The 72,089-nt window shown below is 36.2% G+C and overlaps 6 protein-coding genes across 10 annotated transcripts; 3 read left to right on the forward strand and 3 right to left on the reverse strand.

The window, feature by feature from the left end:
* Positions 1 to 4,702: 4,702 nt before the first annotated feature.
* Positions 4,703 to 9,477, reverse strand: LOC135617521 (pentatricopeptide repeat-containing protein At4g32450, mitochondrial-like). Of its 5 annotated transcripts, none has more exons than XM_065117846.1 (2): positions 6,765 to 9,476; positions 4,703 to 5,131 (listed from the first exon to the last, which is right to left on the reverse strand). In XM_065117846.1, exon 1 carries the CDS (start codon positions 9,375 to 9,377, stop codon positions 6,774 to 6,776), a length of 2,604 nt encoding a protein of 867 aa, XP_064973918.1. In that variant the 5' UTR covers positions 9,378 to 9,476; the 3' UTR covers positions 4,703 to 5,131; positions 6,765 to 6,773. The 5 variants fall into 5 exon arrangements, with proteins under 5 accessions (XP_064973918.1, XP_064973920.1, XP_064973919.1 ...); XM_065117848.1 differs by having other exon boundaries at positions 4,703 to 5,170; XM_065117847.1 differs by having other exon boundaries at positions 4,703 to 5,210.
* Positions 9,478 to 11,062: 1,585 nt separating this feature from the next.
* On the forward strand, positions 11,063 to 13,025 carry LOC103992122 (tubulin alpha chain). The gene is made up of 4 exons (XM_009411717.3): positions 11,063 to 11,223; positions 11,314 to 11,548; positions 11,635 to 12,005; positions 12,092 to 13,025. Exons 1-4 carry the CDS (start codon positions 11,131 to 11,133, stop codon positions 12,746 to 12,748), a joined length of 1,356 nt encoding a protein of 451 aa, XP_009409992.2. The 5' UTR covers positions 11,063 to 11,130; the 3' UTR covers positions 12,749 to 13,025.
* An 18,984-nt stretch (positions 13,026 to 32,009) lies between these two features.
* LOC135617522 (transcription factor ILI5-like) lies at positions 32,010 to 32,742 on the forward strand. The gene is made up of 2 exons (XM_065117852.1): positions 32,010 to 32,295; positions 32,377 to 32,742. The coding sequence occupies exons 1-2, from the start codon at positions 32,194 to 32,196 to the stop codon at positions 32,530 to 32,532; spliced, it is 258 nt and encodes an 85-aa protein (XP_064973924.1). The 5' UTR covers positions 32,010 to 32,193; the 3' UTR covers positions 32,533 to 32,742.
* Positions 32,743 to 34,640: 1,898 nt separating this feature from the next.
* LOC103992126 (HVA22-like protein a) lies at positions 34,641 to 38,505 on the reverse strand. The gene is made up of 5 exons (XM_009411719.3): positions 38,377 to 38,505; positions 36,983 to 37,009; positions 36,767 to 36,889; positions 35,764 to 36,007; positions 34,641 to 35,040 (listed from the first exon to the last, which is right to left on the reverse strand). Exons 1-5 carry the CDS (start codon positions 38,430 to 38,432, stop codon positions 34,903 to 34,905), a joined length of 588 nt encoding a protein of 195 aa, XP_009409994.1. The 5' UTR covers positions 38,433 to 38,505; the 3' UTR covers positions 34,641 to 34,902.
* A 528-nt stretch (positions 38,506 to 39,033) lies between these two features.
* Positions 39,034 to 40,788, reverse strand: LOC135616192 (transcription factor TCP15-like). Its single transcript, XM_065115381.1, has one exon. The coding sequence runs from the start codon at positions 40,558 to 40,560 to the stop codon at positions 39,550 to 39,552; it is 1,011 nt and encodes a 336-aa protein (XP_064971453.1). The 5' UTR covers positions 40,561 to 40,788; the 3' UTR covers positions 39,034 to 39,549.
* A 2,142-nt stretch (positions 40,789 to 42,930) lies between these two features.
* Positions 42,931 to 50,285, forward strand: LOC103992128 (cullin-3B). The gene is made up of 2 exons (XM_009411722.3): positions 42,931 to 43,361; positions 48,092 to 50,285. The coding sequence occupies exons 1-2, from the start codon at positions 43,201 to 43,203 to the stop codon at positions 50,130 to 50,132; spliced, it is 2,202 nt and encodes a 733-aa protein (XP_009409997.2). The 5' UTR covers positions 42,931 to 43,200; the 3' UTR covers positions 50,133 to 50,285.
* Positions 50,286 to 72,089: the final 21,804 nt, after the last annotated feature.

Genomic DNA, 72,089 nt, shown 5'->3' on the forward strand with positions numbered 1-72,089 from the left:
TTCACTTTCATGCCATCTTAAAAATTTTATCAATATTATTAAATTCAAAAGGTTAATTTATATTCTTAATAATATTTAGTCATGTGGCAATTGGTATGATAAGTGATGTGTATATTAAATATGTTGTAAGTACTCTTATATAAGATCATATAATCATAATTAAGAGTAGATTTTGATTATTCGACATGGAAGTCAATTCGGAGCCAATAGAATCTCTTTTTCAAACCGATCATAAACTCTAAAAAATATTCGAACCATGTAGAACCATATATCCCACTAATGCCTAAGTTAATTGATAAGTCAGATTACATATATTCAATATTCTATGAGTCTCCTATTATAGTGAATACTTGTGTTCAATATCTTGAGATATATCTATATGTGTTCAATATCTTGAGATGTATCTACATGTGTTCAACCACATGGAGCCCGGTGGTCGACCATGTGGATTCAGTTCATTGATCACATGGCCCTAATATGTTAGTCAATTGTGACTTCATCATGTAAGCCGCATGGAGCCAAGGTGGCCATGACCAACTAAATTTACTATACGATGAGTCTATGTAATGGTAAAGTGATAATGTATAATCGGTTATGTGGTATTGTCATGTCAATCGACGGGCTATAAGAAGTTTACTAATCGATCATATGAAACTAAGGTATCCTCCATGTGGACTTGATTTAATGATCATAGAGAGTTAACTCGTTAGTCAAGAATAACTCCATCATATCGATGGTGAAGTGGAGGTGCCATGTAGCATTAGCACATCGATGATATCATTTTTATTGTAACAAAGATTAATTCATAGTGAATGAGATTAGATACATTTAGAGGGTGCTGATTCTCAATTATCCATCAATGTTTATATAATTTATCGATCTGATTATTTTCATAATTGCTATTGGTTAAACCTTAATTAATATACAAGTGAGGATATAATCCATGTGTTTTCAAACTCAGATCTGACTAAAATGGTACCATAATAATAGTAATAATCGCTCGTAGTTTATCAACTATGTAGAGATATACTTATGCATCACATGAGAGCATCATGATGGTCTGTAACCTGATTTGATACGATATTAGGAATCTAAGTAGGAAATTATAAAATTGATGAGCAAATTATTTAAATCGTATAACAAAGATCAGCTAGCACTATAATAATAGTCAACCACAAGTTATTTGTCCCTTGTCAAAGTAGCCAACCACAAAAGGAGGATGTCTCACGGTCAAGAAAAGACTGTCTACCAACCAAAGAGAATTGACTCCGTATCACATCTCACACCAACAAGTTTTGACTTCCACTGATACATTTCGGAGTCGAGAAATCAAAGATAGGCATCTATCTGCCTTGCCACCGGCATACTCGTCAAACTCTTGAACATTACGTGTTTTTTTCTTTTTTTGTTGCATCAAAGAAAGAAGAAACCTACAAGAATTAGACACACACGTATGATCCAAACAGACAATCTCGTGCTCGTCATGCATGACGCAAAGCTCATGCGTGATTACCTATATATCAGCTACCAGTGGAATTAATAGAGGTAGATAATGTAGTGTTTGAATTTGTACTTATTTTCCAATATTAATTACAATAGAGGTAGAAAAAAATGACATAGATTATTCCTCCATAAAGAACTCACATAATAACAACTAATTTTGTATTTTATTATATGGTGTCGTCGTGAGATCCATAAATATACGTTCTAATTTAATTATTCTTGCAGATATGTAGAGGAAGCATCATTATGTATGCAACAGATACATGTCATGTTTCATATGTCGTCGCCATTTATCATGTGACCCATACATGCGTCATTCATTTCGCTCATCGAGGCATCCAATTCAATTCATGTTTAACATACAAGAAGGATTACATATTGCGTGTGACTATTTCTCAAGACTCACGTCTCTTTCGTCTTGGATCCTCACGATTTAGAAAACCGCGTGGAGCTTATATAATATTATATATATATATATGGATAATTTTTCTAAAAAATATTTTTTTCCGAAAAACCACTATTTTATTGTTTTTTTCAAAATTGTCTCCTAATTCAAGTAATGTTCAAAATATCTCTTACCAATCCTAATGATATTTTTTAATTTTTATTTTCATTAGTTTTGGATCATTATAATGTTTTTATTGAGCCCATTTATGATATTTTCTAATAGCGTTAGAATATTTTTATTGAGGTATTAAAAATATTATAAAACTATGAAAAATATTATATGTGATATCATATTATGTCTATTTGGTTATCATTGTTATATTTTTAGATTTGTAGTTGATTTAATTAAGATTATGAGTTCATATGAGTCATTTATAGTATTTTTAAGTTTTAAAATAGTCTCATTGTGGTGAATAAAACACACAAGTCAATTTTTTATTTTTATTTGGGTAATGTTACTCCTAAATTATTATAAATACATATTTGAATATATTAAATAATTTCTAATATGGTTTGATTTCATTTGGTTCACATGTAATGTTTTCCAAAAATATTATAATATATTTTTTATTAATATATTATAAAATATTATAAAATTATTAAAAAATGCTATAAGTGATATCTTCATCTTTAGTTGTCCCCATATACCATTACGGTATCAAAATTTTAAACTTAAAAATTAATTCAATTAAGATTATAAATTCATATTCATCATTTATAATATTTTCAAGTTAGATTTATAATGTTTTTATTGTGATGATCAAAATATTATAACTAATAAAAAATATCATTAGAATTGATGAAAAATATTTTAAATATTATTCAAATTAGAGGATACAATTTAGACCTTTTATAAAAAAAAAACTTTTTGAAGAAAATCTCTCTCTCTCTCTCTCTCTCATATATATATATATATATATATATATATATATATATATATATATATATATATATATATATATATATATATATATATATATATATATATATATATATAAGAATTATACATGTGGTTCATATGAGCGATCGTTATATTGATCATATAGATATCCTATCCAACAAGGATATCTTTTATATTTATAGTCAACTATAATTATTATTTTGATCCCTATACTATTAAAAGTAGTATTGAATTTCGAGATTCTTATATTTACGAAAGTAAAATATTTAATTATAATTCTCTCATTTACTATTTTTAAATTATTAATTTCATATAAACTTTTTGACGGAGGCTTCTAACATAGCAGACCAATAACAACGTCAGTAGCACGCAAGGCCGATGGCATTCTAGATGAGTTCTGGGCATTGCCTCCGACCATCACCGAGTTCCTCCTCCTCTTCTCTTTCCAACCTGCTCCCCTCTTCTTTCTTTCCTTGCATTGCGGTCTCATGGCATTTCTGGATTTGCCAGAATACCTGCAATCAAGATTGCTTGGATCGATTAAGATTGTTTGGATCAAAGAAAGGAAAAGCTTGTTATGTGGTCAAATCTTCCTCGTGTTGTGGAGAGATTGATCGAAAGACGTTCAATTGACATCTAAGAGTGTAATCATTTTCGTAGATTCTGTTCTGTGACTTGATTCCCTAATGAGCTTGTCTCGTTCTTCCTAAAGATTCAATGCATCTGAGATGCTGGAGAGGAGCAGGAACGGCAAAATCATATCATATTTGCAGGGGGTTCCATCGGCAGAGACCAGCGGGAGTCCTTCCTGTGCATGCTAGCTCTGTGCAGAACAAGTCCAGCATCTACGAGCACCACGGGAACCCCATCACCGAGCACAAAGGCTTGCCATCCATGGTCTTCCATTGCTTGTGGTCGTATCGGGATGCGTCTTCGCTTATCTTGTGAAAGCAGAGGATCATGGAATCCAATTAGCTAGTCTTCTTCCGGAACCATCTCTAACGAGCAAGCAGGATCAATAGAGGGACAAGCAGGTACGATGGGCGAGCACATGTGGTAGGCAATCGTCTCTAGTGGACGAGCACGATTGTCTCCAACGGAAGAGCAGGTGCGACAAATGAGGAGGGGTAGCAAGTAAACAGGTGTGGCAAGCGAACAAGATCAACGGAGGGACGACGGGCAAACAGGTTCGAAAGAGAGGAGGAAAAAAATCGATCACGGTCATGGGCAATGCTCAAATCTCCTCTAGAATGCTATTGGCCTCGTGCGCCACCAGTACCGTTGCTAGATTGCCGTCGCCGGAAGAAAGGAAAGCGATTTTTGTTAAAAGCCTTCACATTGCAAACGAGAAGTTTATATAAAATAAATAATTTAAAAAAATAAAATTATTTTTTTATTTTTTTTATTCATATATGTTTTGCACATGACATGTACGATTTTTCCCACCAAATTAACAACATGAAAAAAATTTAAATTAAATATTTCACTTTCGAGATCCCAATATTATTTTTTAAAGTATAAGAATCAAAATATTAATCATAATTAATTGTGAGAGATAATCTATAATTATCCCTTCGAATATACTTAATATAAAAATGTATAGTATGTCACCACATCAACTTGTATACAAGATTACATGTGGCCCACGTTTTGAGCTTGGATCGATATACTAAAATTCAATGACCACAACCATTTTCTAACATGGGGGAAACCATAATGGAATACAAAGAGCTACTCAGTTCCCTATATACTGCAATGTAGCGATGATTACTTCCAAATTTATGCTTGGCCACTTTGCATCATCGACATACACCATAAACACCTATAAAACCAGAGCAATCTACTCCATCATAGTAAAGGGAATGATCATGAATTCCAAGTTACGATTTTGTATAGCGGAAATCAGAATGATTAAAAATTGGGTGCCGGCTATTCCCACAGGAAGCATTGAAACCCAGAACTGCGCTCATGGCACTTCAAGCTCATTGAGTGTTTCAAGTTCCACATATGACCTTTCAGTTCACAGCTCATCCACAAACACTCGTCCTCACAAGCATCAATCTTAAACCCCAAGAAAACCTTCTCAAATCCTAGCAAGCACTTCTCTGGGGATTGTGCACTGCAGGCAGAGTTGAGAAGAAGAGGCAGAGGACAACGACCTAAGGCTTGTCAAATGTGAGGTCCGACAAACTTGCACTTTGAGAGTAGCAGGATTTCCCCTCTTCAAGGGAGATGATACTTGTTGAGACGCTTTGACAAGTGGTGCTTAGACTGTACACACTGTTGCCCGCATTAAATCAGTATGTTAGACCGAGGTAGCTTCTTGACAGGGGAGAAAACTCTGATCAATATATATGCTCTGGTTCCAAATAAATGATCAAAATAATTAAATAACAAATCAAACATATATATAAAAGATGATACTTGAGGTTTTCCCTTTGTTCATGTGTCCACAGAGAGCGAATCAAAATTTTCATTGTATGAGAAAAATCATGTTACAAGAAATATAAACTGCTCAAGCTAACCATGATCTGATTCCAAAGTCTTTTAATACATATTCTCTACCACAAATCCTAAAAAATATTCTCCCAGTCTCTCAAAATATATAGAAGAAAATATATTAGAAGTGATCCAAGCATTTTTTTATTCTCGCATGATATGTAAAAAGAAAAAATATATATATGTATGGACCCACAAAGCAACCAATTATTAATTTTATATAAAACTTTTTATTTTCAAAAAAAATATTTTAGATAGGAAATTATTTTTGAATTGGACAAACTTTTTAACCAAATTTATCAACGAAATACTTTATTATCAATTAAGAATTATATATATATATATATATCCCAACAATCTCCTTGTCCACTTTGTTCCGTGGCAAAGTCTATAATTCATTAATCTGATAGATTTTTGGTACCTACTATGGTCAACATCATATCCCAAAATACAGGAATAAAGCCTAAAAGGATTCAAGCTTAAAATAGGGTGTATAAGAATCTAATGTAGAGTCTAGAAAAGTTATATACACGATTATATATCTCTGAGTATTTTAGATCGTAATGCTATTGTATATTTTATACTATAAACTTCACTCCTAAAATTATTTTGAAGCTTATATCAATTTTATATTTCTAGTACTCATCTCTTCTATCCACTCCCCTCTCTTAGAAACCAAAAGAGTTGATCATAGGTTCCTATGATACTCTGGCTCTATGACCCTCTCTATGGCAATGATGTAGTAGCAGCAGTTGAGTCACTTCTCTCTCATTTTTCACCACCTTCTTCAAGACTATTGATGGAAGTCAGCTATTGCTAATATTTATCTTCTTCACTAGTTATGATACTTGGCCAAAAATTAATCAATTCTGATAAGCTTCTGGCATATGCCAACCAAATGAGACTCATTAAGCAAATTGGCAAGTCTAAGTTGAGATGGGTACAATTGGACAAACTTCCAAGTTCAAACATTCATTGGTGGCATGCTATTTTGTAACATCAATCTTCAAGTGCAATTTAAATAATATAAACAGCCAAAGTAGGATACTGAAAAACAGCTTGTGAAAATAATGTAAAGCAGGGTGAGAGAACTCATAATAAATGCTATGGTTGGTCCAAATAGTCATGTGAATATACCAAAAGAACATCTATGTTTATATGGCTAATCCACAGAGACATCACTAAAACAAATTAGACCAAACTAAGCAGAAATATCTCATAAAAGATAAGACAACTAATCATGTACATGTGGGATCTTTATCAAAAGAAGAATCTATAGTTGTGATGTATTGAGAACTTCTTGTAAATGACACAAGGAACCAAAAAAATCTTCCCACATTTACCACTTGCTAGATTTGTCACATATTTAAAAGTAAAATATTATAAAATAGCTCAGTTTCTGACAGAAACATACATGTCCTGATCACCAATAATCTTTGCAAGAGCAGACTCCTTTCTCAAAATGATGAAATCTCTTAGCATCTCGTGCAATGATTAGACGGCCAACGAGTTTTGATATGATCTTCAGAGCATTATGGCAATCTCCACAAACACGAAGATTTTTCATGATCCTAATATTTGTCCGAGCTGGGGTAGTCATAAGGCCATAAGAAAGAGCCAGTCTCTCACTGTGAGCGAGCAAAGCTTCCTCCTTGGATTCTGGATCAACATCATGCAGAACAAATCGTGTATCTGGTACATATCCAGCCTCTTTCATTTGACGTTGCAAACACCTTAGCTGTGCGTAAATCTTGTCATTTTCAGGATGAGATGTGTCTCCTGCCCTGTATTCATGAACCCTGCTCCTAATTTCAAGAGTCTTTTTCTTTTCTTTCTCTTTTGCCAAGTCTGAATCTTTAACAAGCAGAAGACCCTTACGAGACTGTTCATTTAGCCTAGATGGATCTAAGCGCTCAACAATCTGCACACATTGGTCCCCAAGCTCCAAATTTCCATTAAGTCTAGAAAGAGTCATTAATGTTTCCCAAACATCAACACTTGGCTCAACAGGCATCTGCTCAATGAATTCAAGAGCTTCATCCAAATATCCAGTTCTTCCAAGCATATCTACAATGCTAACATAATGTTCCATGCTAGGAACAATGCTGAAGTCCTTCTTCATTGATTCGAAGTGCAACAACCCCTCATCAACAGCTCCTAAAGAACCACAAGCAGAAAAAATGGAGACGAACAAACCTCCATCTGGCTTCAATCCCTTCTGTTTAAACTGAGTGAACAGATCGATTGCATCCTCTCCAAGCCCGTTATTTGCAAGACCCATTATCATAGTATCCCATGTTGTCAAATTCCTCTGGGGCATATTATCAAAAAGCTGGAAAGCATCGGTTGACGAACCACATCTGAAGTACATATCCAAAATCTTGTTATGAACTCCAACCTCAACATTGACAAATCTTCGTGAAATGCAATTATGTACTTGTCTTGCTTCTTCAAGAAACTTATCACTATCACATGCTTGCATCAACTTTAAGTACCTTGGGAGATCCACCATAACAACATTCTCCTCAAGCAAAGCCAGCACTTTCACAGCATCTGTTACTTTTTTCTCTCTGCAAAAATCATCCAGCTCTTCAATTGTACCCTTGTATGTACTAGAACTACCAGTTTCAGGAGATCCTTCAGAAGCTGATCCAATAGTAGATTGCAAACATTTTAATGATTGATCATATCCTGCAGCATTCAGAGAGAAAGAAGAACCTTGATGAAGCACTGGAGAATCCTCTCTTTGATTTCCAAATGGGTCATGCTGAATGTCGACTGGCCTTTCCTTATAAAAAACATTAGGTATCTGACGAATATCTGCTGCTCTACCTGAATAAATTCCTTCTTGGTTACTTGAAAAATCACCTTCTGGATTCTCTGTACTATAAGAATTGGGATGATGATGACTATTCCCTGGATTATATCCATAATGTGCATCAGGCTGCTGCTGAAATCCTCCGTCTGGTCTGTAATATAGCTCACCACCTCCAACTGTGTGATTAACAGCAGCAACATTTGGGTTTTGCCCAAAACCACCTTGATAATTCCCTCTGTACCGGTCATTAAAATTTTGATGAGGCTCTCTCTTTGTATTCCTATCATCCTCAATTGCATATGGTTTACCATTTCCCATCATATGGTGTCCTGTAGCAACATTTAAATTATTTCCAAAGGTCACTTGACAGTTCCCATCATACTGTCGATTAGGGTCCTGATAAAATTTCCAACTTCTACTCCAGTCATTCACATTTTGATATGATTCAGCATTTACTACAGGCTTGTAGTCACTAGCAATGTTTGGACTCTGGAAAAGATCCTCTTGATGGACCTTTCCATTATGACTATTAGGATTTTGGCAGAATTCCCCATTCCTAATCTGGCTATTCCAACTTCGACATGGTTTGCTGCTGCCGACTGTGTGGTGTCTACTGAAATCATTTGAATTATGATCAAAAGCTCCAGAATAGTTCCCCTGGGAGGGACTATTGGGGTTGTGAAACGATTCTCCATTGGATCTCCATTCACTGCCACAAGCAACTGATCTATCACTACCATTTCCAGTCATCTGGTTGTCCCTGTAAGAACCGTATGGTTTTCCGCCACAAGTATCCCCAAGATTCGACCTTTGATGCTCGACCACCCCGGAGAAACCATTTCCATTCTGCACCTTCAACCACTCTGGATTTTGCAGCCGAACTCCTCCCGGCTCTCCTCCGTGGCACCAGTTGGAACTCTGATAGCGACCAGAGGGGGAAGACCGACCAAGATTGGAGCAAGGCTCACCGGTAGCCTCACGACCGTCATGAGAGTCAGGCGGGAAGTCGTTTCGTTGCGCGGCTGTGCTTAGCCACCGCCACTGCCAGATCAAAGGCGGCGCCTTTGTGGCACGCGCGAGGTTCTCGTAAGAAGTCCCAAAAGGGAAGGAGGGGAAAAGAGGGGGAAAAGGGGGATGTGAGCGGGAACTGACCTTGGAGAGAACGGAGAGTGAACGGATGGTAAGAACGGACGCCTTCTTCTTGTACATCGATCTCGCTCGCGTTCTCTCAACCCACTCTCCCTCCGCCCTGCTCTCGAAAGCTTCCCGAGCCGAGACAACGTCCGCAAGAACCCTAGTAGTCGGCGGAAATCCGATCCCACGGCTTCCTAAAATATACGACTCCAGTGTCGGGTTGAACCGATTCGGTCTGACTCGCTCGGGTTCCCTGTCAAGACTCGAGTGGCGTGAATGAATAAAATGTTTAGCACTAATTTGGATCACTTTTCTGGCACACGACTCGATCTCTAAACTTATTAGTATTAGCTTTCAGCTGATGTTTAGTAATCAATAGTATATTTTTGAAAATATCTGTTAGTGTATTATTATAAAAATGATAGGTCTTGAGTTCAGTATATAAATATATAATTTTTTAAAAAATATATTATGTTATTTAAGATGAATTTTTAAAAAGATTTCTAGTCTTATGAAATTTTGTATAGTATTTTAACTTTTAAAATTCTCACACAAGTATTTTTTATATAAAATATTATTTTTACTCCTATCTCCACTAGACTTATTATTGCCTTGGCCTCCTTGTAGTGTCTCTGTCTTCTCAAATCCTCGTGGTCCTAGTGCTTTTATCATTCTCAAATCTCAGCCTAATTTTTTTTTCTTCTCTCTCGTCAAATTCACTCATGATTATCTTACCTTTACCATAGAACAAAAGCGACAAAAGCACAAAAAAAAAAAAAAAGGATCAAATTGTAGCCGACTTCTTCTCGTCGATTGAACTAATTTTACTACCTATAAGTTTAGTTCCATAAAAAGAATCAAACTAAATATGGATATTAAAAAAGCTTCTTTTTTTTTTTCAAGATGCACCTTTTCATATTTATCAAATGATGCTTATTTATAATAATTTTGAAAATATCCTCGATAACTAAAATAAGTACATTATAGATGGATGCACAAGGTGAAATTAGTTGCCATTATGTTATGAATATGTCCGATCCTTTGTATAAGATTTATAAAATCATGTATAGTATTTTTGAATAGATTTATAGTTTTTGACACATCTACCAAAAAATATAACAAATGTACTAAAAACCCAGCTTAAACTAATTCAAATAAAAATAAAATTTAAATAAAATATTTTTTTATTAATTTATGAATAAAAATAAATAAAAAGATCTTTAAGTTAATTATAGTATTTTTAAATAGGTTATTTTAAAAACACTGTAATTGAGGGGTTCGACCGTTCACTCTATGAACGGATGTATAAGATAATCAAGTATTGATTTAGTTATTTTATCAAAAAAATATTTCATGAATTATGATAAATAGGGACCATCCTTTAGAAAAATATAAAAAAAAATACCTCTTGAGGTAAATTCAAAAAAAGAGTTTTTTTTACCAATAATAATAATAATCAAAATTAAGAATACTATGCTGAAAAATAAATTTAATATAGTTATTATTATTTTATTAATATTATGCTAGGTAAGTGACTTGCGTGGCCCAAATCTGTTACACACTCCGAATCCGAATCATATTGATGGCGTACTGTTGCAGTATATGATGAGCTCGCTATAAAAACAAACAATGGACACTAAATCCCAAACACAAATTTCAAATTTCAAACACTAAAACGGTCAGAAAAACGGTCATGAAAGAATTCCACCGCCCGTTTCCAACAGCCCCCTCCCTCTCTTCTGCTATAGAAGCCCTGTTGCCCCTGTGAAAACCAGAAAGCCTTCCATTATAGTCTCTCGTTCCACATCTCACAAGGCAGCCATCAGACATGAGAGAGTGCATCTCCATCCACATCGGCCAGGCCGGTATCCAGGTCGGCAACGCCTGCTGGGAGCTCTACTGCCTGGAGCACGGCATTCAGGTCTCGCTGCTCTCCCTCTCCCCCATCGTCCCTTCTGCTTCTCCTTTTGTTGTTCCTCTGCAAATCATGATGTCGATTTCTCGGTTGCAGCCGGATGGCCAGATGCCGGGCGGCAAGACGGTTGGCGGAGGAGACGATGCCTTCAACACCTTCTTCAGCGAGACCGGGGCCGGGAAGCATGTCCCCCGCGCCGTGTTCGTCGACCTCGAACCCACCGTGATCGATGAGGTCCGCACTGGCTCCTACCGCCAGCTCTTCCACCCTGAGCAGCTCATCAGCGGAAAGGAGGACGCGGCCAACAACTTCGCCCGCGGCCACTACACCAGTAATTACCACCATCTTTCGTTGCCCACCGAATCATGAATCCATTCTTTCTTTGATGAGTTGGTGATGATGACTGCTGTGGTACAGTTGGGAAGGAGATCGTGGATCTGTGCTTGGACCGCATCCGGAAGCTGGCAGACAACTGTACCGGCCTCCAGGGCTTCTTGGTCTTCCATGCGGTTGGTGGCGGCACAGGGTCTGGACTGGGATCCCTGCTTCTCGAGCGGCTCTCGGTCGATTACGGCAAGAAGTCGAAGCTGGGATTCACCGTCTATCCTTCGCCTCAGGTTTCCACTTCTGTCGTCGAGCCCTACAACAGCGTCCTCTCAACTCACTCCCTCCTTGAGCACACTGATGTCGCAGTGCTCCTCGACAACGAGGCGATCTATGACATCTGCCGCCGCTCTCTTGACATCGAGCGCCCCACCTACACCAATCTCAATCGCCTCGTCTCTCAGGCAATTTAACAAACAACCCTCGCGCTGCCCGTTTCGAGTTTCATAACCCTGTGGTTGTTAATGATTTGAGTTGGCAATCGAAACAGGTGATCTCGTCTTTGACGGCTTCGCTGCGCTTCGACGGAGCGCTTAACGTGGACGTGACGGAGTTCCAGACGAACCTGGTGCCGTACCCGAGGATCCACTTCATGCTGTCGTCCTACGCGCCGGTAATATCGGCGGAGAAGGCCTACCACGAGCAGCTGTCGGTGGCGGAGATCACGAACAGCGCATTCGAGCCGTCGTCGATGATGGCCAAGTGCGACCCGCGGCACGGCAAGTACATGGCCTGTTGCCTCATGTACCGGGGTGACGTAGTCCCCAAGGACGTGAACGCGGCGGTGGCCACCATCAAGACGAAGCGCACCATCCAATTCGTGGACTGGTGCCCCACGGGGTTCAAGTGCGGCATCAACTACCAGCCGCCGACGGTGGTGCCGGGCGGGGACCTGGCCAAGGTGCAGCGAGCCGTGTGCATGATCTCCAACTCCACCAGCGTGGCGGATGTGTTCTCGAGAATCGACCACAAGTTCGACCTGATGTACGCCAAGAGAGCGTTCGTGCACTGGTACGTGGGGGAGGGGATGGAGGAGGGGGAGTTCTCGGAGGCAAGGGAGGACCTGGCGGCGCTGGAGAAGGACTACGAGGAGGTGGGGGCGGAGTCGGCGGAAGGTGAGGAATACGACGAGGCAGACGAGTATTAGGCAGTCGATCTCAAATGGAAGGCAGCTTCTTGCAACACCAATAGACGTATGGTCTGTGTGCTGCAGCCAGCCGGTGTTGTCTTTTTAGTTGTTGATATAAGACACGATGACGAATTAGTCTTGCCAATGTGTAATTTGTCATCACCCTTAATTCGTCATCATGTCTTCAATATAACTGCCACAGTAACATACGTCATCAACAACAACTAAAAGAGAACATCGTCTTGCCAATGTTTAATTTGCATTGTGAATATCTCATCACTAAATAATTCTACAATACATAATAATTTAAAACGCAAGGCACTATTGCGGATCCTATCACACTTTTAATTCGTCTTCAGTAGAATTGCCAAAACCACATACTTGCGACAACTGTAACAAATGGCATCAACAACAACTAAAAGGAACACCGTTTTGAGAGTGTAATTTGCATTGCGGATCATGAAATCATATTAATAATACTTAATAATTTAAAATACGAGGAACCATTACAGATCGTGTTATTGGAACACAAAGACTGTTATATAATGTGAAAAGATTATTTTAGGATTAAAATCAAATAATATTAGATCGATTCTACGATACTTAACTCTTGATATCATCTGAAAATGATCTTCATGTGCCATCAACAACTAAAAGGAACACCGGTTTGAGAGTGTAATTTGCATTAGTGATCATGACATCACTAGATATCTTATAATACTTAATAATTTAAAATACAAGGAACCATTACAGATTGTGTCATTGGAACACAAAGGCTGTTATATAACATGTAATGTAGAAAAATTTTTATGTTAGGATTGAAATCAAATAACATTAGATCGATTTTACGATACATACCTCTTGATATCATCTGAAAATGATTTTTGTAATATGTAAAAGTATTGTCTTTAGATCTAAAACCATTGTTATGAGATTGATGATTTAGGAAAGTTAAGAGAAAAATTATAATATCTCAATCAGATAGTCCATATTAGTCATAGGTACCCTGTAAGTCAATCATGTGAGTGATGACACTTGTGATATGACATGTAGTCTTTTTGCTTATTATTATTATTATTATTATTATTATTATTATTATTATTATATTTTCTTACTTTTTATTGCTTGATGCATAAATATATTATGACGTCAATGGATCTGTGCAATAAGAATCGGATCATGATGAGATCACGATAATAAGACCGATTCACATTTAAACATAGACCCTAAATAATCATAATCATATATTATTTAAGAAAAATATCGAGATAACCAGATAGACTGGTGTGCTGTATACATGTCAATATGATAGAGGCGGCTTGTCTCATAGTTACTCGTTCTAGATCTATTATCATCGATCATCAAAAGTGATAGTCAACTTTATGAGGGTTATTGAGTGTCGATAGAGGATCATCTGCTCTCAATATCATGAGAGGAATATCTCATATATTCTTGCTCAAACAAATCCTTAGTCAAGGTCATTTGGATTAAGAGAAAAATAGTTCTCCGAGAGAATCCGATTAGAGTGAGACTCGAGAAAAACTGTATGGGTTTGACAGCACTATGCTCAATATACGGTCTTTGGGATATTAGATATATAAGGGACTATAAGTATACGGTAACTGAGGACAGATAGGTCCAAATGATTGGATTCCCCCCCTGTATCGTTTAGGAACTACAACGTAGTGGCATAATATGTTCGTAGTCGATGAGTCGAGTGAATTATTATGAAGATAATGATTTACTATTATTATGAAGATAATAATTCATTGAGCCAAAAAGAGTTCTGACAGATATGACTCATGACTAGCTTGATATTAGGCCTAGAGGGTCACACACATATGACAGGTGTTGCGATGAGTAGAGGTTCATATATGAAATATCCGCTAGAGCATCTATCTTATTGGATATCCAATAAGCCCATGAATTATTGGATCTTATATATGATATTCAATAAAAAGAATAAGACCACTAATCTAAGAGGCTATAGTAATTGGATAGAGATTCAATACCCAATAAGGCATAATCTATTAGAGTTAAATTGACAAGGGGCTTTCATAAATAGGAGAAAATCAAATGGCCATAGGCTAGGCTTCTTAGTTGTCACCTCTTATTCTCCTCTCTCCTTCATCCTCTCCCATATATCTATAGAAATTTAGGGATATACGATCTCCCTAAGTAACACAACTATCTCACATGTGTTTTTTAGTTTCGTAGGTTTTTACGCACCAATCTTCGCACGATGATGAAACCTTTTTATGAAAATTTGAGATTTTAATTTTATGTTCTTTTGCTGCATATGTGATGTCGCATATATACTTTCCTACAGCTCCTAAAGGTCATGTTTATTTATAAGCGAGAGCAAAGGGTCTAAGATAAGTTATTAGGAGAGTTTCTCCCATCAAGGGCATCCCCTAAGGAATCATATTTTAATATAATCTTCTTTTCTATTAGACAATATCTGTTATCCAAATCCAATTAGTTCTATTATATGTCTTATTCAATTATACAATGTTACATAATCTAACATTCTCTTACTTGGCCGAATAATTGATAAAATATAAAAGATATTCAAAATCAAAATAAATAAAATAAAATTTATTTAAAAATAATTTTACCTAATTAGATTCTAAAAAAAATTGAAAAGCATTTTATATACAACCATGAATTTTAAAAAATAAGTCAATAAGTCCAATAAATATAATAATATTATATTAAGTCCAACTATTACTACGAGTCATAGCAATTATATATAATCAATGTCATACTCACTTCTATATACCATAACATTATTACTCTTTCCTAATATAGTCCATAATGACCCATGTAATTTGTCTTGTCAAGACAATCCTATTATTACATTAAATTATAATATGTGTAAACATAAATGTAACAGGATAACATAAATAAATAACTTTAATCATGCAAAATAAATATCAATAATAGCATCCACCTAAACATATATCATTATATCTTTTATGGCTTGCTCATAAATCTCATTCTATGAATATATTCTTTAAATATTTTACACTGTAAAACTTTGGTAAATGGATCAACAATCATCATAGTGGTGCTCAGGTTCTCAATTAACACTTATTGTTTCTGGACTCTTTCTCAAACCACCAAGTATTTTATCTTGATGTGCTTGGAATCACTAGAGCACTTATCATTTTTAGAGAAGAATATTGTTACGATATTATCACAAAATATCTTTAATGGCCTAACAATTGAGTCGACCACACCAAATCTTGAGATGAAATTTCACAGTCATAAAGATTGATTTGTGGCCTCAAAGCATGCCACAAATTCAGCCTCTATTATTGATGATGTAATAAGCGATTACTTTGTACTTTTTTAATAAATTACCCCACCAACTAAGATGAATACAAATCCTGAAGTGAACTTCCTACTATCAAGGTAATTTACAAAATCAACATCTGAATATCCCGTCACTTCAAGCTACTTTGATCTCCAACATTGTAACTACAAAATTAATATATGATCTTGTACATGTTTTAGCATATAATAGACTTCCAATTATACACCCATAAAAAATATTCTTCATTTGATTCCTTTGTAAGTCATTTTTCAGGCATTGATTTTGGTTAAATTTTTTATCTCTAGTAATAGGTATATCATTAACTAAGCAAAACTGCATATTAAATCTCTTAATGATTAATATATTCTTTTTAAGACAATCATAATAATTCTTGAGATCTATCTCTGAATATCTCAATGCCAATAACATAGTTTACCTTATTCATATCAACTATCTTAAAGTTCTTGCTAAGAAATATCTTGGTTTCATGCAATAAACCAAGATCACTATTAGCAAGTAAAATATCATCCACATATAAGACTAATATAATAATCCCATTGACTTTCATATATATGCACTGATCAATAGTATTTTCCTTAAATCCGAAGGAAGTAATGATATCATAAAACTTTATATATCATTGTCTGGAAGCTTGTTTAAGGCCATAAATGGATTTCTTATGTTTACAAGCTCAAATTTCTTTTTCCTTTTCTATGAATCCTTCAAGTTATTCTATATGGATTTTCTTACCCAGATCCCCATTCAGAAATACTATTTTCATATCCATCTGATGTAACTCAAGATCATAGTGAACTACTAATGTTATAATAATTCTCAACGAGTCTTTTCTAGAAACTAGAGAAAAAGTTTCATTGTAGTCGATGCATTCTTTCTGAGAAAAACCTTTGATCACAAGTTTGACTTTATATTATTCGATATTATCTACTAAGTCATATTTTACCTTAAAATCTCATTTACAATCGACTATTTTATAATTATTGGACAATTCAATGAGTTCCCAAACACCATTCTAGACCATTGATTTTAACTTTTTTTCATTACATTATACCATTTTTTAAAATCGTTACTTTCTATGGCCCGTGATAAGAGGTCTCTTTTATTCATATATAATAATATGATTCTTGCAAATATACTAGATAATCATCAGAAATGGTATATTTCCTTTTCCTTTGAGATCTTTTCAAAGTTGTCAATTGTGATTGTTTTACAAGATCATCAACTACGACATCAATGTCGTGTTAAAGTTTATCGATGTTATTTTATTGTTTACTCTCATCAATTTTGTCAATGATTCGAGGAATAATAATTTTTCAAATAGGAGATGATACGGGAGAATTAACCTAAATCTTCTCAATATCAAAATTGATCATTCAAGATTTTTCACCCCCATTAATTTTTTTCATTTTCTAGGAATCTTGTATTATTAGATTCTAATCCTCGTACTATGATTAGGATAATAAAATCTGTATTTCTTGGATGTTTTTGGATAACCAATAAAATATCCAGAAATAGTTCTTGGATCGACTTTCTTTTTATGTGGATTAAATACTTTTATCTCTACATGACACTCTCAAATATATAAATATCGGGCTTTTTATTAGTCCATTACTCAAATAGAGTTAATGAAACCAACTTATTAAGAACTCTGTTCAAAATGTACATAGCTATCCTAAGAGCTTCACCTCACATTGACTCAAAAATAACTTATCATGCTCCTAAACATATTCATAAGAGTACAATTTCACCTTTCAATAATATCTTGTGGTATATCTAGTAATGCATACTGAGCACAAATACCCTATTGTTCTAGAAATCTAGTAAAATGACTAACATTTTAATCGGATTCATCATATCTGCCATAAAATTGATCACCCTTGCCAGATCTGATAATTTTAACTTTTCTATATAATTGTTTCTCGATTTCTTTTATATATACTTCAATAGTATAAACGACATGAGACTTTTTATCTATTAGATAAACATAGTCATATTTGGATAGGTCGTCTATAAATGTGATGAAATATATTTTTCCACTAAAATATGAAATATAGAGTAGTATGCATATATTAGTATGAATAATCTCAAGGAGCTCTTTATTTCTTGTGGCATTTTTTTTTGTATGTTTAGTTTGATTTTCCTTAATGCAATATATACAAACATCAAAATTAGTGAAGTCTAAATATTCTAAAATGTTATCCTCACTAATCTTTTAATTATTTCCTTAGATATATTCTTTAATTGTTTATACCATAATATAGAACATCTTTAATTATTGAAACTACATTTCAATCCAACACTTGATTGTATAGTCAATAATGTCTTTGCAAACTTAAGATTCAAATTAATCCTGTACAAATAATCATACAGAATTCTAGATCCAACTTTTATTGAATCATAAAATATACTGAGTTTACCATTATAAAAAAAAAGATAATATCCTAACTCATTAATTTTAGATAAAGAAACTAAATTTTTAGAAATAGTAGAAATATAACATGTGTCAACAAGATCCATTAGATGACCCGTCTCTAGGCGTAGACGATAAGTCCCTACTGACACCACTTTTGCTTTGAAACAATTTCCTATAACGATGAATCTTTCATATTCTTTTGATTTTCAGATTAAAAAAATATCTACATATTATTGGTAACATAAGAGCACTAGAATCAATCCATTAAGTATTAGAAGGAACTTATGTAATGTTTGATTCGAAACATACAAAGATCGAGTTTATATCTTTTTTTTCAAACCAAGTCTTACATTTAATGCAGTCCTTCTTCACATATTTTTTCTTGCCATAAAAGAAACACTTTGCTGTAAAAGCTTTCTATTCATTAGTTTGTTTAACATTTTTAGACTTGATAAATTTCTTTAATGGATGATGTTTCAAATTTTTTTTCTTATTACTAACTCTTTGAGTAGTAATCATGACATTATATGAACTTTCCTACCTTAATCTTAATTCTTCCTAAATACACGTACTAGTTAACTTATTTAAGTCTCACTTATCCTTATTTATATTGTAGTGAATCTTGAATGAGCTAAACTGAGAAGGAAGAGAGTAATGAAATGGACGAGGAAAAACTCATCAACAATCATGCCTAATGCTTTAAGTTTTGTAACTTTATCAACCATATTGAGAATGTGATCTTGAATTCCTCGAGTGCCATCATATTAAGCTATAGTTAGTTCTTTCATTAGTGTGCTAGCCAATAACTTATCATCATATTTAAATTTGTCTTCAATAACCTTTAAATATTCCTGTGCGCTAGTTGCAATCGGTAATGAAGTTTTTATATTATTTGTAAAATTCATTCTTATGAACATTAAACTAAACCTATCATATCTTTCCCAAGCCTTCATTTCATTAACTTGTTCTATAGTACTTTCATCAATCAAGTCTGTGAGCTTTTCAACAAGCAATGCTAAGTTAAGATCTAATACACCTAGTGTGAATTACATATATTCTAACCATTTTGAATAATTTGATCCAGAGAGTATAGGGATATTAAAAGCATAATAATGTATGGATGGAAGTACCACTGCAAAATATAAAATAACATTAATTCTTTAAGTTTTTCAAAATATGATAAACTATTGATATAATCTATATTTCACTTTTAGGTGAAATATTGATATATATTTAAGATCATCTAAGGAGGACTAGTACATGGAATAGAGTTACTACCTTTAGGTATACAATATTAAATTGTAAAGATATCCAAAACAATATCATCATACCCCATCACATAATTATTTAAAGTAGATTTTCCTTTGGGATTATCTAAATCTTCTAATTATTGTGAATATTATTTTCTTAATATCATTTAGGACTAATTCCTTAATGTAATTTTATAAGTTGATCTATGTTACTTTGGCAGTTATAAGACCAATATAATAATATAATAATATAGTTTAAAATATTCTATAAATAAGAAAACTTTTATTGTAATTTATATCCCATAAAACCTATCATCCAAGGCTAGTTTAACGGCTACAAGTCAAATAAAACTTAGGGAGATAAGTTACAAATAATATTCATCAAATTTCTTTAAGTTAATTTACGCTAAGTAGTTCAATAATAGAATAACAACTATAATAATTATTGAACATTAATTAACAAAAGAAAAACTTATATAATAATCATAATTATTATAACACATAAATCATGCCTTCATGTGAAAGATAAATATTATTTCATAATTTCAAATATATACATATAAATGACTAAAAAAAGTTATCTAAGAATAATAATTAGATTTTATTTACCACATGTAAAATGTAAGAAAACTATAAAAGAAAATCATAATTTATATTTTTTTATAATCTAAACCTAAATTCAATCAAATAATCAAAATATAATCATGATCAAATTCAATCACAATTATAATAAATCAATTTTATAATTAAGGATATAAATTAGAAATTCTTAATTTTATAAGGGCAAAACTATAATTTTATTGAAATGATATAAGGTATAATTATGATATTTCTAAAGAGTAGAACTATTAAAATACTAAAAGTCATTAATAAAATACAAAAGTGCAAAGCTGTGATTTGACCAAAAGGCAACTCTAGGGAAAAATCGTAATTTTTCCAAAAACCTGCTACCTGCATCACCATTGCCTATGCGACTGCCGCCGTGTGACCATCGCCTTTGCATGGCTACTGCCACCGTGGCATTGCTGCCTGCGGCTAGCTGTCGACTATACGACCGCCCTACAGCACTAACTCGACCCGCGACTACTGCATGGGCATGGCTTGCCCACGCACATCTGCCGCTTAGAAGCAGCTGTCGCCTGGGCATGACTGCTGCCCTCGTGCGGTCGCCACCTATACGCAAGTTCTAGCCCCATGCGACTGTTGCATATGTGTGTTGTCGCCCGTGTGGCTTCCTACACGCTTGTGCGTGACTGCTACCCATGCTCGGCCACCGCCTACACGATCAGTCCAACGCTCAGCCCGCGACCATCGCTAGTGTGGCTGCTGTAATACGTGGTCGCCCGCAGTTGCTGATGCTGGTGTGGTGCGCATGCTGCCTAGTGTAATTGTTGTCGTCAACAAATCTGTTGGTTGTACGCAGGTAGCGATGCTACACAACGACCATTGCTACTTCGATATCTAGAAGACGATGATATAAAGAATCTCAGAGATAGATCGGAAGACATATCAATAATACATGGATTATTCAAACATCATAAATAAAAAAAATAATAGACGTAAGGTATTTGATTTCAAGAACCTAGGCTCTGATATAAATTGTAAATATAAAAACTATTATATACTATATGTAATGCGAAAAAACTTTTATGCTAGGATTGAAATCAAATAATATTAGATCGATTTTATGATACATATATTTTTTATACCATTTTATCCAATTATAAAGGGCTACATAATCTAACACTCAATACTTTTAATTCGTCATCCTTCGATAGACAAAACCATATACTACGATAGTAATATATAAAATCAACAATAACTAAAATAGAACACGATCATACAAACGTGTAAATAATCCTACAATACATAATTTGCATTGCGGATCATGTCATCAATAAATAATCCTACAATACATATTAATTTTAAACACAAAGCACTTATACTAAAGATCAAACATATGCATGCTACGCACTAATAAAGAACTTAGAAATTTAAAAAAAGATTTATAAATAAGATATAAAATCCAAAGGCCTCTCCCACCTTAGAAATTTAAAGAAAGAAACATCTAATAATGAGTTTTGTGGAGCCCCTACGGATTTTTTATCCCCAAGCATCATTTTATTGGGTTTTGACCAAAAATGATAATTGTTTTTCAAATGTTTAATTGGATTTTTAGAACCGAATGAATTGGACTAAATTGAATAAATTTGTCTCTTTGTCTCTACCCTAACTTCTCCCAAATCGTTACCTTCTCTCCCTACCCTTTATCTTCTTCCTTACCCTCTACATTGGGCTTTGGCCTCCTCCCCCTTCTCATCCACCTCCACTATCACCTGCTCCTCCTTAGTTCGTCTGCTCCCCCTTCGTGGTGATTTCCTCCTCCCTCTCTCCCTTCTCTACCTTTCTCACCTTCTCCTCCACCTCTTCTTTTTTCCTTCTACTCCTATACTACTACCTCCCTCCCTTCCTCCCCTCCCTCATCCTCCTCCTTCTTATAGTTCATTGCAGATTAGATTAATTGTTGCCCTTGAATTATACCCATTCATAGAATATATTAAAAATATATTAATTTCTATCATATATTTATAATAAAACTAAAAAATATATTATTTTTTAAAATTATCTTAAATTATTAAAAAATTATTACACTTGGATTATACTCATTCATAGAATATATTAAAAATATATATTTTATATAAAATTATCCTTAATCCATCGTAAATTAAAAACACGTCCTAGTAGTTGTAGAGAAGTTTAGATTGGTTTAAATAAAAATTAACTTAGTTACACTTGATCATATATTTAACAAAAATAATTTCTTAAACATACGATGGTACTACTCACCAAGCAATACTACAGTTCATACATCTAGTAGTATACTACTCAAGAGCGATGGTATCGTCTAGACTTATAGTGGGATTACTAAGGGGTAATACATTATTTAAAAATTTTAATTATTCTAAATTTATAAAAAATAAAAAAAGTAATGCTAAAAATCTTATAATAATATATTAGTAGTTCGAAGAAGTTTAGATTGGTTTGTTAAAACTTAACTTGAATTACACTCAATTATGTTATTTTACACTCAATTATGATTGGTTTCTTGAATTACACTCAATTATGTATATTCAACCCAAAAATATCTTATTTTAAAACTTAATCATTATAAACTCACAAAAATTAAGAAAAATAATGCTATATATCTTAGAATATGTGCTAATAGTTTTGGAGAAGCTTAGATTGATTTGTTAAAAATTAACTTAAATTATATTCGAGTTATACTCGATCACAAATTCACATAAAAATATTTTATTTCAAAAATAATCACCCTAAATTTAAATAAAAATAAAAAATAATAATAAATATATTAGCACCTCACTATAATAGTTCTTAAGAAGTTTGGATAGGTTTGGTAAAGATTCAAAGAATTATACTCGAGTTACACTCGCATTATATTTAAATCATATTAATATTATTCTCAAGTTATGCTAAAGTATAAGTTCAACCTAAAATTATTTTATTTTAAATATTAATTATTTTAAATTTATATAAAATAGAAAAGTGATGTTAAATATATTATCATCTCACCTTAATAGTTTCGGAGAAGTTTGGATAGATTTGATAAAAATTCAACGAGTTACACTCAATCACCGATTTAACTCAAAAATATTATATTTAAAAATTTATTCACATTAAAATTATAAAAAATAAAATAATATTAAATATTATAGAATCATATGCTAGTAGTTTTAAGAAGTTTTGATTGATTTGATAAAAATACTTTTGTTATGCTCGAGTTAATAATTACATTACATAGGTTATATTGGTTCGTAGATTCAATAAAGTTCGACTCAATCTGTTATGACCAGACCCAACCCAATTTGAAGCAATCTGAGCTAAATCGACCTAACCCAAATTTTGACGCCCAAACCTGTACCACCCTAATCCTAGTTCTACTTATACCTTGCATGCATAACTAAAGTAGAATATCATATTTTAAATTTTTATTACTGCTACCAATCGGGTTGTAGTGGAAAGTAAATAATTTTAAAATTAAAATATGTTAATTACTAAATAAAATAATAGGATTTCCCTTATACATAGTATTTTTGACACTGGTACAAAATTATACCATCTAACTAAAGAAAAACATAAATATAACAAGTCCAAAATTTATACACATAAAATGCCTACTAGTAAACTTACTTATAAAATAAGATTAATAATAAGTAATCATTCAGTAAGTATAAGTCTTTGTAGTTTTATTCATGTAAGTATGCATCATATCATGTATACCATAATTTAAAATTATTATTATAAGATAATTAAAAAAATACTTCATCTTATGATTTATTTAGTAAGCATAATCCTGCACACAGTCTATACATAATAAGGACATAAAATTTGATGCTGAAATAATTCAGAATGCTTATATGCATATATAGGAAATATAATAAATTTATGAACTTCTACGCACCATATAATAATATATATATGTGTGCTCCTATACTGTACGTCTTTATAATATATACGTATACTCCCATACTATACATTATAATAAATATATGCACTGTCACACTGCATGCCATAAAATATACATGCACTTTCACATCGTATGCAATAATACATACATGCATTCCCACACTACAAAACATAATACAATGTACACTCCTACATGCATGTTATAATACATACATGTACTCTTACACCACACATCATAGTATATACTTACATTATATATTATAACATATTTGTGCACTCCTACACTGTATATTATAGAAAATAAGTATACTCCCACACCACACGTCATCATATGTACATGCATGCAAGACATTTTTGAAGCATAAAAACCATAATATCCTATATATTATACAAAGAAACTTTAATGCTAAGATTAAAATCAAATAATAATGGATTATATTTATGATGTATATCTTTTGATACCATTTAGAAAGATTTTTATCTGATTTGTAGATGCACTATCTTCATATCCGAAAAACCATAGTGATGTCGATTATAATCTCTCAATGATTGTCATGTATTCATATCTCGTATTTGTATCTTCATCTTCTCATATGTATTGTCCTTAGAATGTCCTGTCTATATATAAGTAAGAGTAAAGGGCCTAGGATAAGTAATTAGAAGAGTTTCTCTTATCAGTACCATCTCCTAAGGGATCTTATCATAATTAAACTTTCTTTTTATTAGCCAATAACCTTTATCAGAATCCAATTAGACATATAATAGATCTTATCAATTAGATAGGGTTATATAATCTAATAATTTTTTTTATCATAATTTATATATTTTTTTCTTACAAAATATATATATTTATATTTAGCTCATCACGATTATATTCATAGAAATAAACTTTTCAAAATACTTTATGCATATGATAATTTATATAATCACTATTTTATAGTAAATTAAACTTATACTTATTTGATTGAATTCAAAAATAAAGATGCCAATGAAAGACTATATTTCTTATTGATCGAGCGTGCTAACAAGCGATATACATATCAAATTGGGAGTAGAGGGTCATAAGATGCCTTAATTATAAACCCTACCTTTTGAATTTATTACAATAATTCATAGAAAAACTTGATAAGATCTCTCATAAAATAAATTATACTTAACCTAAAATTTTATTTAGATTTCATCACTAAATTTTATAATAATTCACTCTATAATCAAATGAACTAGCTAGCATCAATCAAACCATCGTACAATTTTTTAGAGATATTTTATTTCACTATTCTAACTGACCAAACGATCTTGAACCATCATAAAATTTTATAGAAAACTAGGTAACATATAAAACTAAGTGTACATTTATATCTAAATTCATCATTTAATCTCACTTAAGTATCTCAATATTCAGTGCAATACTCTTATTTGATTTGTATTCCTATTTAATTTTTTATTACTTTATCCATGACTAAGAAGTTTATAATCATCTATATACATAAGGTTTAAAACTTAAATTATTTATTTTAATTATGTTCAAATTTATTCAAGTCTTAAGATTCACTTAAGTCGATTATATTTCATTTATCATTTCTAGTCAATATATGTATGCTTATTATCATAATTTAACCTTATATTCAAGTCCTCTAATACACTTTGACTTCTTGCACTATTCTTAACAAAAACACTAAAGTTTATGCATGCTCAACTAATATTTTATAGAATACTAAGAATGATATTTTTGAAAAGCATGTACTTTGATATTAAAAGTAAAAAAATATAAATATATCATTTATCATACTTTTGAACTATATACATTACAAATGATACCATAAAATGAGGGTAACATATACATATTATTTATACTTCCATTAACATACTGGTTATAATTCAATATATATAAAACTCAGATATTACAAGATCAGACCGAATTAACCTATGAATCTGACTTTAAATAGGCCGATCCAAATTCATTATTAAGATTTTTTTAAAAAATTCCTAAAAAATTAAATTTAATGATGTTATTATATGTTTTTTTATTATTGTCCAAGTACTTTGCACCAATAAATACTAATAAGTATAGAGCCTGAAATGATAATCTATTGTGGCTTAAAGAACTTGCATCAATATATACTACATTATTAAGTGACACCATAATGGGATCTAACTCCTGGTCTTCTATAAGACTTTAGTAGAATTAGAGAACTAAATATGATTTCTCTCATAAAATATATTTTGATTTGGGTGAGCATTGGAAGTAATTTATTATCAAGACAAATAAAAATAATAATTGTGTCATTGATTTTGAGTATTTCAATTTTTGTGCCTAACGGTTCTCTCTTTTTTTTCTTCACTAGGCTCATCCTTCTTTTTATTTTTATTTCTTTTACTTCTCTTATTGATTATCACATAGTATTGTGATCATTTTGAATTTTGGATTAGTTTAGTTGGGTCACCACAATGTTATTTGTCTATGATGATTCAATCTATCATTACACAGTCATCTCATGTTTCTGTTTGGCTCTTTTAGGGTGAGACCTATGACCTTCGGTCTACAATTTATGTGTTTCTTGGGCTAACATTCCTTCATCTCTATACTCTTTGTTCACAAGCATCACCATTCTTCTATTATTGCATGATTCTGACCTAGCGGTATCTGATCCGAATAATGCAGTCGTTTGGCCAAGTTCTTGTCTAATTGATTTCATTTGATCAGTTCAATTTTTAATTGACACTACCAATTGTCAATCTAAATTATTTTTTTTATATTTCACTCCTCATACGTTCTATTTAAAGAATTTTTTATTCTAACATAAAATCTACTTGAATCTAATAAAATATTTAATATGTGGATATTTAAACATCACATCATTATATATTTTAGTGTCTCGCATCACTCAAGCGTATCATGTACAATGGTATTAATTGCAACATCTAACGACATATTAGACTTTGCATTCGAGTAACATCCGATCATTTCATATAATTATTCTCATGAATTTAACTCTCACTTAATCCCTATGGTTACTGAGACCCTTTATAAGAAAGCCTCGAATGTGCTACTTTACTCAATAGAGAGCATATTCAACACTTGATTTTTTATACTAATCTAGCAATCAAAAGTGCATTTATCAAATATGTTCTCAATACAGTTCTATAAGACTCTTATCGAATCCAAATGTCTTCTAACACGAGACTTACGAGATATCCAAAAATAAACCAATGTTGTCTTTATGACGCAATACATCGAATAATTAGAATCTACATTAACATGTTCAAATTGGTGGTTTTAACTTTTTGATCCTAAAGTATCAAATTGAGTTGATCATTCTTGTAATGGTATGCATAATTTTTCCATTTCAGATTTATAATTTTTTTCTTATTTTATCTGAGAAGTGTCTCTATAATCTCCTAACTTAGTATTCAAAGTACCATCATATTCATCTCTACCAGCAAACTTTCTCATTCATTCCATCTCTTTTTATTATTATTTTGTGAACATCGATCACTAATGACTCGAGTAGTATTGATGGGTGGGAGACGGTCAAAGAACCAATAATTCCTATATTTCGGTGTCGGGAAAGATTTGTGTGTGTGTGTGTGTTTTAGAGGATTTGGTCACAAAATTATTTCTACATCAGATTCTATCCCTTCTATTCCGTCCATTCCTTTAGATTCTAGTGACTGTGATAGATGTTTCCATTTGCTTTGAATGTTTATCCTACTTTCTTTTGATGATTTTTGAGAATGCATCTTAGATGAACAATCATATTTTCTAAAGTTGTTTTATAATGTGTGTTGAGTTTATTCGATAAATTAGATGAGTTTATGACATGACCAATATTTCAAGTTTAATCGGGTCTCGATATTTATTATTTATCATGTGAACCAGAGAGATTATTATTATTATTATTATTATTATTATTATTATTATTATTATTATTATTATTATTATTATTATTATTATTGATGTTGAGTTGATCGTGAGAATAATTCGAACATCATAGCTTACCACTGTAGTCCCCATCCATGTTAGTGCACAAAATCTAACGTAAGATATATATTTATATTGTTACACATCAAATCGTATCTCAATATTTCAACGGGCCAACCGAAAGTAGTCGGTCGGTCGATCCATCGACCACTCTATGGTGTATTATTATAAGCCATGATCGTACTCGAGGTACGAAGTCATTGACCAAAGTAGACATTGAGTTGAAGATGAACCCTGAAAAAAGCTGATGGTAATGCATGCCCTCTGCAATCGCTCCTATTCCAGTTGAAGCTTTTTCCATCACATCTCATCAGGACGAGGACCACCAGATCAAGTGGTCCGCCAAGACCGACGTCGTCACAGTTGAGTGGGGTCAACACTCGTCTCCCTTGTGGTGAGCATCTTCCTCGCTGGGCCTATGCATCTGTTGCATCGCTCTATAGCTGACACAGTTCAACTTTATCTTCTCAGATAGGACAGATTCTTCTGAGGTTGCTCAGCTTGCTTTAAGGTCATGAGAGCAGCACACTGAACTGCACTGCACTGCACTGCACTGCACTTTCCTTTTCCCTTTTAGCTTTCAATGAGCTGTCGATATTTGTTGGTGGATGCACAACTGGATGATTTTGATAGCACTCGAGTCCTGTCTCTCTACTGTGCTATGTTGATAAGTATGTTACTTACAAATTTTAATTATATTTAGAAATCAGATTTAAATTACTTCTGATAAGATTCTATTTTTTTTAGGGTTATAATTAGGATTATGGATTTAGTAAGGAAAAAGAGCTCTCGAATTTGATAAGAGAGAGGGATGTAGAAGAAAACATCAAAGGTTATTAAAGGTTTAAGTGGAAGGGAATGTAAGAATTTTAGTAGGGCTTGGATTTGGCTAAACTTAAAATAGATATTTCTTATATTAATTTTTATATAATAAAAAATTAATTTTCTCTATAGATATAAGTAATATAAATCTTATATCAACTTTCTTACAAGTTCTTTATTTATTGATCTTTATCTTCTCTTTAAACCATTAACTTGCTTTTGTGATGTGGAAAATGGTGTATAAGTTCAGGATAAATTAGCTTTCTTTTTGTTTGGAGAGTGTTTCAGGTATATTTAACACCATGTTATCTTGCAAGTGGAATCCATTGCAATCTTGAAAATAATAGCTTGTCTCTAAAAATCGAGACATCTACATTCCAATGATACTTAAATGAATGTTATTAAACAGAGTTTTGGAAAGCTCAATGATTAGACTACACACTTTACTTAAGAATTCATGCTTAGTTTACCACAAAAAAGGTGCAGAGAACTGTAATGCAATTTGCACTCCATGATTAGCAGGACTTGCACAGCAACGTCCTTTTAAAGCCACATTTGCACTCCATGAGAGATCCTAAGTATCGCCATTAAAGTGGTTGGTCGCCTGTCGCTGTAGTTGTCAACGTCGAAGAACAACTTGGAGATACACTCCGATTGCATGAAAAGATCTACCGCTTGAAACGCTACAAGCGATAAGGGACTTGACAGACGTATGCATTTAAGAGGATGAGACAGAGATGACGGAGGAGAGATAGGGATTTATTATTTTCTTAATCTAAGAACTCGTTTTATAAGAAATTATTTCACTGGATATAATCTATTATTTCGATGACTAGCTTGAATATGATTTACGTTAGGAGTCTAATATTTATCTAACAATAAAAAATTATTTTATGAGTTATAATCAATTGTCTCGATAATAGATATGAAGTTGTTGATCAACATGACTTGTGTTAGGAGTTTCTAGACTCGCTCGGTGTGTTTCGAAATGTTTGATATAGAATCGATCTACGCTAAGACTAATGTTAAGAGGGATTCTCAATTTGATTCCTTTAATGATTAAACTTTCGAAAGTAAAGACGAGAGAAAAAAGAGTTAGACTTCTATAATTATATCTTATTTTAAATTTTATAACTTATCCTCTCAAAAACTTATGGTCAGAAAAAATATTTTATCAAAAATAAATTATCTTATTTTATTATAAAATACCACGTGTGAAGCCTCGGTTAGATATATATATATATATATATATATATATATATATATATATATATATATATATATATATATTTCTCCGATCACTCGAGTATGAAATAGCATTAAGAAACACTATTTTGGAATTGACAATGGGAATGCGTGGAAGCATAGGCTAAATATGACTATTTGGAGTGGGTTGCAAGATGCTTTGGCTGCAAAATTGAAGAGGTTGTAACACTGCAATAATACAAGTCTAAAATTTTCTCAGTATTATTGCAATGATACTGCAATAATCAAGAAGAATTGGCTCATATATATGTTGGACACTAACAAGTTTAAGACATCTCAATTATTTGATAGCAAGAAGGAATTGCTTGCAACTTTTTACACAACAATCATCATCATCATCATCTCCTGACGTACCGTTGTGTAAACTGGCACGCTTAATCCGATTATCCCAACATATGGCACTCAATAAAAAGAAGCCTCAGCTCAACATTCTGTCGATTTATACCTACGGATATCAAACATTCGTGCCTAATTAATCAGTGCCGTCCCAAACTTTGACAATCCAATCTAGTGATGGACAAATCAATTATCTTAGATATTCGGCTACTATTAAACGGGTTAGATTGGATCAAATCATCGAGTTCGATAGAATCGAACCCAAAATTGAGATAACTGATGCTTGAGAAAAGGGTTGCGAGGGGGGAGTCGCTCGTCATCCTGACGTCATGGTAAGCCTAACTGGTAATCTAACCTGACCAAACCAACCGCACATGGCAGTTGGGAGGCGTTTGCTTACGGTTGTGGTACAGAAACAAACTTGGAGCCGACACGCACCACCGCCACCTCACTTCGTCCTTTCCTCTTCCCTCCACCCTACTACTACTGCACCTAAACGCGTTCCGTGAGACATGGCCACGTGTGGGTCCCCACGCGCAGGGAGCATCCCACGAAATCCTGCACCCTCCCCCGTCCCTAACCCATGCAATCACGTCGGAGAGGGACGTGAAGTGCCTTGCTCCCCCCTCCCCCCTCCCCCCCCCCCCGTGTCAACCACTCTTCTACTGACTCCTTCCCTCGGCCCTCTTCTTTTACTGTGGGTATATGTTGAAGCGGCAACTCACATGGCGATTTCTGCATCTGTGGGCAGCCCTTGTGGTGTAGGTTCGAACGAGGGGACTGTCCTGCCCTCCATGTCCACATTCTGTTGCTGACTGTCTTGTCTCTCTTGCTCGCATGTGACTTATGCCCACTCCAAAAGGCAACCTTTCCTGCCCTCTTCCCCTGAGTTGGGCGCCTTTCCACTCCTGTGGAACAGGAGCGCAGCTGCCCCATGTGGCTGTGTGTAAGTGGGATTCACCTCATGTTAAGGCACAGGGCTCACCCTGGCTCTGTTTGGGGACCTGATTGCACTCGGAACCGCGAGATACGATGGGCCAATGGATTGGCCTACGAGCTGCGGCCTGACCACACCACCTCACATGGGCAGAATCCGATTCTTGTAGTTAATTGCCGCCAGATCTCGGACTTGTATTCTAATGTATGAGTTCCCCAGAGGAAACGACAAGGCGCAGTATCCTCAAGGTTTCAGGCTGAGACGAGGGAGACAAGGCCACACAGGCTACTGCTCGGGTTGAGCGTCAGGAGATATTAACACAGGGTTGACGGCAGAGAGGGGGAGGAGTGGCCGGAGATGATTAGCGGAGAGCTTGATAACCCGATGGGACCATGGTAAGAGACAGTAGGGAACATGTGGGCCTCCACGCTTTCCCGATACAGGGTTCATCCTCCTCGGCCTATTTTACCGGGCTCTCAGGCTCCATCGAGTCTACTTCCCCAGACCTCTCTACCCCCCTTCGTTTCCCCTCTCCAAGTCCCCTATAAAAGTTCTCTCCCTCCCTCCCTTTTTGTCTCTGCTCTCTCGCACCACTTTCCCTTCTCCCTCCTAAATCACTTCAGCCTTCCCAAAGGATGTCCAGTAGGAGGTCCAGGATCTCAGAGGAGGAGATCAATGAGCTCATCTCCAAGCTACAATCTCTGCTACCGGAGACCCGCCGACGAGGGGCCGGCAGGGTAAGCAAACGCATCCTACCAAGTTACTCAACTCGGCTCCCCAGGTGGTAGTCTGACCTGCGCCTGTTTTCTGATGTGTAGGCTTCATCAGCAAAGCTGCTGCAGGAGACATGCAACTACATCAGGAGCCTCAGGCGGGAGGTCGACGACCTTAGCGACCGCCTGTCGGCGCTCATGGAGACCATGGACAACAACAGCGCCGAGGCGGAGATCGTCCGGAGCCTCCTCCGGTCCTGAGCATAGTTATCCTCACTTTGCTTCATCTCTAGTCAGGGAGGTCAACACCAACATATCCACATATATAATGTGCCATTTTACTTACCTGTTTCCGTCGAGTTTCCTGTACATCTTTCCCTAACTTTGGAGTTCTGCCTCGAGTTGTTTCTTCTGCAGACAAGCGACCGACAGCTGCTTAAAACAAAAAATATTCATGCAATCCGAGTTCTACTTGCTTCTGTCTCCTATATTTTATGTCTGCTTCTCATCTGTAGCTCTATCCACACGCAAGCGAGAGGGGGGCGTCTTGTTAAATGTCACGGTCATAGTGTGTATATATATATATATATATATATATATATATATATATATATATATCCATGTGCTCGCATGAGATCAATGGCACGAGGCATGTTGGCTTCCGTGAATTCTGAAATCCAACTGTAGATGGTCAACTTGAAATGCATTGCATCCATTTCCTTTTGTTGAATCATTTTTTGATGTCCTTGTTCGAAAACTACTAATAATAGAACTTCCTGGATCAGCAACTACTAATTATTTTTTGAGGACACGGAAGAGTAGGGTAGGAAGTGTCTTTTATGGGTGTCTCGACCATTAATCGGCTTCCAAATAAAATTTTCTTATCCAAAAAGAAAACAAGTGATGACAGGGATGACTCACTTCGACCGAGGCAGAGTTCAGGCTACGAACTCTGCCGTTGGTGCAGGCGGCTACGGAATCCACCGTCCGATGGATCTTCAGGAGTAAGGACGTCGGGAGGCCCAGTGGGTGGAGGGCCCACCGCTTGGCTTCAGATCGGGGCAATCGAATGAACCTACCCTCCGCCTCCCTCTTCCTCTCTCACGCGTTTTCTCCCCCTTTGACAGACTCGAGAACTTACCTCGATCAAATAGAAAACCGGCAGAAATCGAACGGCACATCTCCTTTAAATGGAGAAAAGCTACTGTTCTATATCCATATATGTATGCGTATGACCAGTCCTAACATAGCCAAAAATAAAATTGAACTAACTTTGTACACCAGAGAGTGACGAGGAGGAAAACAAACCCAAGAAAAAGAAAAAAAGGAAAATTATTCGCCCGTTCTCACGCACAGGAAGTCTGGTCCGCGCGACCTGCACATGACAATAACAAATCTTTAAAAAAAAAGACCGTAGCAAGAAAAATGGGCATTAAAGCATCGTTTAACGACTGCCGTCCGATCGAAGTGATCAAGCTAAGAGAGAAAGCGAACGGTGGATCATAGAGACGAGTGATGGAAACGAGATCAGATCGATTTGGGAAAGAACATTAAAAGTAAAGATGCAGAAAGGGAACAGAACTAACCTAAGCTGATCCGATCGCGGCCTTGCGGTTCCCGAGCGGGGAGGACGGCCGCGCGGATCTGGAGCAGAGAACAGCACCGGTGGCGTCATGAGGGAGGGCGGGGAACCGGTGGTCCCTCGCGCTCAATCCCTCGCCGGCGCCGTCGCCGATCCTGAGGTCCTCCTCCCGGATCTTCCGCACCTGGATGTGGGCCAACGGCCGGGATCGGATACTCCCATCCACGTCCGGCGGCGCTTTCTCCTCCACTCCACCCACGCCCATCGAGATCGCCGCCGTATGAAGTCTCTCTCCCGCAAGGGTCTCACTTCGAGAAAGTGGGGACTCCTGGGGGCGTAAAAGGGACGAGAGATAGGCGCGGAGGTTTGCAGCTGCGTTTACGGCACGCGACCCGGGCGGGTATGATATTTGAAAGGCGTGAAATGTGAAGAACGGAGATGGCTCGGGCGGGCCACGTGGAGAACAGATATTGAATCCACGAGTGAAAGGTGGTAGTCGTTCGGAGGGCGACACGTGGAGGCAATTGTGGTGCCACGTTTTAGTCTGAGTTGTTGGATTACCGTGGTCGGCGACCGAGGAGTCATCATCGAGCAATCACGTGCGACGTACGTGGTCACGTGATATGACGTGGCTCAACTTTTTTGGTTGCTTGATTGCTCCATGATTGCGGTGGCCGAAACGGCAGTCAAGGTTGTTGAATTCGAAGATGTCGTGGAATCATCAGATCTACGACTCAGTTTGATGAACAATGAAGCTCAATACTGAAGCATCAATCAAAACCAAATATGAAAACAATGGCGTTATCTCTCTCCACCAGAAAATAAACAGAAAATGCAACAAGAGTAGATTACTCGCACAAAGCCAGACAACGTAAGGCCCGTCTCAGTTTAATCCACCAGCCTACTACTCATTGCAAGAACACGTGAACAAACTGAAAAAAGTAGATGGTCGTATACTTTTGCTGAACTTATGGGAAACAAGAAAAGATGGTAAGCACGAGAAGACGTGGTCGGCGCACCTACTAGCGACAATAAACACGTTTCAGGATTCAGTATCTATAATCTTGATCAAAGATCGGGTAGTTTTCGCTCCAGGATTTAGATTCTCTTTCAGCATGAGACACTCCCACGGTTTGCGCCTCCTCCAAAATGGTACGCTTGCTCCTAGATTTAGATGCTCTTTCAGACTGCAAATAAAGATTGTGTTAGACAAGGAAAATGTATTACTTATTGTACTTTCTCAAGATAAAGGAAAACTAAAAAGGATACCTAGAAGGAAGATGGTATTCGGGTCCAAGTAAAATGTCAATGAAGTGAGATAAGAACGTCCAGAAGACATTACAGCCGCCAAAAGAAATCTCGATCGATTGTTAAACATCAGAAATCGAGAAACATAAAGAATGTGATACTGACTAACAGTATTGTCTGCCTTCTGAAGCAAGATGAAGAATTTATCACATTAAAACTAGAGGAAGTTACTATGAACTGCATCCTGAAGCACATCAGAGGTTGATAACTTTACATTCAAGTCTTATCGGAAAAATATTCGACTAGAGGTGAAATCAATTGATGATGACAAAAAGTATGTATGGTTCAATTTGTTCTCGTCACGAAAACAGAAATTTGCTAAAGCAATAGTCTTGTTTAAGTTGAAATAGTAAAACACACTTAAGTTTCTACGATAGGTCCTACATTAAACAACGTTTTTAAGCATTGACACAGCCAAAAAAAAAAATTCAGATTAGAGAATTATGAAAAATTGCAATCACTGCATCAGAAAAACAAGAAAAAGCCAAAAGGGGTGAACCAGCGCGCAAAGCTACTGCCATGCAAGATTTAGGGGGGATCAATAACTTTATCATTGGAAGCAAGGAAAAACAACAACTAAAAAGGTTATCAATCAAGCATACCTTGCTTATTAGCTTTTCAAATGCTTCTGGTCCATTCTCTTCGATGTATCTCTCAGCAGCTGATAACAAATCATCTGGTTTGTCGAAAGTGTCCTTCTTTCCGGGGACATACCACACGTTTACTGTCTGATGGTTCACAAATAATGGCCTCACAAAATGTTGATAAACATAAGCGGCACCATTGAAGTAGGGCAAGACCAACCAGCAGCTCAACATCAATTTTGCGTATGACCAAAAGGGAATCCTACCCCACATGTGAATTGCAACAGAGATAGAAATATAAGTTGATGCCTTGTGTGAAACAAATTTATGCAGGATAGAAATGATAACACTGCTTGGATTTTATATGATCAAAACCCATACTAAGGGTATGAGTGATGCCACTCAGTGAGTCACAGTCCGTGCTGTAAGGACAGCACTGTAATAATCAGCATGATGAGAAGTAAGACTAGGACAAAATCAATTGACTGACAGCAATAAGAAAAGGCATTTCACAAAGTTAAGGAGAATCTGGCAACGTGACCATATAAAAGCAAAACGGTGCAAAAAAGACCACATCATGCACTAATTAATGTCAGGTGCCTACAAAGCATATTGATGATGTGCTAGTTGTTGCATAGTTTTCATGCTTGGTTAAAATAGTAAACTTGGTTTACTATTTGCTATATTGAATGTCAATTAATCTTCATCACAAGCAAAGGAATCCTGAAAAGATTAATATTTTAGCCATTATGTGGAAAGTTAAATTTTCTACAATCCAAAAGCAGCCTTCTGATGCATTACAGATGTATCGTTAGTAATAGAATTGTCACATTTTTAGAGTAAGATACTATGGCATTAGTCTCCGAATAAAAAGGTTCAAATGAATCAACATGCAAGTAATACTTCATCAGATTGAAAGTGCATGAACAATGGAGAACCAAGAATAGATGCCCAATAAAAAAGCACAAAGAATGAACAATCATCTGGTATCAGCTAAGAAGGAAAAAAGATCATGACTAACCATTCTAGTACTTTTGCAAAAGTAAGCTCAAACAGTGTGATAAATGAGTACAACACCCAATAAGTGAGCCATTGTTGGTCATCAACAGGAGATTTGGTTTCTATTGCTTTGACTGATGCATACCTGTCAAGATCTAGCAGAGCTGAATTCTGATTGAAAACTATAAAAGAAAAAAGTTCATATAAGTGTAAGGATCAAGTCAAAATTGCCACTTACAGTGGATATACAAGAGTTACGACTGGCCTGCAAATCAAAACCAGATAAAGTGCTTAACAATGCATAGAAAACAGGAATACAACCAGAATGTAACCATGTCAAATGAGAAATGCTTAGAACAAGTTAATATTTGTTTAAAGAAGAAATAGTCATTGTCTCAACACAACAGGTCAACAGATATATTCTTTAACCAGAAGACCTATAATGCTACATGTAAGCTGAAACATGTAGAAGACCAGGAGTGAATTTGAAGGTAGAAAGAAATGGGTAGAAGATGATATTGTCTTCTATAAGGATTTTAAGATTTGCGGTGATAGCAAATGATGCATTATAAAAAGTTGTGATAATCCACTATTGTGCTATAATCTAACATAAATCCATCACAATTCTAGGACTATATATATATATATATATATACATATATACATATATAAATATATATACATATGTATGTATGTATGTGTGTGTGTGTATATATATACATATATATATATATATATATATATATATATATATATATATATATATATATATATGTATGTATGTATATATATACATATATACATACACACACACACACACACACACACACACACACACACACACACACACACACACACACACACACACACACACACATACATACAACAGAAGTTGGGAGCCTAGGATCCTGCGATAAATTGTCAAAGTCTTTATTAGCTAGCGGACATCAACAGAAGTTTGTGAGATATATGATGTACACATGAATGGTTTGATCTACCCACCTTGTAAGTCAAATTGAAGTGACAAATAAATAAAAGCCTACTAAATCAAGGGTAACAAGGAAAATGGAATTGAAAAATTACAAGAAACTAATTATCCAAATCAAGTTAAAATAGAGAACATCAAAGCTTAATACGGTAGAACAAAAAACACATCGGGTAATCTCAGATGGGAATTTCCCAAAAGATTAGAAGGAGATTACATACAATATTTTCCAACTGATGTACAAATTCTACAAGAAAAAAAAAATGGAACGGTTCTAATTTTAAAAACAACAATTTCATAAGAAAAAGGAAGAGGCAACGGGAAGAAGGGTTTAGATAAGAGACGGCACGCAAAAGTGCCCGGACGTAAATTACAATATGAGAATTCTACAGCAATTGTGTCACAAAGAAAATTATTACAGAAGAATAACAGACCCCACAAGTTCTTCACAGCTAAACAAAGAATAATCTAATTAGGCAAAAGGGTGGCAGATGACTGAAATCTAAGAAAGAGGTCTTCGAATTGGTTGAAATCAAGAACAAGGAGAAAACCAACAGAACCATGAATCGCCCTAAAGATCGTATCGCATGCTTCAAGCGATGATATTCCAACAAGAAAAGCATCGATTTGGTGCAGGGAAATCCTACCCGGCAAGAACATCGAAGTTTTTGAACACCACCTTGAGGAAAGCACCCGATCCCATTCTCCTCTTCGATCCAAAACCCCCTCCTCTATCTCGCTCGCGCCTCTTCTATCTCTCTGTTTATTCCAGAGCCACGGAGGTCCTTTACCTTCTTCTCTCTCCTCTATTCAATGGCACGCATAGACACTTTTATGCGACCAAAGGATCTACCGTTGATTATAACTTATTTAAGCGTTCCTTCCCCACCGTCGTCCGTTTTGGCATTATAATTACATGCTGTGTTTCCGCTTCAACTATGAAATTTAATTTAATGTGACCGATTCGTTGTCACGTCGACGTACGAGAGTAGTTTTCTGGAGTTGGTCAGCGAACCCACCAGCTCGGTCCGATCCGAACCCATCGGACATCGGGTCGGACCATGGCATATCGATCGAACCGGAATTCACCAATTTTAACCGCAAGATGAAATGGGATTAGGCACAAAACTAATTTCTAAGGACCAAATTTAAAATACTGAAAATATTTGAAGAGATAGGAGACACATTCATCTCCAAGACATGTGACTGGCAGCTTGGTAGAAGAGGACAAATGACAATGGAACGAATTCACGATGACAGCAATCGAAACAGAAGGGATTAGGATTTCCCCATCTAAAAAAGGCTTGTCAATAAATCTCACTACTATATAAATCCATCTTGCAGGGACCTATCGAGAGGTGCTTCCGACAAAGATTTTGTTGCAGAAAAGAAGGCGTTGAAGAGTGGTTCGGCCTCGAGGATCTTCATCATCGATCATCGAGGATCAATTCCATCACGGTCAAATGAGTTTTGCCTCCTCAATCTGTGTGAGCCTGCTAGTGTGCGATCGGTCGTCTTCCCCATTAGATCTGAAGACCTGCATAAAACTAGTGAACTTGTCTCCAGACGCATGGAAGCGAAGATAAGGGACAAGAAGCAAAGGTACTCATAAAACAAGAAAGAAATGGTGATTGCATTATAGCACATTGACAAAGCTACGAAAACGTCATCCTGAATTCACACACAGAACATGGCTTGCATTTGTATGAGAGAAATTAAAATCAAAGGATCGAAAAGGAGACAAACGTAAGACATGAATGCATGCAAGGTTGGAGGACCGATCGAGATCTACGCGCCGGGCCTGCTCGACGTCCGAGTGCTTATTGTGGCCCCGACCGCATCGCTTGGGAGGTGTTCGGTGGCCGAGAAGTACTGTCTGGGGCTGCCATGATCCCTATGTGCCCCTCACCACCGCCACTACCACCGGGATGGAGACCCAGCTCCCGGCTTGGCAGAAGAGCCATGGAAGTAGGTGCCTTCATGAAATGTAGCCCACTGGATCCAGGTCCTCTAAACATGGTGCTGCTGCCCACCTGAGGGAATGCCCAGATTGGCTCGCCATCGCTTCCCCCACCACCTACCATACCTTGTGTGTTAGGGTTTGTCACCATCCACACAGTTCCTGGGATCCGACCGTGGCTTGCCTGGTTATGTTCTTCCATCTGATGCTGCTGTTGATGGTGAAACTCCGATTCCCACCAGCGCTTGGTAATGTTTCCGTTGTTGGCATCTGATGACGCGTGGAGCCCAACGCTACCGGAATTGAAGTTTAGGAGAACGGATGATGATGATGATGATGACGACGACGACCGCCAGTCGGAGGAGAAGTCCGAGCTGCCGACGTAGTCCCATATGCGCTGGTCAGTGAGTGGAGTGGTCGTGGTGTTGAAGTCAGGAGGAGTGGAGATGCTCGAGCCAGAGCGTCGTAGGGAGATGCCGAGGGATGTGAAATTGGCAGGGATGGTGCCACTGCCGGTGGCGGCGATGACAGCCGGCTCGGCCTGCTGTAGGAGCCACTCGATGGTCTGGCCGTCCGACTTGTGGCCGAGTTCGCGCGTCAGCTGGAACACGCGCGCCGCGCAGAGGGTGGGCATCCTGATGCGGCGGCCGCGGCCATCGACTTTGGTGTGCTGGTCCTTGGTGGAGCTCCGCTTAGGCGCCGGCTTTCTCGGGAGATCAGCGACGAGCTCATGGCCGCTGCCTCCCGCAGCGGGGTTGGGGGAGATAGCGAACGAGGCGTAGCCCGAGGTGGAGTACGAGTTCGCTTCCTTCTTTTCGAGAAGCTGGAGAGGGAAGTTTGGCCGTCGAGGTCCGCCTGCATCGCCCTCCATGTTTGGATCAAACCATGGCAGTGGAATATGGACTCTGAGGCTTTATGAGTGGTGGGAACGAGAACAGTCCGAACGACTAGTGTCTTTGGAATAACTCCAAGAACAAAGAAATATAAAGGCTCTGATTGTTCAAAGTGACAGATGGTGGATCTAAAGGAGCAGCTGAGAGACTCAACTTAACTCGGGCAGTGACGAGAACAGAGAAATTGATGGATGAAACGGGCGATAGGGTTCATGTCATGTTATGCACAGGAGAGAGTGGTGAGAATAAGGGAGAAAACTTCAAGCAACAAATGGAATGAGTGAACATTACATGGTGGAATGCAGTGCAATTGAGGGACCGCTTCAGCATGCATGCATGCTTTTGTTCTCTCTTTAACTTTTTCTACCTCCTCATTTCACTATCATCCCTTCGACTTTTGTTACTCCACATGCAGTTCTCTTTATCATTCAATCCTCCAGGTTAAAAACCCAGCTGGGACTGCAAAGGAAAGATGATTGTGTCGGTCCTCTCTCTCCTGCACAAACCACTCTCCTTTCACTAACTATCATGGTTGGATCCCCGGATGTGTCCTCCGAATCCTCTCCCTAGTAGTGTTGCCGAGCTCCTCTTTCATGGCTAGTCTCTTGCTCAAAATTTTAGGGCATAGCTTCGCTTGCTTTGTACTGCTTTTGAGCTAAACCTTTTGCTCCTCATCCTCTCTCCTAATGATTTTTCTGTAACTAGAGCTGGGTGAAATAGTTCCATGACGTACATCTAATAATTAAAGCATCAACATGCACTCAATGTCCATGGTGGTACCTTTCTTGTGCCAAATAATAGGAGACAAGTGCATGTTATGGAGAAACAGCATTTGGCATTATAGGGTGAGTGTTGGTGACTGAATGCATGATGTGTTCATCACTCACCTGGTGAAGAGACTGATTGAGGTGGGCATGAATCCATGTAAAAAAAACTTACCCAATCAAAGAAAAACTTGTAGACCTGCAGCATTTGTGTACTTGATTCTGGTGGTTGACAATGTTCACCAAGCAATGGAATCAAAGCCAGCAAGGGTGGTAATGTATAAGACTGCAGAAAACTGGGCTATGTAATCATCAGGTTCTCTTTGTTTAAAGTGCATGTCACTGGAAAATAAAGGTGTGATTTGGAATCATTACAAAGGCTTCAAAAGGACAGAAGGAAGGGGGGAATGAACGAGAGGGCAATGTATTTTTTATAGCTTTTAAGACAAGTTAAACTATAGATAGATTCTTGCTGTGCCTTCTTTGAAGGGTTAAGGCATTTGGAGGAGCTCTTCAGGGGGGGCATGAACCAGAATTCATGGCTGAGCAGGGATGGTGGGCAAAGTAAAGGAAGAAGGAAAGGCTTTTTCAAAGTCAAAACCATCAGCTAATTTGGCCCATATAAAAAAAAATATCACACAGACAAATTCAATAACAAAGTGAAGAACAAACAGGATTTCATTGGACATGTAAAACAATTATATGATTGATAATAAGATAATCTATAGTTGCACTTCCCCACAAAATGTTCCAAGATGTGAAGAAGGTTGGATAAGAATAAAGGACACTGACACGAAAAGCTGGATAGTTAAGCAAATACCTTATCTCATATGTAAGAGTGGATTTGGTAGGCAAGTTTTGTAGGCTGGATAGAAATAGAAACTTCACCTTCTGCCCTGTATGACAGAAAGGTGAATTCCCCAGTTCTACAAGCAAAAATTTCAGCTGGTCAATTAGCCAGCTAGAGCAGCTCAGAAGTTCCACATTAGTTTTATTCATATGGTATCAAAGATGATGAGATATATTCGGAGTATAATTTGATAGTACCCATTTGAAAAGTTAATATTGAAGAATATTATAACATCATCATATATTTATTTTTTATTTTTTGAAAGGATAAGTGACATGACAGTATTTAAGTTAAAGACTTTGCGATAAACTATCAAAATCTTTACTAGCTAAACTAACTCTTACCTTTCATGTTTAGCTTAAAACTAATAACTTATGTCCAATTGTAATCCTACTAGTGACACAATTGTCGCCAACAAGGCATAATTAATTTTGAAAACATAGAATGACGTAGGGTGATTTTAATATAAATGTGTTTGTATCGTAATTTCACAAACAATAGTGTGTGCAAATTTTAATTTTATTTTGACTAAGTCAAGGTTCATATATATTTTTTGTTACATTATTTAGAACACAATACATTTTAAGTCTGAAAGTGCAATTAGAATTTTGAGTCACTAATTTAATTGATGAGATTTAGCAATCTACAGTTAATTGGGCCGGCCCAACTATCTGTCTGCTTAAGCCCGTTCTATGGACCATTTCTTGATTCCATTGGAGCCGATCACCATATCAGCGACGGTGGATTGCGAAACAATGCCGAAACCTATAACAAATAGCGATTGATTCACTTCGTGTTGCTCTCTTGCTCGCTCGTCTTCGAGCCCTCTGCATTTCCCGACTGAAACCCTAACCTGCGATCGAGAGACGCATCGTTTCGTTCGCCACCGGCGGTCGGTCGATCGGCTCAAGGTATCGGTTCCGGCGCCACCGGAGGCGGTCTTTGCCGCGCGATTTGTGGGGGCGAAAAAGGGTCGGTACTCGTGGTTTGCCGCTGTGGCGAGGATGAGCGCCCAGAAGAAGCGGACCTTTAAGATCGAGGCGTTCAAGCACCGGGTGGAGCTCGATCCCAAGTACGCTGAGCGAACATGGAAGGTGTTGGAGCATGCGATCCACGAGATTTACAACCACAACGCTAGCGGCCTCAGCTTCGAGGAGCTCTATAGGTCGACAACGATCTCCTTGCTCTCTGATTCATCCCCGTCTCTCTTTGTTACTGAATCGTCTTTTTGTGTGTAAATTGGATCCTTTAGCTTATATAGAATTAGATTGAAACCATAGTCTTTTGTTCTGTAGATATGATTTAAATCTCTAATTTCCTGGTAATTTAATTCGGTTATGCTTTCCTCTCTTTTGCCAAAGAATGGAAGCTCGAGGTTTCTCAAGTATATACTAGTTTGGAGTTTTAGTTTTGAGGATGATTAAAGGCGAGATGGATGTTTCTGTCTTATTTCTATATAATTACTCTTTGTATTCCTTAACCATAAAGGTATACGGTGAGCTTGGAAACCTGTGCTAGAATATAAGCAACTGTTCTTTCTGTGCTCAAGTTCAGACCACGGAGGTGAATTATGTGTAGCCATATCCTGAAATTGGCCGGGGTGTTATCATTGACTGGGGTGTTATTTGTTGATTAAGTCATTACATGGGCATATTAGTTCATGTTAGATGACTGACTCAGCCGGTAAAATTTCGAGTTAGGCAACAAAACTTAGAATCTGTACTCTGCACTACAAAATCTTAGCCTCTTTAGTTTCTACAGAAAGAACTGCAGATTGTTCAAGAGGAAAAAAGTATACTTTCTTGTGTGGTATGCTTTTGCATGTTAGCTTTGATTATGGTTAACTGATTTTGGTTCCTGCTTGATTTTTAATGCATCTATGCATTTAAATCAGAGTTAAAGGTGCATTTGGGAAAACATTTGAAATGCGAATTGAGGGTCCAATGCACATTTCAAATATAAATTGGTGTTTGATAATTTTTTTTAAAATCATATTTGGCTTGGATGTAGCATTGCAAATGCTCAAATATAATATTAGCATTTCAGTATTTGTGGGATGCTTTTTTTTTTTTTTAATTTCTCAAAGTACTCTGTAATATTCTCTAAAATCACAAGATTACCACTATATAATAGAAATCCTTATCCTTATTTTTTCTCCTCTTCTCTCAAAAACCAACATGATTTATGTATTATATAGGGTGAAAATTTTCATTTATATGATTATTTATTTATTTGTTTATTATATATCTGGAGCATACGAATTTTTTTTTTAAATTACGTTCATTTATTTATTAACATATTAATTTAAATAAAAAATGTATTCACTTTTGGAAAAAATTTAAAAATGTAAGTAGGGTAAATTTTTGACATATTAATTCAATGGACTATTGAAATATAATTTTTCCAGACAACATTAATGTTAATGTATATTTAAAATACAGTTTTCATCTATTGTTTATCAAACACTCAAAGCATGCCAGAACTGCACATTCACTCAAAACCCTTTTTTCCAAATGCATATTAAACATACAAATGTATTCCCAAATGCACCCTAAGTCAGTTTGAAACTTATTTTAAGTGGAGAAAGCCTTGTTATGGTATATGTTAAAATCATCTTAGGTCCTGGTCCTAATCTAATTTTACCATTTTGGAAGGTACTTATAATGGATTTTCATATTAACATTGTAAAAGAGGTCAAATGCATTTAATTTTGGATCTTCTTCAACTTAAATATTGGAGTTCAGTTGGTTGTGAGTCAACTTCCTTTGATAAGTTTGGGAGACTGGTCCTAATTAGTTGTTTTAGGAAAGGGGACCATGGGCCTATATCCTCAGATTTATGTCTTTGTGAACATATAATTTTGGTCCATTAAGTTTTCATAAAAGTGGGTTTTTGAGTTCATGAAGCAGATAGGTCCTCTTCTTGTTTCCTTTCGGTTAGTGTTTTCTGTTACCTTGTTTATTTTGTATCCCTTATTTATGTATCTTTCTGTTTTGCTTGAATGTTATACCAATGTCTCTTTCTCTTTGTTTATCACCAACTGGCCTATAACTCTGTTTGATCCAAATCACTGACCAAAATACTTAAGCTGAAATTATCCTAGTACACTCATCAAACCTTTATAAGTCAATCTTAGTCTTTGCTCACTTCCAATGTGGAACTAATTAGGGGTGTTACATTGTTAGTTCTTGATCCCTTTTGTCTTCATATGTTTACTGATAACCTACAGAAATCTTGCAGCAGTTGTTTAGTAAACAGTCAAGCAACCACTACTAGTTGTTTAGCCACACTAGTTGTTGCATTTATTTGTAGTGATCTACTTCCTGTCTGCCAAATTACTTACATATATAAGAGTGGAACATGCATGAGATGACAAAAGAAGTTGAATTATATTCAGTTTCTGATTAATGTGATTGTTAGGACATGAACTTTGGGGTGCCTTCACATCTATGCAATAATCCTTTTAGAATATAGATGAGGACTGAAAACAAGTCAGGAAATCAAAACAATTTCTAGATGATCATATCAAATGCAGGGTTGATTGTTGATGAATCTCTAACAAAGTAGATGTGGAACAAACTCCAGCAATCAAATAATCTATCTAGGAAGAATGATGAAACAACAAAAGAAGTTGAATTATATTCAGTTTCTGATTAATGTGATTGTTAGGACATGAACTTTGGGGTGCCTTCACATCTATGCAATAATCCTTTTAGAATATAGATGAGGACTGAAAACAAGTCAGGAAATCAAAACAATTTCTAGATGATCATATCAAATGCAGGGTTGATTGTTGATGAATCTCTAACAAAGTAGATGTGGAACAAACTCCAGGAATCAAATAATCTATCTAGGAAGAATGATGAAACAACAAAAGAAGTTGAATTATATTCAGTTTCTGATTAATGTGATTGTTAGGACATGAACTTTCGGGTGCCTTCACATCTATGCAAGAATCCTTTTAGAATATACATGAGGACTGAAAGCAAGTCAGGAAATGAAAATAATTTCTAGATGATCATATCAAATGCAGGGTTGATTGTTGATGAATCTCTAAAAAGTAGATGTGGAACAAACTCCAGCAATCAAATAAACTATCTAGGAAGAATGATGAAATAGACTTGTAGCATAAGTAAAAGACTGGAGAAGCTTTGCCCAGAAAATATCATTGCTTCTGATCTTATACATATAATTGCCAAAGCATTCTCAGAAGTTGGCAAAAGATGTCAGAAGTTGCTTTAGCATTGCTCATTAAGAGATGTTTTAATTATGGTGTTAATGTTTTTCATTGGTCAAACAATAAAGAGCCATACTGCAGTGAATTTGTGATGTGTTCATAGGGAGTAATCTGACAAGATCTATGCAGTAAATGCAGCCAGGGTTTATGTTCAGGATGATTTGGTCAGTTTGAGTCATTCAAAAAATTTTTAGATTAGATATAGGTTAGAGTCATATCAGGTTTTGGTGAAGTTTTACTAATTTAGACAGAATATTCACAATTTTTGTTTACTGTTAGTAATGGTCAAACACTCAAATTTGCTGCATTTATATCCTTTTATAACTTACAACAAGAGTCTAATTGATTTAGCAATCACTTGACTTTCTTTGAACCAAGTAGTCCTAGAACTTATTCAGTAATATTCTTTTAGAAAGCGAACTAATCCAGTGGAGACAAAAACTGCATTCAATTGAAGCCATCAGCATATTTTATGTTTTGTTAAGATGGGTCTCCTATTAGAGATCTACTTTTTTTTCGAGGGGGAGTATTACACCCAAGCGAACAAGGGTGATTAAATAAAGATAATTAAATTAAATTTAGTTATCTCTTAGGCTTACAGGTATGTTTATTTATGTTAATACAGTACTACAATACTAGCAAATAACTCTGTACAAGAGCGAGGTTGCTGCTGCTGCTGAAGTAATGTTGTTTGCTGCATTGGCAGTATGAAGTTCACAAATACTTCTATATTGTAGAAAAACTACTGTTGCTGGAGCAAAGTTGCTGTTGCTGCTGTAGTAATACTAAGCTAGCCCATATCTCTGTATAGGAGTGAAGCTGTCACTGGTGGTGTAACATGCTGTGGTGTAACATCTGCCCTGACCTAAATATAAATCTCAAAACCATTGTATTATTAATTTTAAAAAACTAAAAATACATAAGAATTTATTGGGTCAGGAACTGGTATTGTCTGGAACCTGGCCGTACTGCCATATGGTATAGTACAATACTAATACTGTACCATATTGCAGATGATAGGTCGTACGGGTCTGAGTTTTTAATGTTTGTTTTGTTTTTATAACTACAGTGCACTGGACTTCTGTTTTTCTTCTTTTATGTTCCTTCAGTACATGCCGATTGACTGCTAAAACTTAGGCCAATAGACCTATTCACACCCTTAAGTTGCCCACCAGCTGAAATTTTAACTTCACCTTGAATATGTTGAATTTGTGGTACGTCTACATTTCAAGGCATCATGAACCTGGATGCTAGTATATTGTAGGGTATTTGACGATGATTTATCTTTCCAAAATCATCTAATTGTCTGACTGACTGAGTTTGGCAGTCATTGTTTTAGTGGTCATTTAAATCTGTGGGTGTTTCGATCCATGATTAAAGTGGATATTTCATTTCCTTCCGAGAAATCTTGAAAGTTCTCTCTCTTACATTAGCTTATTTTCTTCTGCTCCAGAGCGATTTTTTTTATTTCTTGAACCACAATTAGCAAAAGACCCTATTTTTAGCCTCATTTGCTTTCTTAAATTTTCTGTTTTTCTTGCTGGCTAAGATATAATGTATTTCATTTGCTAGTATGCCAGATAGTTAAAGTTGTTCTTATCATGATTCTTCTGTGTTCAAACCCAAGTTTTTGATATTTTAGTTTCTCTTTTTTTCAGGAATGCTTACAATATGGTTCTGCACAAGTATGGGGAAAAGCTCTATTCTGGACTTGTAACCACCATGTCAGGGCATCTAAAAGAAATTGCAAAATCAATAGAAGATTCTCAGGGTGGTTTGTTTTTAGAGGAGCTCGACAGAAAATGGGGAGACCACAACAAGGCATTGCAGATGATCCGAGACATACTGATGTACATGGATAGGACATTTGTTCCCGGTAATCACAAGACACCTGTTCATGAGCTTGGACTCAATCTCTGGAGGGATAATATTATACGTTCCGGCAAAATCCAAACTAGGTTGCTGGATACACTCCTTGATCTCATACATAGGGAGAGAACAGGTGAGGTAATAAATAGAAGTTTGATGAGGAATATAACAAAAATGCTAATGGATCTTGGATCTTCAGTGTATCAAGAAGATTTTGAGAAACCATTTTTAGAGGTTTCAGCTAGCTTTTACAGTGGCGAGTCCCAGCAACTCATTGAGTGCTGTGATTGTGGTGAGTACCTCAGGAAAGCTGAGAGACGTCTTACTGAAGAGATGGAGAGGGTCTCTCACTACTTAGATGTCAAAAGTGAAGTGAAAATAACCAGTGTGGTGGAAGGAGAGATGATTGCTAACCACATGCAGAGACTGGTCCACATGGAGAATTCTGGTCTTGTGAATATGCTTGTAGATGACAGATACGAAGACTTGAGCAGAATGTACAACTTGTTCCGTCGAGTCCCTGATGGGCTGTCAACTGTTAGAGACGTGATGACTTCCCACCTAAGAGAAACCGGAAAGCAGTTGGTAAGTGACCCTGAGAGATTGAAGGACCCAGTAGACTTTGTACAACATCTTTTGGATGAGAAGGATAAGTATGATAAGATAATCAGCAAAGCATTCAACAACGACAAGTCGTTCCAAAATGCTTTAAACTCTTCATTTGAGTACTTCATTAACCTAAACAACAGGTCTCCTGAGTTCATATCCCTCTACGTTGATGATAAGCTTCGGAAAGGGCTCAAGGGAGCAAGTGAAGAGGATGTAGAGGTAGTCCTTGACAAAGTGATGATGCTGTTCCGGTATTTGCAGGAGAAGGATGTATTTGAGAAATACTACAAACAACACCTGGCAAAGCGGCTTCTTTCAGGAAAAACTGCTTCTGATGATGCAGAGAGAAGTATGATTGTTAAGCTCAAGACAGAATGTGGGTATCAGTTCACTTCCAAATTGGAAGGTATGTTTACGGACATGAAAACCTCTGTAGACACTATGCAAGGATTCTATGCTAATCAGTATTCTGAGACTGGAGATGGTCCGACCCTTGCTGTGCAAGTTCTCACAACCGGTTCATGGCCAACACAGCCTAGTGCACCTTGCAACCTTCCAGCTGAAATTCTAGGAATATGCGACAAGTTTCGAACATATTATCTTGGAACTCATACCGGACGTAGATTGACATGGCAAACAAATATGGGCACAGCTGATATCAAGGCAACCTTTGGCAAGGGTCAGAAGCACGAGCTGAATGTTTCGACTTACCAAATGTGCATTCTGATGCTGTTCAATTCTGCAGATCAGTTGACATACAGAGAAATAGAACAGGCAACAGAAATCCCAGCTCCAGATCTGAAGCGTTGTCTTCAGTCTCTTGCTTGTGTCAAGGGTAAAAATGTCCTGCGCAAGGAGCCAATGAGCAAGGACATTGCTGAAGATGATGCCTTCTATTTCAATGACAAATTTACAAGCAAATTCATCAAGGTGAAGATAGGGACTGTGGCAGCACAAAAGGAGTCCGAGCCAGAGAAGCAGGAGACTCGCCAGAGAGTAGAAGAAGACAGAAAACCTCAGATTGAAGCTGCCATCGTGAGGATTATGAAATCCAGAAGGGTATTAGATCATAACACCATTGTAACAGAGGTCACGTCCCAATTGCAATCACGCTTCCTGCCAAATCCAGTTGTCATTAAAAAGAGAATAGAGTCTCTCATCGAGCGGGAGTTTTTAGAAAGGGATAAAACCGACAGGAAACTATATCGATATCTTGCTTGAGTGCTATTTGATGTCTCCTGTGGATGGAGGAGGCCTTACTCTCTGATTTGCATGTAATTGATCTGCAAATTCCTGCTTGTGTGTTCCTATGAATGCTTCTTCTCATGTTGTTTATCTATGCTTCTGATCTATTGCGAAAGTTTCTGAATTCTAGTTTCTTCTCCTACGTTCTTCCTAAGATTATTAGGCTTACTTTTGCTGGATCCTTCTATTGCTTCTACTTTATATTTGCACCCGTGTACGTGTGTGATGTGGTGGAGAGGAGGTTGATATTGCTTCTCGACTAATTTCATTTGTTGAAATTTAGATCCACTTTTACTACTACTTTGCAATGCGCAAGTCACTTTCACTTCCCTTTTCTCTCTGTTGAAATTTCTACGACTGATCCACATCTTGTTTAGTGGATAGTCCTTTATATTGGATAATCATGATAATTATCAAAGACCAAAATTCTTGTTTAGTGGATAAACAATATCAAGAGTAAGTGGTTAAGATATAATTTGATCCCAACTAGCTAAATTATTTAGTATTAGCAATGAGAATGATCAAAGGTCTTTATTAATTAAGTTAGTCAGCATCTTCAAAAAGAAAAATCCTTTTAATGAGAATGATTAAAGATTTTTTATTAATTAAGTTAACTAAAGCCTTAAAAGAAAACCTTTCGTAACATAGATTCTTATTTGTCAATGATATTCTATTAAGACAATTCCTCTTTTTCAATGACATTATATTAAGACAGCTAACTGAATCTCATGAAATCATTTTATCAAAGCTCATTAATTATTTTACAAAAATCAATCATCTTTTATTTTTGGATGATATAAAAATATCCCTTTCGGAAATGAAGTTATAGGAGCCATATCGGCTACCATAATAGAATTCATTCATAATCAATTATAATTACAACCAGCTCAAAATATGTGATAAAAAATAATCTATTAAAATATAGAATAATCTACTCAAGAAAAACCCATATTTATTCATTTTTACCGAATAACACCTCTCCATTAAAATTTATCAAAGGACACTTAATTTTTTTTAATGAATGGATAACTATATTCTTTCCAATTATAGATTTTGATAAGGTTTTAGTGGATTATATCCGGTTCTATTTTTTAAATTAAATCAGTTTATTTTAAGAAAATTTCATATTAATTTTTATCTTTCCAATAATCTAGGGAGGTCACATTGTATGTAGTTATAGGTTATCTCCCTTTTTTTGTTATCTACATGGACAATATTTCAACGGAGGCAATTAGAGGTTGTTAGAGGCTAACCCTTCATACAATATTTCATAGAATGTTCTATCCCATTTTTATTTTTATATGGTATATTAATCTATCTTAGATATAGGGATATAGGAATCGAGGTTAGTCACATTTTTGCCATTTCCACCTCACTTCACCTTAGCTCGGGACATCAAAGGGATTGAATCAAAAAAATCCACTCCCAACCTTAGTCTAGGTCATTGATGGAGCACCTGAGTGCACCATATCAACTTCTCCCGGAGAGGTTTGAAAATGTAACAATGGATCATCTCGACACGTGTATCATGTAAAAGTAGAGGGATGTTCAATGCATAACTAGCTTGCATGAGTTGGGTTATCTAGGGAGGTCACATTTTGTCTCCCCTATGCTAACTTGACTATCAACCTTGTGTAAAATAATAATTAGTCAATAAAATTTCATCTATCATTTATTCCCTCCAAAAGTGCATTTTGGGAGCTCTTCGAGAAAGGTTTGAAAATATAACCATGGACTATCTCGACACGTGTGTCATGTAAAAGTATAGGGATGTTTAATACTTACCTAGCTTGCATGACTTGGGTTATCTAAGTAGGTCATATTTTGGGTTATCATATTTTGAGATAGTAAATCATGATTGGTATCATGATGTGCATATTGATAAATTTAAATGAATGTAACTTATCGGTTTGATGCTTGAATTTAAAGGCTTTGAATTCAAGAGTATCTTTTCTCAAGTATGACATCTTGATAGGGGGAATTAAAGTTAACCCCGTCATCAATTGGTTATCATCATAAAAAAGGGGGAGATAGTGGAATCTCGGATTTTGATGATGAAACTAATTGATAATGTTATGATCTAATCTACATTTTGTGCGACGCAGGAGTAGCTTCAATCAGGAGAGGCAAATTAATTGAAGCAGGAAGAATAAGAAGTTGGTGTTGAATCTCGGATTTTGATGATGAAACCAATTGATAAGTGTTTATGAATTGATCTGCGTTTTGAGTGATGCAGGATGCTTCGATCAGTATAAGTCAATTAAAGTAAGAAGAATCATGTTGGGCAGATGGAATATGTCAGAAGATTGGACGTCTAGCTGGAGGATCGGATGATGTATCAACAGAATGCTTCGGGTCATGGATTCGGGCATCGGGCTAAGAAGAGCGGAAATTACGCCAAGGATATCGGAGTTATGGAGGTCAACTGGCCGATTGGGCAATAGGCCATAAGAGAGGACGATGCGTCGAAGAATCGGATGAAGCATCGATGGACCATTGACATGCCGGACAACATGATTCATACTTAGTAATAATTGTCTTGATCGAAGTATGTTTTTACATATGCAGGATTAACTATGATAGCAAGGCATAAAGCAAAATGAAGTCCCAGAGTCAAGAACGTGATTTCGTTAGGAGTTCGAGAGTTTATTGGAAGTCTGGACATTCGTCAGAAGTTCTATCAAAATTAACCAAGAAGCCCCAGAGCTTGCCAAAGAAGCTTGTTGGAACTCGCCAAGAAGATCATCATGAAGTCCAGAAGCTTTTTGGGAGTCCGCTGGAACATTGCTGAGAGATCGTTGGAAGTTCGCCGGAAGCTCACCGGAAGAAACCTAGACTTATGGACTTTATTTAGCTTAGTAAATGTCTTAAAATTCATAGTTACCACATATAGGATTAGAATTGGGCCAACCCAATTAGGGGATAGTTGGGCCAATTTTAGGCTATGTTGGGTCAAGAGAAAGACCCAAACAATGACCAAACAGGTGAAACCGTCGTGGCACAGTCTTCAAAGTTTGAACTGACGTAATTTTTACTGCTGCACTAATTCACCCCCCCCTCTTAGTGCTAATTCTTTTCCTAACAATTGGTATCAGAGCCTCGCATTTCTTATTTGGTTTAACACCTAAGAGAAATAACTCTTTTTGGCTTTTAAGATGGTCACTCTCTCATTCGTCCTCCCTTATTTAATGGGACGGACTACATATATTGGAAAACTCGAATGAGAGTTTTCTTACTTTCTTTGTATTTGAACTAATGGAATATTATCGAAAACGGTTTTCGAAAGTCTTCTCTTCCAATAAACCATTGGACTGATTTGGAGAAGAAGACTTTTTCCTTAAATGCTAAAGCTATAAACACTCTATTTTGCGCTTTGGATAAAACTGAGTTTAATCGGGTTTCTACTTGCGAAATGACTTTCAATATATGGTACACTCTCGAAATCACACATGAAGGCACTAGCAAAAAGATTCGAAAATCAACTTTTTAATGCATGATTTTGAACTTTTTCGAATGAAGCCAAGTGAAACCGTTGTTGACATGTACACTCGTTTTTACAGATGTTGTCAATAGTTTAAAAGCACTTGGTAGAATTTTTTCGGATTTTGAACTTGTAAATAAAATTTTACGTTCTCTTAATAAAAGTTGGGATTCAAAAGTAATGGCTATTTAAGAATAAAAAAACTTGAACCATTTACCAATTGAAGAACTTATAGGGTCTTTAATGACCTATGAAATGATGTGCAATGCATGTGAAGAACTTGAGAACCACCTTCCAAAGAACAAGAAGGATTTCAGACTTAGAACAATCGAAGACCACTTGAGCATAAACTCAAGTGATGGTGAACTTGAACTCCTTACTATGAAATTTAAAAAGTTCATGAAACAAAACTTGAAGAACAAAAATAAACTTAAAAAGAGCATAACTATTTGCTATGAACGTAAGAAGAAGGAAGCAATCTTGGACGAAACGAGCTCATCCGAAGATGAAGGATAATCCAACAAAGGCGATATGACAAACTATGCTTTAACAGTTTTCGACAATGAGGTAAACAACTCAAACGAAACTCCTTTAATTTATTTTGAAATTACATGATGCTTTTTATAAGTTATTTTTAATTTAGATTAGAAAAATTATATAATTTTTTTTCATGAAATTGTTCAAAGTTTTAGGATCATGCTTATCTTTCTAGTAATTTTGAAAATGATAATGACAATTGCATGTTTTATGAAAATACAATAAAATGTTAGAATTAAATCTAGTGATTAATTTCTTGTATGGTATAAACAATTATGTGTATTGTGATGATTTTGTATTGCTTTTCAAGTTTTGTTGGATGGTTTTCATATGAAAAAATTGAGCATACTTATATAAAATCAATCACATAAAATGAAACACATAAAAAAAATCAAATGATAAATTAAATCTTTTGTCTAAAGAAACAATAATGTGCATCATATTGATTTCCGTATTGATTTCCAACTTTGATTGAAAACGTAGATTTTGAAGTTATATATGATAGCTTTTGTATGGAAGGCTTGATGATTTTTGTGATGAATCTTGTCCTTGGTTTTCGATTTTAAACGTGAAGCATAGTTTTGATATAAGAACAAATATTTGGCCATGCTAATATAAAGTCAATCATACAAATTGAAACTAAAGAAGATTATACATCTTTAAGAATTATTCAATATTATGTTCAATGAAGCCATACTTAATGTCTTAATGAAAATGTTAAGAGATTTGATATCATGCTTAATGAGTTTATAGTTTAAAATTGTGTATGTTATACCTTGAAAACTTGAAACTATGTTTCAGTTTCATGCCCAAAGTAATGATGCAAAATGATCATGCTTAATGAGTTTATATTTCGAAATTATGTATGATGATTTTTGTGATATATGGCTTGTTGATCCTTGTTGTGATGAAATACAATTTTTTTTTTGTTTATTGATATTGATGGTTTTTATGACAAAATTTATTTTTTGATCCTAAATGATTGATGCATTTTCTTATTTGGAATAAAAAGACAATGGCATACTTGTATAAAACTAACAACTTAAAATGAAACATCTCTATCTTATCAAGTTTTGAATAAGAGATTGAAATATATATTTATATTATTTTGAATCTATTGAACTATGAAAGTGATTTTGATGATTTAAATTTGAATAATTTTTTTTATCCAAATCATGATCTCAATTTCTTGATATTTATAAATTAAGATTTATTATGAATCAAGCTACTTGGTATTTTCTTAAGAGGAGATTTTTTAAATGAATCATGATTTTTCTGAATTATAATTTTTATTATTCATAATGAATTGAGAGATATTATATATGAATCGAGATTGTTTATGTGTTCTCTCGTGACATCTTTTTGCTATAAGAATGTCTTCATCTATATCATGATCTTGAATTCTCGATATTGATACTTGAAATTTTCTATGAATCAAGATCTTATTTTTGAACTCTCATGTTTCTTTTTGTTATTTACTAAAAATGAGATTTGTCAAAGTGAATCATATCTATTGATATGCATGAATTGAGATCTTGTTCTTCTACTATTCTTTTTGCTATTCACCAAAAAGAAGACTTATTCTAATAAACCATGATATGCTACTTGACATCTTTTAAGGTTTATGACTTAAATGTTATTATGTAAAATTCCTTGTATTCATGAAGTATATCTTATCACCAAGTTCTTCTTGATATTCTTCATGTGATGATATGAATGTATACAATACTATGATTTTGACATTCATGATTTGATTTTTTGATGATTGAAATAATGACTAGAATATTGATGTAATTATGAATGGTGATTTGATATTATGCATGCAATACTTGAACTTATGATATTGATGCATGCAATGATGAAATATTCATGATAAAAAAATTATTTTGATATTCATGACTTGATTTTTCATCTTTGTTATTTACCTTTATCATAATTTAAAAATTATTGTAAAGGGAAAAAGAATTATAATATTATTTTCTTCTCTTCTTTTTGGACAATGATAAAGAGGGAGAAATTTTGCTAGCTTGCATACTTCAAGAAGAAGTAAAAAGCTTGCTCATCCCAAAAGATGTAAAAAATTTTGCCAACTTTCATATGTAAAATTTGCTAACTCACAAATTGCAAGGAGAAAAACTTTCTAGGAAGCAAAGTTGCTAGCTTATTAAAAAATGATACATGTAAAACTTATGATTTTATTATGATGATGTATTTGATGTATTGAATATCATGTATGAGAATCATGATGAAAATTGCATTGACTTGAATTAAATTTAAATTCAAGATTTATCTCAATTATGACATATTGAAATAAGATTGACACTTTATTTTTATCATAATTTGAAAATTGATGAATTGCACCATTATTTTGTTATTCCTCTCTTTTTGCCAATGACAAAGGGGGAGAAAGAATTTCTAACGTACACATCATGAAAAGAGGCAAACTTGTTAGCTTGCACAAGTCAAGAAGATGCAAAAACATGTTAGCTTGCTCATCTGAAAAGAGAAGCAAAGATTGCTAACTTGCATATTTTAAGAAGCAAAAGTTGCATTCTTGAACATCTTAAATATTGCTAGCTTACATGATGTAAAACTAAAAATTTTTGCTAGCTTGCAATGATGATAAAACTTGAGATTTTTTATGTAATAATTTGAACTTGGATGTATAAAAACACTTACTAGTTGCACTTCTCATTTTTATTGATGATAAAGGGGGAGAAGTATGATGTTATGTATAAGTTTATGATAACATGTTGCTTGGATTTTTGAATCCAAAAGTCTCTATCAATATGACATATTGATAGGGGGAGTTTGTTTAAACTCCGTCATCAATTAGTTGTCATTATAAAAAATGGGGAGATTATTGAATCACAGATTTTGATGATGAAACCAATTGATAAGTGTTTATGAATTGATCTACATTTTGAGTGATGAAGGATGCTTCGATCAGGATGAGACAATTAAAGTAGGAAGAATCATGTTGGGCCAGTGGAACATGTCAGAAGATTATGTTGAATCTCGTATTTTGATGATGAAACCACTTGATATATGTTTATGATTTAATTTGTGTTTTGAGTGACACAGGATGCTTCGATCAGGATGAGACAATTAAAGCAGGAAAATCATGTTGTGCCGGAGGAACATATCAGAAGATTGGACGTCGGGCCGGTGGATCGGTCGACGTATCGACAGAAGACTTCGGGCCGTGGACTCAAGCATCGGGCCAATAAGAGCGAGTATTGTGCCAAGGATATCGGAGTTGCAGAGTCAACTAGCCGATTGGGCAATAGGCCGTAGGAGAGGACGATGCGCTGAAGAATCGGACGAAGCGTTGAGGGACCAATGACATGCCGGACAACTTGGTTAATTACTTAGGATTAATTGTCTCGATCGAAGTTTTGTTTTACATTGCAGGATTAACTACGATGAAAATAAGATATGCAACAGGAGTTGCGCCGAAGTCAAGACAATGATCACGTTGGGAGTTCGAGAGTTCGACGGAAGTTCGGACAGTCGTCGGAGGTTCTACGGGAACAAATCCGAGAAGTCCATGAGCTTGCCAAAGAAGCTCGTCGGAACTTGCCAAGTGGATTGTTGCAAGTCTAGGAGTTTGCCGGAAGTCCGCAGGAGCATCACCGAGGGTTCATCGGATGATCGACGGAAGCTCGCTGGAAGAAGCGATTGACGCACCGGAGCAAGTTGTAGTAAATATCTTAGGAAAAATCATAGTTAGCACAATGATTAAGTTGGAAATGGGAGGTGATCCCATTAACTTAATCTTGGGGTAATTGGACTCTTGAAAAACCCAAATTGGGCCGAATGGATCAACCCATTCGGACCTTGATTTCTAGCGGGAGGTGCAACCGCCCAAGCCAGGAGGTAGCACCGCCTGGGTTAAGTCTCCGAGCGAGACTGGGCGGTGCAACCTCCCCTGACAAGAGGTGGCACCGCCTGGGCTCGGTCTCCGAGCACTAGCTGAGCGGTGCAACCGCCTCAGTCAGGAGGTTGCACTGCCTGAGCTCGGTCTTCGAGCTCTGGCAGGAGGTGCAACCGCCCCTGACAGGAGGTGGCACCGCCCAGAGGCTCAGTCTTCGAGCTCTGCTAGGCGGTGCAACTGCTCCAATCAGGAGGTGCAACCGCCTGATCCCGGAATTCCGGGAATTGACAGTTTTGAGCTCCAAATTTGAACTGGGTTGGGGCCTATAAATACCCCACCCATTCAGCACTGAAAGAGCACTCAACAAACACCGAAATCTTGATCTTGTTCTGTGATTTTTAGAGCTCAAAATTATTGTAAAGGCCAAAAGTTCTTCTCCATCTTTTCTTCCAAGTTTTGAGCTTTAAAGAGAGGAGAGAAAATTCTGTAAGGGTTGTCTCCTAAGCCCGTCAAAAGGAGTGAAACTGTAAAAGGGTGGTTGGCCTTCGCCTATTGAAGGAAGGCCTTTAGTTGACGTCGGTGACCTCGTTAGTAGAGGAAGCCAAAAGTGGAGTAGGTCAAGATTGACCGAATCACTCTAAATCTCGGTTTGCATTTACTTTGAGGATCTTATCTTTACTGCAAACCTCCTCAATAGCTTACTGCCTTCTGTGCTTTTACGAATGTGTTTCAAAGTTCAGTGCTTTCCGAATCGGCGTTTAGACGCAAATCGCTTTTATCGTACGAACGTCGTATTTCAGTTTGCGCTTATATTCTGATTTCCATCATAACTGCAAACTACCTTCATAGATTTACTTTAACGTCTTCTCGCTTGATCTTAAGTTAAAGTAATCTTAGAATCGGCTTTCTTACTGAAATCACTTTTAACGAACGAACGCAGTTTTTATCGTAGAAGGTTTTCCGCTGCACTAATTCACCCCCCCCCTCTTAGTGCTCTTGATCCTAACAATTGGTATCAGAGCTCGGTATTTCTCATTTCGGATTTACACCCGAGAGAAATGGCTCTTTATGGCTTTCAAGAGGGCTTATCGGTTTTTCGTCCATCGTTATTTAACGGATTGGACTACACTTATTGGAAAACTCGAATGAGAGTTTTCTTGATTTCTATGAATTTGGATTTATGGAATATCGTTGAAAACGATTTTTAACTTCCCTCTAAACCGATGAACGAATGGTCGGATTTGGAGAAGAAGTATTTTTCTTTAAACGCAAAGGCTATGAATGCCTTATTTTGCGCTTTGGACAAAAATGAGTTCAATCAAATTTCTACGTGCAAAACGGCTTTTGACATTTGGCGAACACTTGAAATCATGCACGAGGGAACTAGTAGAGTTAAAGACTCAAAAGTTAACATTTTATTGCATGATTTTGAGATTTTTCGAATGCAACCAAGCGAGATTATAGGCGACATGTACACCCGTTTCATGGATGTCGTCAATAGTTTAAGAGCTCTTGGAAAGTGTTTTTCGGATTTTGAACTCGTAAACAAGATTTTGCGTTCTCTTTCTAAGAAGTGGGATTCAAAAGTAACTGCAATACAAGAAGCTAAAAACCTAAACAACTTACCACTTGAAGAACTAATTGGTTCGTTGATGACATATGAAATAGTGCACAATGCACATGATGAACATGATGAACAAAGTCACCTTCCAAAGAACAGGAAGGATTTGGAACTCCGGACAAATGAATACCACTTGAGCGATGACTCAAGTGATGAGGATAATGATGAACTTGAACTTCGAACACTAAATCTTAATAAGTTTATTAAACAAAAATCTAAAATAGACAATGAACTTGAACGAAGGAAGAGGCCAAAGAAGAGGAAGGCAACCAAGGATGAATCAAGAACTTCCAAAGGTGAAACGACGAATTGAGCTTTGACGGGCTTCGACTACAAGGTAAGTAACTCAACTCTCTTGAATTATTTTGAAATTACTTGATGCTCTCATGATGTATTTTCTTTTTTAGTTTAGAATTAATGTTTAAAAAAAAATTATGATCATGCTATTAATTTTGAAAATGATAATATTGCATATTTTATGATAAACAAACAAAATGATTTTGATTGAAAATATGAAATCATGGTTAAGAAGTAATAATGTGTATCATGGTGATGTCCATTGTTATTTCTCGATTTTGAGTATATTAAATCATGTTTAAATTGAAGTTATGATTAATGAGTATATATTTTTGAAATTATGTATGATGATTCTTGATAATTATGGATTATCGATTTTCATGATAATAACAGTGGCTTTAAAAACTAATGCATGTTTGACATAAATGAAATAGGCATGGTTATATGAAATAGTGTAAGTGTCATGCTTGACGATTGTATACTCAATGATGCATAATGATGTAATAAAAATACTAAATATTTGGATACCATGATTTATGATTTTATGCATGAGATTTTAAAGTTATACATGATGATTTTTGTGACTTATTGGTCTTGATGGTTTTATGATGAAATTCATTTTACGATCCTAAACGTTGATGCATGTTTTCATTTGACATAAATGAAAAGGCATGCTAACATGAAATCGATCACTTAAGATGAAACACTTAAAAAAGGGGAAAAAATATATTATTAATGAAATCATGAATATATTTATATTATAAATTTTGTGAGCCATAAAAATGATTTTGATGATTTAAATTTGAAATGAGTTTTATCAAAATCATGATCATGATTTGTCAAATTGAATGAATTGAAAATGAATGATGATTTTTCTCTTGAATGTTTGTGACCTGTATTCCTTGTATTCATGATATGATTTTTATACAATTCTTTGTATTCATGAAAGGTTTATCTCATCACCCAATTATTTTCTTCTTGATATTCCTTATGTGATGATATGAATACATGAAATATTCATTAATTTATTTTGATGTATACAAATGAAAAGTTATGATCATGCATGGTAGGATATAATTTAACAAAATTGATACCATCATGATATGAAACATTTATGATTTGCAATGATGCACGCAATACTTGAGCTTTTTAATTATGATGTGATGTATTGCATATGATGTGAATCATGATTTAAAATGCTATGAGTTGTTGCTAAAATGAAGTATTATAAATGTTGATTTGATGTCATGAATGCTCTAAATGATGAATGTTTGGTATCATGATCAAAATGAAGTGATAAATACTTAAAAAAATATTGATTTAATGTTCGGTATCATGAACACTTTATTATCATACATGAAAATAGTGATAAATACTTTGAAAATAAATGTTTGTATCATGTTAGATGGTTTGACATATTGTGCATGATAAGCTATAAAGATGATTGAAACAATGATTGAAATAATAGGAATGATGATGTGGAATCATATAATAATGAGTTTATATGTTTTAAAAATATATATGATGATAATGATGCATGCAATGATGAAATATTTATGATAAAATAATTGTTTTGACATTCAAGACTTGAATTTTCATTAATGCTATTTACCTTTGTCATAATTTAGAAATTAACGTAAAGGGTCTTCCCTTCTTTTTGATAATGACAAAGGGGGAGCAAAACATGCTTGAAAGCTAATTTGCTAGCTCATATAATTCAAAAAAAAAGGAGAAAGAAAATAATTACACTTCTCAAAAGAAAAGGAATTGCTATCTTGAACATCACCAAGAAGTGCTATCTTACAAATCTCAAGATGCACAAATGCAAACATGCAAAATTTGTAATTTTGCACATTATTAAAATTTATGATGCTTTGATGATTATGCATGTTCTAAAATGTTATAAGATTTACTAGCTTGCATGATGTAGAACTTGCTATATTGAACATCACCAAGGAATGATATCTTACAAAAGCAAAAAGTTAACTTGCACATGTAGCAAAACTTATATTTCAAGAAGCAAGAGTTGCTTTCTTGAACATCTCAAAATTACTAGCTTGCGTGTCTTAAAATTATAAACTTGCCATCGTACTACCATGATGATGAGCATGCCTTATCTTCATGATTGTATTTGAAAAACTATGGCAAAAATATGTCCTAATGATTGAACGTGTTAAAATTATTTTTTGAACTTTCTTGATTGAATGATCAAATCACTTGATTGGCATAATGATTTTACACAATTACATATTGGAAATTATGTGCTTGAATACAAAACTTCCATGATAACAAGCATGCTTTACCTTCATGATTGTAATTGAATATCTATAGCAAAACCTTGTCCGAATGCAAGAAAGAGTCAAATTTCATTTTCGGATTCTCTTGATCCTAACATATCAAGTTTACTCTCTTCCGAACTTAACAAGCATATGTCATATCAAGTTTAGTTCATATTATTGATTTTTGACATATGTAATCAACTAGCAAATACATCTCTCATACACATATCATGTGAAAAATATTTTTTTGAGAAATGGATTTGATGAATATGGATGAAAGTATTTTTACTTGCAAGGATTTGTTTCACATACATATCTTGATCATTGTAAAAATGAAGCATGATTTAATCTCTCATCGATTCTAACTTCACTCGAAGTAAACTCACAAATAGCATGTATCACAAATAGTCTTCCTCCTTCATGCAAAAAGATAATAACAGATAAAAAAGGAAGAAGTTTTCAAAGCTATCTCCATGTCATGTTTTCCTTGAGATGTTTGTATAATTGATATCCTATCACTCACTATTGGAAAATGACATGAACCTAGTTATAACATGAATAATTACAACCACTTATGCTTAAAATTTGCTTATATCGTTCTCCGTTTTGTTGATGACAAAGGGGGAGAAATATATGAATTGATGCTATGAACACTAATGCTATGCTTGCATCATCAAGAGATATATGAATTGATATGATTGCCATATTTGCAATGCTTGCATCATCATGAGATATATGAATTGATGCTATGATTGCCAAACCTGCATTATGCCATATTTGCATCATGCGTTAAGATATCAAGAACTTGTATCGTAATTTTACGCGTTGATATCTTACCATGTGATGAAATGCTACAATTGATAAACACTTGAAATGTTTGCGTTATGATATCAAAAGCTTACATCACAATTTTACATGTTGATATTTGATAATAGCAAACTTGCATGATGATAAAACTTGATATTATGTTTTTCATGCAATGAGTTGAACCAATATCACAAACACTTGATTGTGGTACTTCTCCTTTTTGTTGATGACAAAGGGGGAGAAGTATGTTGATGACATGACATGTTATGCATAAGTTTATGCATAAGTTTATGATGACATGTTGCTTGGACTTTTGAATCCAAGAGTTTCTATCAATATGGCATATTGATAGGGGAGTTTGTTTAAACTCCGGGAGTTAAGGTTAACTCCGTCATCAAGTAATTGTCATCATAAAAAAGGAGAAGATTGTTGAATCTCGTATTTTGATGATGAAACCACTTGATATATGTTTATGATTTAATCTGCGTTTTGAGTGACGCAGGATGCTTCGATCAGGATAAGATAATTAAAGCAGGAAAATCATGTTGTGCCGGAGGAACATGTCAGAAGATTGGACGTCGGGCCGGTGGATCGATCAACGTATCGACAGAAGACTTCGGGCCGTGGACTCGGGCATCGGGCCAATAAGAGCGGGTATTGTGCCAAGGATATCGGAGTTGCGGAGTCAACTGGCCGATTGGGCAATAGGCCGCATGAGAGGACGATGCGCCGAAGAATCGGACGAAGCGTTGAGGGACCAATGACAAGCCGGACAACTTGGTTAATTGCTTAGGATTAATTGTCTCGATCGAAGTTTTATTTTACATGTGCAGGATTAACTATGATGAAAATAAGATATGCAGCAAGAGTTGCGCCGAAGTCAAGACAATGATCACGTTGGGAGTTCGAGAGTTCGACGGAAGTTCGGACAGTCGTCGGAGGTTCTACGGGAACAAATCCGAGAAGTCCATGAGCTTGCCAAAGAAGCTCGTCGGAACTCGCTAAGTGGATTGTTGCAAGTCCAGGAGTTTGCCGGAAGTCCGCAGGAGCATCACCGAGGGTTCATCGGATGATCGACGGAAGTTTGCCGGAAGCTCGCTGGAAGAAGCGATTGACGCACCGGAGCAAGTTGCAGTAAATATCTTAGGAAAAATCGTAGTTAGCACAATGATTAAGTTGGAAATGGGAGGTGATCCCATTAACTTAATCTTGGGGCAATTGGGCCCCTGAAAAACCCAAATTGGGCCGAATGGATCAACCCATTCGGACCCTGATTTCTGGCGGGAGGTGCAATCGCCCAAGCCAGGAGGTAGCACCGCCTGAGCTAAGTCTCCGAGCGAGACTAGGCGGTGCAACCACCCCAGCCAGGAGGTGGCACCGCCTGGGCTCAGTCTCCGAGCGAGACTGGGCGGTGCAACCTCCCTTGACAGGAGGTGGCACCGCTTGGGCTCGGTCTCCGAGCACTGGCTGAGCGGTGCAACCGCCTCAGTCAGGAGGTTGCACCGCCTGAGCTCGGTCTTCGAGCTTTGGCAGGAGGTGCAACCGCCCCTGACAGGAGGTGGCACCGCCTAGAGGCTCAGTCTTCGAGCTCTGCCAAGCGGTGCAACCGCTCCAGTCAGGAGGTGCAACCGCCTGATCCCGGAATTCCGGGAATTGACAGTTTTGAGCTCCAAATTTGAACTGGGTTGGGGCCTATAAATACCCCACCCATTCAGCACTGAAAGAGCACTCAACAAACACCGAAATCTTGATCTTGTTCTGTGATTTTTAGAGCTCAAAATTGTTGTAAAGGCCAAAAGTACTTCTCCCTCTTTTCTTCCAAGTTCTGAGCTTTAAAGAGAGGAGAGAAAATTCTGTAAGGTTTGTCTCCTAAGCCCGTCAAAAGGAGTGAAACTGTAAAAGGGTGGTTGGCCTTCGCCTATTGAAGGAAGGCCTCTAGTTGACGTCGGTGACCTCATCGGTGGAGGAAGCCAAAAGTGGAGTAGGTCAAGATTGACCGAACCACTCTAAATCTCGGTTTGCATTTACTTTGAGCATCTTATCTTTACTACAAACCTCCTCAATAGCTTATTGCTTTCTGTGCTTTTACGAACGTGTTTCAAAGTTCAGTGCTTTCCGAATCGGCATTTAGATGCAAATCGCTTTTATCGTACAAACGTCGTATTTCAGTTTGCGCTTATATTCTGATTTCCATCATAACTGTAAACTGCCTTCATAGATTTACTTTAACGTCTTCTCGCTTGATCTTAAGTTAAAGTAATCTTAGAATCGGCTTTCTTACCAAAATCACTTTTAACGAACGAACGCAGTTTTTATCGTAGAAGGTTTTCCGCTGCACTAATTCACCCCCCCCCCCCCTCTTAGTGCTCTTGATCCTAACAGATTGGACGTCTAGTCGGAGGATCGGATGACGTATTGACAGAAGGCTTCGGGCCATGGATTCAAGCATCAGGCTAAGAAGAGCGGAAATTACACCAAGGATATTGGAGTTGCGGAGGTCAACTGGCCAATTGGGTAATAGGCCGAAAGAGAGGATGATACGTTGAAGAATTGGTCGAAGCGTCGATGGACCAATGACATGCCAGACAACATGATTCATGCTTAATAATAATTGTCTAGATCAAAGTGTTTTTTTACATGTGTAGGATTAACTATGATTGCAAGGCATAAAGCAAAATGAAGTCCTGGAGTCAAGAACATGATTTCGTTGGGAGTTCGAGAGTTCGTCGGAAGTCTAGACGTTCGTTGGAAATTCTATTGGAATTGACCGAGAAGTCCCAGATCTTGCCAAAGAAGCTAATCGAAACTCACCAAGAAGATCATCATGAAGTCTAGGAGCTTGCTGGGAGTCTGTTGGAACATTACCGAGAGATCGTCGGAAGTTCGTCGGAAGATCGCTGGAAGAAACCTAGACTTACGGACTTTGTTTAGCTTAGTAAATGTCTTAAAATTTGTAGGTAGCACATAATAGGGATTAGAATTAGGCCAAGTTTGGGCTGTGTTGGGCCAAGAGAAAGGCCTAAACAGTGACCAAATAAGTGAAACCGTCATGGCACAATCTCCGAGATTATGTCAAGCGGTGGTACCGCCAGTCTGGGCAGTGGTACCGCCTAGACTCAGTCTCCAAGATTGTCTGGGCAGTGGTACCGTCAGTCTAGGTGGTGGTACCACCCAATGTTAGGCTGCAGGCAGTAGCACCGCCTAGTGCAGGTGGTAGAATCGCCCAGTGTAGGAGGTGGTACCGCCCGTACCATAAAATTTCGGGGGTTTGAATTTTAGGCTCCAAATTTGAATCCATTTGGGGCCTATAAATACCCCAGCTATTTCTGCATGGAAAAACAAGAAATATTAAGCAAAACCCTATAATTCTAAAGTTGTAAACCTTAGAAAATTGAGTTTCCTCCTCCCAAAGCTTAGAGAGAGTTCTAAGGGAGGTGTGAGAGGGATGCCTTGTAAAAGAGGATTGTAAAAGTTTGTCTCCTAAACCTGTGAAAAGGAGAAGAGGGGTGTAAAAGGGTAGTTGGTTTTCGCCCATTGAAAGAAGACCGATAGTGGATGTCGATGGCCTCGACGGAAGAGGAATCGGCGAAGTGGATGTAGGTCACGACGACCGAACCACTATAAAAATCTGGTTTGTGTTTCTCTTGTGCAATTTACTTTACTGCAAACTACTTTACTTGCTTTATATCCACTATGCTCTTCCGTACGCTTTCAAAGTTAATGCCTTTATGAAATGGTTTTTCGTCGGAAACAGATTTAATCGTAACGAAGTTTTGAACCGACGTAATTTTTACCGCTACACTAATTCACCCCCCCCCCTCTTAGTGCTGACTCTTTTCCTAACAGTTGGGTCGGAATTGAACATGTCAGAAGATTGGATGTCAGACCGGAGGAATGGTTGATGTATCGGCAGAAGGATTCGTGCCATGAGTTCGGGCATCGGGCCAAAAAGATTGGACATTGCGTCAAGGAGATCGGATATCGTGAGAAGGCAACATATTGATTAGGCAATACGTCGAAGGGTCGGACGATGCGTCGAAGGGTCGGACGAAGTTTCGAATGAACCAATGACATGCCGGACAATTTATTATGGTTGTTTATAATAATTTGTCTAGGTCAAAGTAGTTTTAGTTATAATTGGGTTAGTTTAGAACATAATTAGGCCAACTCAATTAGGAGACGACTAGACCCGAATTTAGGCTGTTTTGGGCCAAGAGAAAGGCTCATTCAATGGTCCAAAAGTTGTGTCAAGCGGTAGAACCACTGGTCCAAGCGGTGGCATCATTAGTGGCTCAGTCTCCAAGACTATGTCAGGTGGTAGTACCACTAGACTAGACGGTGGTACCGCCTAGACAATCTCCCAAACTGTGTCAAGCGGTGGTAGCACCAAATTGGATAGTGGTACTGCCCAATGTCAATGCTGTAGGCGATGGTACCACCCAGTACAAGTGATGGTACCGTCAGGACTTGGGAAACCCGGGATGAGACCTTTTTTGGATCTAATTTTGAAGCATTTAGGGTCTATAAGTACCCTAGCTATTCCTGCATGAAGTAGTAAGAATTGAGCACGATTTAGGATCACTTCTTCTTAGTATTTAGAAGTTCGTCTAACGGGAGAAGTGAGGTATAAGAAAGAGAGGTTCTAAAGGTTCTCTCCTAAGCCTATCTAAAAGAGAAAGAGTATAAAAGGGTAGTTGATCTTCGGCTATTGAAGGAAGATCGATAGTGGAAGCTAGTGGTCTCAAGTAAAGAGGAATCGGGAGTGGATGTAGGCCACAACGATCGAACCACTATAAAAATCTAATTCACATTTACTTTAATCTCTTTACTTTCATTGCAAACTGCTTTACTTGCTTATTCACTATGCTTCCGTACGCTTTTAAGTTAACATCTTTCCGATATGATTTTTTATCAAATGAAAGTGTTTTAAAATGATGATTTTAACGAAAGCACTAATTCACCCCCCTTGCTTAGTTTTGACTCGATCCTAACAGGCAACTGGTATTATAGCTGCTTGTGTGTGGACACTAGGGATACAATATAGGTGCTCATTGGAGAATGAGTTCATTGATTGATTCGATTATGGAATGTTGGATGGTTAATAATATCTCATTATTAGATAATGATTTTATTATCCCAGTAGTGCACTTGGTCCTTAAACTTGAGATACCAAGGATATCCTGTATGAGTACTCCACTCTTTGATACTAGTGTATAGGCCTGGAAGTTCCAAATCTAGCACAATTGGTCATCAGGAGTGACAACCAATCTTATGAGGACTATTGAGTATCAATAGAGGATTATCTACTCTCGGTGTCATGAGAGAAATATCTCATGTGTTTTTGCTCAAATAAATCCCTGGCCATGGTCATTTAGATTGAGAGAAAAAGGGTGAGACTCGAGTAGAAACCATATGGATCTGATAGCACCATTTTCGGTATATAGTCAGTCATGGGATATTAGATGGATGAGGGACTATAGATACACGATAACTTAGGACAAATAGGTCCGAAAGATTGGATTCCCCTGTATCGTCTAGGGACTATGGTGTAGTGGCCTATTACGTCTATAGTCAATAGTCAAGTGAATTATTATAATTCATTGAGCTAGAAGGAGTTCTGATAGGTATGACTCACGGCCAGCTCGATATTGGGCCTAGAGGGTCACACACATATGGTAGGCATTGCGACGAGTGGAGGTTCAGATATGAGATATCCGACGAAGCCCCTATCTTATTAGATATCCAATAAGCCCTTAAATTATTTGATCATATGGATGAGATCCAATAAGAGTCAATGAGAGATTATTGGATAGAGATCCACTAATCTAAGAGACTTGGGTAGTTGGATGGAGATCCAATACCCAATAAGGCATGATCCATTAGGTTTAAGTTGACAGGGGACCTCTATAAATAGGAGGGAACTAAAAACCTATAAGCTAGAGGTTTTTGGTTGCCACCTCCTATTCTTGTCTCCCCTTCTTCTACTCAGATAACAGGTGTAGAGTTTTGAGCAACGATTAGAGGAGCATCGTCATAGTCCTACTATGTAGATCATCGTTAGAGAGGAGGACGCTTGACCTCCTTCATCCTCTCCTACAGGTCTGTAGGGATTCAGAGATATACGATCTCTCTAGGTAATACAATCTTCCATATACACAGTTTTTGATTTTGTAGATTTTGCACACTAATCTTCGCATGATGACGAACACCTTTTTAGGAAATCTAAGAATTTTATTTTTTATTTTTTCGCTGCACATGTGATGTCACCCCTAGATTTCCCTACATGTACTACAAGGTTTGTCACCCATCGGCTGTAAATAGATCTTCAAGAAGAAGATCGGAGTAGATGAAAAGATGGAGACTTACAAGGCAAGGCTAGTGGCTAAGGGGTATCGTCAAAGACAAGGTATTGACTATGATGAAATCTTCACACCAATAGCTATGCTAAAATATATCCAAATTCTATTGGCTATTGTAGCACATTATGATTATGAGATTTAGTAGATGGATATGAAAACTGTTTTCCTCAATGGCAATCTCGCGGTGGTGTATATGATATGTCTTGAGGGATTCATGTCAAAGCAAAGTTCAGATAAGGTGTGCATGTTGCTTAAGTCCATTTATAGACTAATGCAGACTTTCCAAAGTTAGAACATAAGATTTGATGAGGCGATCATATCTTATGACTTCGTTAAGAATGAAGATGAGCCTTGTGTATACAAGAAGGTAAGTGGGAGCACCATCACCTTCTTGGTATTACATGTCGATGACATCCTAATCATAAGGAATGATATAGGAATGCTCTCCACAGTAAAGGCTTGACTATCTGGACACTTCTCCATGAAAGATTTAGGGGAAACATCCTATATTTTGGGGATTCGGATCTATAGAGATAGATTTAAGAAGATGCTTAGCTTGTTCTAGTCTAGGTACATAGATACCATTATCAAAAGGTTTGGCATGAGAAATTTCAAGAGAGATCTTATACCGATGAGACATGAAATTTTACTTTATCGAAGTATGTCCCCAAAAACTCCTGAAGAAAGGACAAACATCAATAAGATACCCTATACCTCTATAATAGGGTCTATTATGTATGTTATACTATGTACTAGGCCTAATATAGCGTATGCTCTGAGTGTCATGAGCAAGTGTCAAATAGATCCAAGCTTAGAGCATTGGAAAATAGTAAAGTATGTCCTTAAGTACTTGAGAAGGATTAAGGATCTTTTACTGATATACAGAGGAAGTAGTCTCCAGGTTAAGAGTTACACAGACTTGAGTCTTCTATCCAATATCGATGATTACAAGTCGAATTCAAGGTATATGTTCACCCTGATTGGGGCAACAGTGAGCTAGAAGAGTTTCAAGCAGAATACTACTACCGACTCGACCATAGAAACAAAATATATTGCTGTGACAGAAGAAGCAAAAGAAGAGGTTTGGATGAAAAAGTTAACTATGAATTTAGGAGTCTGTATCGAGTAGCACAGAATCAATTCTCATATATTGCGACAAAAATAGGGCGGTCACTCAAACAAAGGAACTCAGGTCTCATCAGAAGTATTCTGAGGAGGTTCTAGCTTTTTAAAGAGATCATGGCCTGTGGAGATGTAGCAGTGGAAATAGTTTCATTCGAAGATAACATTATAGATCCACTAACGAAGCTATTAACTAAAAATGTATTTAAGCATCACAGAGGCCTGATGGGGATCACACATATAAGTGATTGACTTTAGGTCAAGTAGGAGATTGTTAGTTATAGGTGCCCTACAAGCCAATCACGTGAGTAATGGTACCTGTGACATACTACGACGATGTCTTTGCTTATTATCACTAGTATTTTATTACATTTTATCTGGATATATATTGTGATATTCTTAGATCTATGCAACGAGAATCAGATCATGATAAGATCACAATAATAAGATCGATTCACCTTTAAACATAGATCTTAAATTATCCCAATCATAGGTTATTGTATACTCGTTCATATGATGGAGGTGGCTGGTCTCATAGTCGCTCATGTAGGGACACTAAAGATATAGTGTAGGTGCTCATTGGAGAATGGATTCACTGATTGGTCGCTTATGGAATATTGGATGGTTAATGATACTTATGTCAGACAATAATTCTATAGTCCCAATTATATGTCTGGTTCTTAGACTTAAGATACCAAAGATATTTTTTATTAGTATTCTATTCTTTGATATCAAACTTACAAGTTTAGAAGTTATAGATTTAGTACAACCAGTTCTTGGGAATGGTAGCCAATCTTACAAAGATAATTGAGTATCAACAAAGGATCATCTACTCGTAGTATCATGAGAGAAATATTCCTTGTGTGCTTGCTCGGATAAAATACCCGACCAGGGTCATTCGGATTAAGAGAGAAATTCTTTGGGAAAATCTGATTAGAGCAAGACTCGGATAAGATTTCATATGGGCCTGATGTAACCATGCTCAATATATGATCTTTGGGATATTGGATAAATGAGGGACTATAGATATACAGTAATTGAGGATAAACAGATTTGATGGATTATATCACCTGTACCATCTAGGAACTATGGCATAGTGGCCTAATACGTCCATAGTCGATGAGCCGAGTAAATTATTATAGAGATAATAATTCACTATATCAGAAAGAGTTTTGAGGTAGAAGGAGTTCTAAGTCAGTATCGGGCCTAGAGGGTTATACATATATGGTGAATGTTACGATGAGTAGATGTGCGAATATGAGATATCCACGGAGCCCTTAGTTTGGATTATATGAATAAGATCCAATTGGATAATTGGATAATATCCAATTGAATAATTAGATAGAGATCTAATTGGATAATTGGATAGAGATCTAATGAGGATATGATCTATTAAGGGTTAAGCTACTTACATCTCTATAAATATGAGGAACCTCATAGTTCACAGGTTAGAACTTCTATTGGTCGCCCCTCCTATTCTCCTCAACCTTCTCTCCTCCTCCTTGGCTCAAGTAGCCTTGCAGTGCATATGCAGAGATAGATCCTACAGCGAT

The sequence above is a fragment of the Musa acuminata genome, chromosome BXJ2-7 (genome assembly GCF_036884655.1).
Source record: "Musa acuminata AAA Group cultivar baxijiao chromosome BXJ2-7, Cavendish_Baxijiao_AAA, whole genome shotgun sequence".
NCBI classification, from domain to species: Eukaryota; Viridiplantae; Streptophyta; class Magnoliopsida; order Zingiberales; family Musaceae; genus Musa; species Musa acuminata.

Excerpts from the sequence above, each read along its gene's own strand:
- LOC103992126 (XM_009411719.3), bottom strand. The coding sequence starts at position 38,432 with ATGGGATCGGGTGCTTTCCTCAAGGTGGTGTTCAAAAACTTCGATGTT. Across the intron at positions 37,010-38,376 it reads AACTTCGATGTTCTTGCCGG|GCCAGTCGTAACTCTTGTAT; the intron begins GTAGGATTTCCC and ends TTTGATTTGCAG. Across the intron at positions 36,890-36,982 it reads GTAACTCTTGTATATCCACT|GTATGCATCAGTCAAAGCAA; the intron begins GTAAGTGGCAAT and ends AGATCTTGACAG.
- LOC135616192 (XM_065115381.1), bottom strand. The coding sequence starts at position 40,560 with ATGGAGGGCGATGCAGGCGGACCTCGACGGCCAAACTTCCCTCTCCAG.
- LOC135617521 (XM_065117846.1), bottom strand. The coding sequence starts at position 9,377 with ATGTACAAGAAGAAGGCGTCCGTTCTTACCATCCGTTCACTCTCCGTT.
- LOC135617522 (XM_065117852.1), top strand. The coding sequence starts at position 32,194 with ATGTCCAGTAGGAGGTCCAGGATCTCAGAGGAGGAGATCAATGAGCTC. Across the intron at positions 32,296-32,376 it reads GCCGACGAGGGGCCGGCAGG|GCTTCATCAGCAAAGCTGCT; the intron begins GTAAGCAAACGC and ends TCTGATGTGTAG.
- LOC103992128 (XM_009411722.3), top strand. The coding sequence starts at position 43,201 with ATGAGCGCCCAGAAGAAGCGGACCTTTAAGATCGAGGCGTTCAAGCAC. Across the intron at positions 43,362-48,091 it reads AGCTTCGAGGAGCTCTATAG|GAATGCTTACAATATGGTTC; the intron begins GTCGACAACGAT and ends TCTTTTTTTCAG.
- LOC103992122 (XM_009411717.3), top strand. The coding sequence starts at position 11,131 with ATGAGAGAGTGCATCTCCATCCACATCGGCCAGGCCGGTATCCAGGTC. Across the intron at positions 11,224-11,313 it reads GCCTGGAGCACGGCATTCAG|CCGGATGGCCAGATGCCGGG; the intron begins GTCTCGCTGCTC and ends TCTCGGTTGCAG. Across the intron at positions 12,006-12,091 it reads TCAATCGCCTCGTCTCTCAG|GTGATCTCGTCTTTGACGGC; the intron begins GCAATTTAACAA and ends CAATCGAAACAG.